At 34.7% G+C, this 72,089-nt stretch overlaps 1 protein-coding gene across 12 annotated transcripts; it reads left to right on the forward strand.

Annotated features, from left to right (window-relative positions):
• The first annotated feature begins 360 nt into the window (after positions 1-360).
• On the forward strand, positions 361-58,587 carry ODF2L (outer dense fiber of sperm tails 2 like). 12 transcript variants are annotated; one of them, XM_058303226.2, is made up of 18 exons: positions 372-573; positions 20,151-20,235; positions 22,536-22,705; positions 24,446-24,578; positions 25,240-25,365; positions 27,677-27,739; positions 27,869-27,940; positions 28,678-28,794; positions 33,405-33,590; positions 36,787-36,896; positions 38,551-38,686; positions 48,646-48,756; positions 49,918-50,022; positions 52,028-52,186; positions 53,650-53,735; positions 53,821-53,983; positions 55,897-56,022; positions 58,023-58,587. In XM_058303226.2, exons 3-18 carry the CDS (start codon positions 22,596-22,598, stop codon positions 58,149-58,151), a joined length of 1,932 nt encoding a protein of 643 aa, XP_058159209.1. In that variant the 5' UTR covers positions 372-573; positions 20,151-20,235; positions 22,536-22,595; the 3' UTR covers positions 58,152-58,587. The 12 variants fall into 12 exon arrangements, with proteins under 12 accessions (XP_058159208.1, XP_071073410.1, XP_071073411.1 ...); XM_058303225.2 differs by lacking the exon at positions 20,151-20,235 and having other exon boundaries at positions 361-573; XM_071217311.1 differs by lacking the exon at positions 52,028-52,186 and having other exon boundaries at positions 369-573.
• The last annotated feature ends 13,502 nt before the right edge of the window (positions 58,588-72,089 follow it).

Below are 72,089 nucleotides of genomic sequence, written 5' to 3' on the forward strand. Positions count from 1 at the left end.
ATTAACTCTCACTTTGTGTTGAACAATCACAGTGCGGAGTATTATCTTCGCTTTTTCAATTTTCCCCTTTACAGAGCAAAAGCGAACACTTCCATACAAAGGACCAGAATATTTAGACATTAATTGAACTCATTTCCCCGGATTTGGCTGAGCTCAGTTAACATGTTCTTTAACTAATAAGCGCTTCCTAAATCAAGAACCTAAAAAAAAAAAAAAAATTACCCCGAGAAACTAATGACAAAGAGCCTTCTCCCCTGAACTCCATCCCTTCTCCCCCGCTAATAGGAAGAGAGCCCCGGCGCCCGCTTTTACAAACAGGGCCAATGGGCTGCGCCGGATGCGGACCCAACGGAAGGGGCGGGGAGGTCGTTGCCAGAGAAGCCGTTTGCCGGTTACTAGCTAAGCTTTGTCTCCTCGGCAGCCCCACTTCCTAGGCGGGCACTCCTCCATTGCAAGTAGTTCTAGGAATTGTCGTGCTTCTCTCTTCGCGGTCCTTGCCTTTCTTTCTAGTCTTTCACCCACTGCCCCCTGCATTTCGGTCCATCCTAGCTGGTCCGGGGCTGAAAAACACAGGTATGCTTGCAGCTACTCCCACTAACAGTCGCAAAGCGCCAGCTTTTGGGCCCCCATTGGGCCTTTTTCCTAGCGGAGCGGCGGCGGGGTGACGCCATGGCTACGTGCTGACGCGGCGGCGGAGTGCAGGCGCGCCTTGGGGCGAGGACCCGTAGGCGGGTACCGCGCCTTGCTCTCTCCACGCTGCGGGGCGAGCGGTGGTAGGTTCCGGGAGTGAAATGCCCTCGCACCGGCTCCGAGCAACCCCGCAGCCCCCTTCTGCGCTTACCCTCAATTTCCCCAGACTGCCTGTACTGGGGAAAAGGCAATACTCCTAGGAAGGGTGCAGTCCTTGGGACATCAGGGCGGATCTTAGCGAGGTGGACTGGTCCAGAACGAGCTCCCCCTACCTTTCCCCGGCGGTCCCCAGGCCTGAGGCGTTTCTTTCAGAAATAGCCATTTATCAGAGGTTCGAGTGACTTTTAAGCGCCCACTATATGCTAGACTGTGCGCCTTCGTAAGTGAAGAATACACTAGGAAAGCACCGGAAATAATTCCTTCTCTGGGGGCCCTCGGTTTCAGCCGCTTCCTGGAGACCCCTTCAGTGTGTGGTTAGCGTAAGTCATAGAGGTAGAGGCAGACGTGCGGTCTGTGCCCGCTCTGCCACGGAACCAGCTTTGTGGCCTTGGCCAGGTCTTTTAACCTTTCTGGCTTCACTTTCCTTATCTGTGAAAAGGGGACAGTAATAATTACCTTGAGGTAGTTGTAATGAAAGAGATCAAGTAAATGCAGTGCGAGATTTTGAATATAGATGTTCAATGAATAGGCATTGTTCATTGAAAATAACCAGATTCTTTGGCTTGTGTTGGAAATAGACTATTTTGGAGACAAATCTCTGTTTCCTTATTACCTGACTCACAGTAAGCTTTCAAGTGTGTTTGAGTGAATGAGGTTCTTGCAATAGTTCTAAGAATCACTTGGTTAGTTATGGTTGAACAAACCGCAGTAAATCTGTCTGCATTTAAAATTAGTTTGATACTCTTCTGCTTACAGTAACAGTTTGTATTTCCTTAACAACTACTTAACCATTTTTTGCTTCTCTTTTGTTTCTGCTCATTTAACAATTGATGTGAATGGATAGTATAGGTTTTATATCCAAAGCATCCAAATATATGAGAAAAAGGCTTTGTTATTCAATGACTTCTGTTATTCATTTTTTGATTCATTTTATTCATATTTGATCTATACAAATACATAAGACTCGAGGAGTTGGGGACAGCAATAGGTTGAAATAACATCTACCCATTGGGCACAAATCTGTTGGAAGTAGATAATTATTTCCCCCGGGCTCTGATTTAGTAGCAGTCAGCCAATTTGTGATTACATTGAAGATGATTTTGTAATAATTCTGCAAGGAGTAGATCTTGAAAGAATTATTTGGAAGATAGAGTTGGCATGTATGCTGTGCTATGATATATAATATATAATTCAACCCTGCAAGCAATATCAGGAATGGTGAATGACCCAGGTTGATTATTAAAGAAAAGAAAAGAAAAATTATAAACAGAATACCTGGTGGGAAAGCAGGCCCAAGAGTGAGTTTTGCATGGTGTCAAAGGAGCCCTAAGTTAAAAAGAAAAAAAAAAAGCTTCTACTTCATTCCATTTGAACCTAACATCACCTTTTGTTGGCAAAGATTATTCTCATGGAAAGCCAAGGTCCAGTGTGACTAACGGTGTCCATTGTTGATGTCAGGTGGCCAGTAAGGGCTAAGAGCTGATGTTTTCTGAATCTGGTCCAGTGGTTTTTTCATTCTAATGTGCTGCCTCTGAGTCATCAAAGAAAAGTTAAATTATGTCCAATCTACTTGGACTCTGTTTAAGAAGGAAAGGAGAATGAAACAGTACTTTTAAAAGATTTTCTTCAAATTGGACTAACCTAATATTGTATTAAAGAGATAAATTATGATTGTCTGGAAATTTAATTTATCATGTGTGGAGAAATCTAAATGGTCATGGGTAAATGAGGTGTTGGTATTTGATACTTCTTTCTGTACTGATCTCTTGCTGGTCTGGTATTTTCATTCATTTAATTTTTCATTGTTTTTTCATATTTCCATTGTCAGTGGGAACAACTTTTATTTGATTTCTCCAAAAAGTTTTAGAGGAAAAGAATGTTAGAATTTCATCTCTCTAGGACCTTAACCGGTGTCACTGCTTCTACTCCTTCCCTCTATCTGCCTGGTTCTCTCTCTAAACCACCACCAGATTAATCTTTTAAAAACATATTCCAATCTTCCATTCCTCTGCTTAAAATTATTTAATGTCTTGCCTTAACCTTCAGAAAAAAATTCAAACCCTAGAAGTTGGCCATCTCAGCATGGTCCCCAGCTTCATCCCTTGCCACTTACCACCTTGCAAGTCATGTTCCCTCATGACCCCTTGCTCTTGCCCATGCTGTATCCTCTACCTGTAATACTTTTTCTGCTCCCTTTTGCCTGGCTGTGACTTGTTCTGGAGGACTCAACTGAGTTTCCACCTCTCTAGTAAGTCTTCCAGCATCCTGCAGTGGGCATTCGGTATCTCCTTGGTCTTCTCACAGTACTCCACGATTCCCCATCACAGCTTTTAGCACACTGGATTTAGTGATGTGGTCACTCATCTGCTCTCTCTTTTTTAGACTTGAAGTACATGCCTACAACTTGCTCAAACTTTTTTTATCACTGATTTCCTTGTATGGAACTTTTTAAAATATTTTGACTCAAAAATGAATTTGAAAGAGTGGTTTTACAACCTGACAGAATTAAGACAAATTTGTGAGTTATTTTCAGCTATGTAGATCCTTACATTGATTTGTATTTTTAGTATTTCATGGTTTTTGGTTCAAAACTGAGTCCCACCACTTCATTGTACTCGAGGGCAAGCTATTTAACCTTTCTAAGACTTGGTTTCCCCATCTTTGGCTTGAGGATATTAATAACAACTGTGAAAAGCTTTTCTGAGATGATAAGGTCTGTCATCACTCTGCTCAATAATTGGTAGCAATTGTCTTTATCATATTGAAGAGAAGGGAAGTGTTTTATTCTTTATCTGGTAAAGGATGCTGACTTAATGATTTAGGATTATATAATATTTTGAACATCTTTGGGGGAATTGAAGGAAACTAAAATTTTTGGCTCAGTTTTCTCCTGTGCAATTGGATTCTATATGGGGCACCTTCATCTCAAAAGTATTCCAATTTAAGCAATAAATGGTACAGCCACGCTAGCTTATATTTGAGAACCTAATCCATTCCATTCCATCTTTTAAAGTGGACAATGGTGGATATGATATTTGTCCTCACAGAGTTGATAGCCAGTCTAAAAGAAAACATGAGCATTTATGGAGCAATTAAATTCTAAACTATATGATTCTGAAAATACTATTAGGTGTTTAGAGTTCTATTTTATACTTATAGACTAGTAACTCTTGCTGTCAACTCTTCTCCTCCCCCATATTATCTATTCTACAACCCATCTTTTTAAGAGGAGTTTAATTTAATTTAAATTTAATTTAAACTCCTCTTTACTCTTTATTCATGGGAAAGAGGCATTAGCTGATTAGTTATCTAAGTTAATGTTCCAGTCTTTTTTTAAAAAGCAGTTTTATTGAGATATATCCAAATAGCGTACAGTCCATCTAAAGCAAGGATTCTTAACTCAGGGGTCCACGGATCCCCGAGGGGTTCTTGGAAAGATTTCAGGGGGTCTGTGAGCTTGAATTGAAAATTCAAAAAACCATTATTCTTGTGGGGACATGTTGGTATGGGTGTGATATGTTTATTAAATAATATACAGTATAGTGTGAACTTAGTATGATTTTAATTTTGCTATAGCATGTTCTGAGCAAAAAAGGTTGGTAGAGATGGTGGAAATGGTTTTATGATGCCATGGGAAAACTTAAATTTCTAACTGCTGAAAATGACCGTTTGAACAGATGTTGAACCATGTTAGGTTATCAGATATTGAAATTATGGGAAAGTTGTAAAACATAATTTACATAATTTTGAATAATCCTAAAATTTAAAGACATGCTGATGTTGAGTGTCTTAAAATTATCTGCCACTACATTCTGAAAAGGGACCCATGGTTTTCACCTGACTGGCAAAGGTATCCGTGAACAAAAAAGGTTAAGAACCCCTGATCTAAACTGTGCAATTAGTGGCTTTTAGTTTAATCACAGAGTTGTGCATGCATCACCACAATCAATTTAAGAACATTTTCATTACTCCAAAAAGAAAAGCCCCATTCCTCTTAGCAGTCACCTGTCAATCTCTGTGTCCTTCCTGGCCCTATATAATCACTAATCTATTTCTGTCTCTATAGATTTATTTATATTTACGTTTTATATAAATGGAATCATACAATATGTAGTACTTTGCATCTGGTTTCTTTTACTTAGTACAATATATATTTATTTTTTAATTAGAGAAGTTGTAGATTTACAGAAAAGTCACAGAAAAAATAGAATATTCCCATATCCCCTTATTGTTGACACTTTGCATTAGTGTGGTACCTTTGTTAAAATTGATGATAGAATATTGAAATAGAGCTAAGTATAGTCCATAGTTTACAGTAGGTGTATTTTTTCCCATATGTCTCCCTATTATTAACACCTTGTAAGAGTAACATACGTTTGCTAATAATTCATGAAAGAACATCTTATATGTGTACTACTAACCACAGTCCATCATCCACAGGGTTCTCTGTACTATATATTCCCAACTTTTACTTCTTTCATTCTATTAACATACATGACCCAAAATTTCCCCATTCATCCCTATTCCTATGCATAATTCTGCTCTGTTAATTATACTCACAACAATGTGCTATCACCACTGTTCATTTTCAAACCCTTATAATCAACCTTAATAGAAATTCTGTACAAATTAAGCCTCAGCTTCCAATTCTCTACCCCAATCTATCCCCTGGTAACCTATATTCTAGATCAGGAGTTCTTAACAAGGGGCCCAGAACTTGAAATTCAAAAAAACATTATTCTTATGGGGACATGTTCATGCAGCTGTGATATATTTATTAAATAATACACAGTATAGTGTAGACTTGGTAAGGGGTCCATGGTTTTCACCTGACGAAAAGGGGTCTGTGGAACAAAAAAGGTTAAGAACCCCTGTTAGAGATTCTGTCTCTGTGAGTTTGCTCATTATAATTAGTTCCAATTAGGGAGATCATACAATATTTGTCCTTTTGTTCATGCGTTATTTCTTTCAGCGTAATGTCCCCAAGGTTCATCCATGTTGTCACATGCATGAGGACTTCATTTCTTTTTCTTGGCTGAATAACCCATTGTCTATACATATACCACTTTTTATTTATCCATTCATTGGTTGATGGACATATGGGTTGCTTCCATCTTTTGGCAGTTGTGAATAATGCTTCTGTAAACATTGGTGTGCAAATATCTGTTTGAGTCCCTGCTTTTAATTCTTCTGGGTACATGCCTAGTAGTGGGAATGCCAGGTCATATGGTTATCCCATACTTAGCTTCTTGAGGAACTACCAAATTGCCTTCAACAGGGACTGCACCATTTTACAATCTCAACAGTGATGATGATTGTTTCACCATTGAATTTGATGATGATATTTCTCTACATCTTCTCCAACACATGTAATTTTCCTTTGTTTTTTAATAGTAGCCATTCAAGTGATTGTGAAATGGTATCTTATTATGGTTTTGATTTACATTTCTCTGATGGCTAGCGATGTTGAGCATCTTATCATGTGCTTTTTAGACCTTTGTAGAAATGTCTAGTCAAGTCTTTTGCCCATTTTAAAATTTGGTTGTTTGTCTTTTTATTGTTGAGTTGTAGAATTTCTTTATATATTCTGGATATTAAACCCTAATGGATATTAAACCCTAATGGTTTCCAGTTATTTTCTCCAGTTGAGTATGCTGCCTTTTCACTTTCTTAACAAAGTCCAGAAAAGTTTTTAATTCTGAAGAGATCCCATTTGTCTATTTTTTCTCTTGTACTTTTAATTTTGAGGAGATCCCATTTGTCTATTTTTTTCTTTCATTGCTTGTGCTTTGGGTAGAATCTAAGAAACCATTTCCTACCACAAGATCTCGAAGATGCTTCCCTATATTTTTTTCTAGGAGTTTTATGGTCCTGGCTCTTTGATCCATTTTGAGTTATTCTTGTATAAGGTATGAAATAGTGATCTTTTTTAATTCTTTCGGATATGGATATCCAGTTCTGTCAGCACTGTTTATTAAAGGGAGCATTCTGTCCCAGTTGAGTGGACTTGGCAGCCTTGTCAAAAATCAGTTGACCATAGATGTCTACTTCTGAACTTTCAATTTGATTGTATTGGTCAATATGTCTATCTTTATGCCAATACTGTGCAGGTTTTTTTGTTTTTTTTTTTTAGGAGGTACTGGGAATTGAACCCGGACTTCATACATAGGAAGCAGGCACTCAACCACTGAGCTATATCCACTCCCAGTTTTGACCACTGTAGCTTTGTAAAATGCTTTAACGTTAAGAATTGTGAATCCTCCAGCTTTTTTCGTCTTTTTCAAGTTTTTTTTGCTATTCAGTTTTCCTTTTTTGGCTATTCACGGTCCCTTACCCTTCCAAATAAATTTGATAATTGGCTTTTCCATTTCTGAAAAGTAGGCTGTTGGAATTTTTATTGGGATTATGTTGAATCAATAAACCATTTTGGGTAGATAGACATTTTAATGATATTTAGTCTTCGATCCGTGAACATGAAATGTCCTTCCATTTATTTAGATCTTCTTTGATTTCTTTTAGCAATGTTTTGTAGTCACCTATATACAAGTCCTCTACATCCTTGGTTAAATTTATTCCTAGATATTTGATTATTTAGTTGCTATTGTAAATGGAATTAAAGAAAATTTCCTCCTCAGCTTGCTCATTACTAGTGCATATTTGTAAGTTGATTTTGTATCCTATCACTTTGCTGAATTCTTTTATTCTAGTACCTTTGATGTTGATTTTGGGTGGACTTTCTATAGGATCATGTCATCTGCAAATAATGAAAGCTTTACTTCTTTCCTTACAATTTGGATGCCTTTATTTCCCCTTTTTTCCCCCCCAATAACTGCACTGGTTAGAACTTCCAGTACTATGCTGAATAACAGTGGTGACAGTGGGCATCCTAGTTTTGTTCCAGGTCTTAGAGGGAAAGCTGTCAGTCTTTCACCATTGAGTTTGATGTTTGCTGTGGGATTTTCATATATGCCCTTCATCATGTTGAGGAAATTTCCTTCTATTCCTATTTTTCTAAGTTTTTTTCAAGAAAGGTGCTTAAATTTGTCAAATGCTGCTTTTGAGGCAGTTGAGATAATCATGTGTTTTTTTTCCTTCATTTTGCTGATGTGATATATTAATTTTCTTATGTTGAGCCACCTTGCATACCAAAGATAAAACCCACTTTGTTATTATGATGATGTTGGCCTCATAGAATGAGTTAAGTAGTGTTCCTGCCTCTTCAATTTTTTGGAAAAATTAAGTAGGATTGGTATTAATTCTTGTCAGAATGATTGGTAGAATTCACCTGTGAAGCCACCTGGTCCTGGGCTTTTCTTTATTGCGAGGATCTTGATGACTGATTCAATCTTTTTGCTTATAATTGTTCTGTCGAGTCTTCTATTTCTTGTAGAGTCAATGTAGATTTTTCATGTGTTTCTATGAATTTGTCAGTTTCATCTAGGTTATCTAATTTTTTGGCATACATTGTTCACAGTATATTCTTATGATCCTTTTTATTTCTGTGGAGTCAGTGATAATGTCCCCTCTCTCAGAATCTCATTTCTGATTTTATTTTATTTTGCATTTCCTTTTTCCTTTGTGGGTCCAGCTAAGGGTTTATCAATTTTATTGACTTTCAAAGAACTAAGTTTTGGTTTTGTTAATTCTCTCTATTCTTTTTCATTCTTGATATCATTTGTGTGTGCTCTAATCTCTGTTATTTCTTTCCTTCTGTTTGCATTGAGGTTAATTTGCTGTTCTTTTTCTAGTTCTTCCAGGTGTTCAGTTACATCTTTGATTTGAGCAGCTTCTCTTCCTGCTCCTCCTCTTCTTCCTCCTCTTCCTCCTCCTTCTCCTTTCTTTTCTCTTCCTCCTTCTTCCTTCTTCTTCCTCCTCCTCTTCCTCCTCTTTCTTTTTCTTCTTCTTCTTTTTCATTTATTTATTTGAGGTACCCAGACCGAAAATTGAACTTGGGACCTTGTATGGGGGAAGCTGACGCTCAACCACTAGGAGGCGCTGGAAACCAAACCCGGGACTTTCCATGTGAGAAGCAGATGCTCAATTGCTTGAACCACATTCACTCCCCTCTTCCTTCTTTTTTATTGTAAGCATTTAGGGCTATTAATTTCCCACTCAGCACTGCCTTTACTGCATTCCCTAAGTTTTTTTTTTTTTTTTAATATATTTTTTATTTTTTTAAAAGATACTTAAATTACACAAAATATTACACACAAATAAGGGATCCCCATCTGCCCCATTCCCCACACCTCCCACCCTTTCCCACATTAACAACTTCTTTCATTAATGTGGTACATTCATTGCAATTGATGAACAAGCAATGCCAGTAAGCATGGATTATAGTTTACATTGTAGTTTACCCTCTCTCCCACTCAATTCTGTAGGTTATGGCAAGGTATATAATGGTCTGTATCAGTCATTGCAGTGTCATTCAGGACAATTCCAAGTCCCAAAAATGCCCCCATATTATACCCCTTTTTCCCTCTTCCTGACTTCAGCACCTCTAGTGGCCACTGTCTCTACATCAATGATATAATCTCTTCCATTGCTAGAATACCAGTAAGTCTACAATGTCTGTATTTTATTTCCCAATCCTGATGATTCTGGGATGGTGATGCCCACTCCACATCTAATTGAGAGGAGGCCTCAGTCCCATATGGCTGATGGATGGGACTCTCTTACTTGCAGTTGTAAACTTTGTCAGTTCCTTGGTACGGTGATTGTCCATCCTCACCTCCTTGTTGTTCTGGGTGAGTCCAATGAACTGGAGAATAGGTGTTGCAGCTCTGCTGAGATATATGCCTACCATTGTTCATTGTGGCATTATTCACTGTTGCCAAAAGTTGGAAACAACCCAAATGCCCATTAACAGATGAATGGATAAACAACATATGGTATATACGTACAATGGAATGTTACTCAGATGTGACTTCTCTCCATAAGTTTTGTTATGTTGTGTCCTCATTTTCAATTTGTCTCAAGATATTTACTAATTTCCCTAGCAATTTTCCTTTGATCTACTGATTAACACAGTGTTATTTAACTTCCATTTATTCATGTATTTTCCAGTTCTCTACCTGTTATGATTTCTAGCTTCATTCCATTATGATCAGAGATGATCTGTATGATTTCAGACTTTCTAAATTTATTGAGACTTGTTTTGTGATTCAACATGTGGTTTATCCTGGAGAATCATTCATGCACACTTAGAAGAATGTATAACCTGCTCTTTTGGGCTGCAATATTTTGTGTATGTCTGTAAGATCCAGTTCATTTTTACATATTATTCAAGTTCTCTGTTTCATTTTTGATCTTCTGTCTAGATGTTCTTTTTGATGAGAGTGGAGTATTGACGTTTCCAACCATTATTGTAGCAGTGTCTATTTCTCTCTTCAAGCTTTGCTAGTGTTTGCCTCACATTATTTTGGGGGCACCATGGTTAGGTGCATAAATATGTACAGTTTTTATTTTTTCTTGGTGGTTGTCCCTTTTATTAATATACAATGCCCCTTTTTTGTCTCTTATAACAGCTTTTGACCTAAAGTCTTTTTTGTCTGATATTAATATAGCTACCCCAGCTTCTTTTTGGTTACTATTTGCATGGAATGTCTTTTTCCATCCTTTATTTTAAACCTGTTTGTGTCTTTGTGTCTAAGGTGAGTCTTTTCAAAATAATAAGTAGTTGGAGCATACTTTTTTATCCATTCTGCCAACCTGTTTCTTTTGATTGGAGAGTTTAATCCATTAACATTCAACATTATTGCTCTAAAGGCAGTACTTCAACCATTTTGTCCTTTGGATTTTATGTGTCATAACTTTTTTTTTGGTCTCTTTATTCCTTTATTGCAACCTCCTTTTCTATGTAGTTGATCTTTTGTAATGTATCTGACTGATCCCTTTCTCATTTCTGTTCCTGTATATTTTTATAATACTTTCTTTGTGATTAGCCTGGGGATTATATTACACAACCTACATCTACAATTTACCAAATTGAAAAGATACCAAGTTTGCTTCAATAGCATACATTCAGTAGCATTCTCTGCTCCCATATCCCTCTGTTTCCCTTCTTTATTTTGTTTTTGTCCTTTACCACTTTATAATTTGCACTTGCATTTCAGAAAATATGCCTTTTTCTTCAGTTATATTCTGATTCTTATAGGGATTTAAGAGTAGGGTTGTATATTGTGGATATAGTACTATTGGGTGTTCCATTTACCCTTTTAGTTACCCTTCTCATAATCTTCATTTCTTCACACCACTCCAGAGCACTCTTTCCTGTCTTTTTTTTCTACCTGCAGAACTACCTTCAGTACTTCTTTTTTTTTTAACTTAATTTGTACATTTAATAATTGAAAATATAAACAATTAAAAACTAAAAAGAAAACACAGTGGAATAAAAACAGACATTTCTCAGTCAAATGTACTGGATATATACAAATATTTTTTTAATCATACAATATGTTAGACAATATATTGGTTCATAGCAATGCAGTCATACAGTATTTGTCCTTTTGTGTCTGGCTTGCTTCACTCAACATAATGTCCTTCAGGTTCATCCATATTGTCATATGCTTTATGACTTCACTTCTTCTTAAAGGTGCATAATATTCCATCGTGTGAATATATCACAGTTTGATCATTCATCTGTTGATGGACACCTGGGTTGTTTCCAACTTTTGGCAATTGTGAACAATGCTGCTATGAACATCGGTGTACAGATGTCCATTTGTGTCACTGCTCTCAGTTCTTCTGGGTATAATATATACCCAGTAGTGTTATTGCAGGTTCACATGACAAGTCTATATTCAGCTTCTTTAGGAATGCCCAAACAGTCTCCACAGTGGCTGTACCATTCTACATTCCCCTCAACAGTGAATAAGTATTCCTGTCTCTCCATATCCTCTCCAACACTTGTAGTTCCCTGTCTTTTTAATAGTGGCCATTCTGATAGGTGTGTAACGATATCTCATTGTAGTTTTGATTTGCATTTCCCTAATCATTCGCGATGTTGAGCATTTCTTCATGTGTGGTTTTTTTTCTTTTTGCTATTTGTATTTCTTCTTTGGACAAAGTCTATTCAAGTCTTTTGCTCATTTTAAAATTGGGTCATTTGTCTTTTTATTATTGAGTTGTAATATCTCTTTATATATCCTGGATATTAAACCCCTATTGGACATATGATTTCCAAATATTTTCTCCCATTATACTGGCCTCCTTTTTACCCTTTTAACAAAGTCCTGTGAGGTGCAAAAGCCTTTAATTTTGAGGAGGTCTCATTTATCTACTATTTCTTTTGTTGCACATGCTTTCGATGTAAGGTCCAAGAAACTACCACCTACTACAAGGTCTTGAAGATGTTTCCCTATATTTTCTTCTAGTAGTTTTGTGGTCCTGGCTTTTATATTTAGGTTTCTGAGCCATTTTGAGTTAATTCTTTTATAGGGAGTGAGATAGAAGTCCTCTTTCATTCCTTTGGTTATAGGTATCCTATTGTCCCAGCACCATTTGTTGAAGAGACTGTTTTGTCCTGCTAATGTTAACTTGGTAGATTTGTCAAAAAACAAATTGACTGTATAGGTGAGGGTTTATTTCTGGATTCTCACTTCTGTTCCACTGATCTATGTGTTTATCTTTATGCCAGTACCATGCTGTTTTGATCATTTTAGCTTTGTAATATGTTTCAAGGTCAGGTTGTGAAATGCCTCCCACATTGCTCTTCTTTTTTAGAATGCATTTGGCTATTCATTTCCCTTCTACATGAATTTGTTAATTGCCTTTTCTAATTCTGTAAAGTAAGCTGTTGAGATTTTGATTGGTATTGCATTGAATCTATAAATCGCTTTGGGTAAGACTGACATCTTCATGATATTTATTCTTCCATTCTATGGACACGGAATATCTTACCGTTTGTTTAGGTCTTTTAAAATTTCTTTAATATTGTTTTGTAGTTTTCTGCATATAGGACCTGTGCTTCCTTGGTTAAACTAATTCCTAGGTATTTGAGTCTCTTTGTTGCTATTGAAAATGGAATTTTCCCCCAGATTTGCTCCCCAAATTGTTTAGTACTAGTGTACAAAAACATTACTGATTTTTGCGTGTTGATCTTGTATCCTGCCACTTTGCTGAACTCATTTATTAGCTCAAGTAGCTTTGTCCTGAATACTTCAGAATTTTCTAAGTATAGAACCATGTCCTCTCAGTGAGAGTTCTAGTTCCTCTTTTCCTATTTGGATGCCTTTATTTATTTATTTTTTTCTTGTCTAATTGCCCTAGCTAGAACTTCTAGTACAATATTGAATAACAATGGTGACAGTGGGCATCCTTGTCTTGTTCCTTATCTTAGAGGGAAGGCTTTCAACCTTTTCCCATTGAATATGATGTTGGCTGTGGGTTTTTCATATATGCCTTTTGTCATATTGAGGAATTTTCCTTCTATTCCTATCTTTCAAAGGGTTTTTATCAAAAAAGGATGCTGGATTTTGTCAAATGCCTTTTCTGTGTCGATTGAGATGATCATGTGGTTTTTTTACCCTTTATTTTGTTAATATGGCACATTATATTGATTGATTTTCCTGTGTTGAACCAGCCTTGCATACCAGGAATAAATCCCACTTTGTCGTGATGTATAAGTCTTTTGATATGCTATTGGATTCTATTTGCAAGTATTTTGTTGAGATTTTTGCATCTATGTTCATTAGAGAGATGGTCTGTAATTTTATTTTTTTGTAGTGTATTTATATGGCATTGGTATTAGAGTGATGTTGACTTCATAAATTGTGTTTGGTTATTTTCCCTCCTCTTCAATTTTTTGGAAAAGTTTAAACAGGATTGGTGTTGATCCTTTTTGAAAGGCTTGGTAGAATTTACCTGTGAAGCCATCTGGTCCTATACTTTTCTTTGCTGGGAAATTTTTGGTGACAGATTCAGTCTCTTCAAGTGTGATTGGTTTGTTAAGTTCTTGTATTTCTTGTAGCATCACTGTAGGTTGGTTGTACATTTCTAGGAATTTGTCCATTTCATCTAGTTTGTCTAGTTGTTTGGCATGCAGTCTCTCACAATATCTTCTTATGATTCTTTTTCTTTCTGTGGGGTCTGTTGTAACTTCCCCCCTTTCATTTCTGATTGTATTTATTTGCATCTTCTCTCTTTTTTTCTTTGTTTTTCTAGCTAGGGATTTGTCAATTTTACTGATCTTCTCAAAGTACCAGGTTTTGGTTTTGTTGATTTTCTCTATTTTTTTTTTGTTCTCAGTTTCATTTATTTCTGCTTTAATTTTTATTATTTCTTTCCTTCTGCTTGCTTTGGGGTTGGTTTGCTGTCCTTTTTTCTAGTTTCTCTAGTTGTTCAGTTAAATCTTTGAGTTTTGCTCTTTCTTCTTTTTTATTATAGGCATTTAGGGCTATAAATTTCCCTCTCAAGACTGTATCCCTTAAGTTTTGCTAAGTTGTGCTCTCATTTTCATTTGTCTCAATATATCTACTGATTTCACCTGTAATTTCTTCTTTGACCCACTGATTATTTAGGAGTATATTGTTCAGCCTCCACACATTTGCAAATTTACTTTTTTCCTGTCAATTTTACATTTATTGAGAGCTGCATTGAGAAGAATATATAACCTGCTGAATTTGGATGCAGTTATCTGTATATGTCTGTTAGGTCTAACTTGTTTATCATATTGTTCATGTTCTCTGTTTCCTTTTTGATCTTCTATCTGGTTGTTCTATATAATGTGAGTGGGATGTTGAAGTCTCCAGTGATTATTGTAGAGATGTCTGTTTCTCCTTTCAGTTTTCCCAGAGTTTGTCTCATGTATTTTGGGGCACCCTAGTTAGATGCATAGATTTTTATGATTGTTTTATCTTCCTGATGGATTGTCCCTTTTATTCATATATAATGACCTTCTGTAACTCCTATAACGTTTTTGCATTTAAAGTTTGTTTTGTCTGATATTAGTATAGCTACCCCTGCTCTTTTTTGGTTACTGAACACATGGGGTATCTTTTTCCAACCTTTCACTTTCAGCCATTTTGTATCCCTGGGTCTAAGGTGAGTTTCTTGTAAGCAGCATATGAATGGCTCATGTTTTTTTTTTTTTTTAATCCATTCTGTCAGCCTGTATCTTTTGATTGTGGAGTTTAATCCATTCACATTTAATGATATTACTGTAAATGCACTATTCCACAATTTTATTCTTTGATTTTCCTATGTCATATCATATTTTTGTCTGTCTTTTTACTCTCTTGGTTATCTTTTCTGCTGTTTTTTCTTCTATACTCTCCTCCAAGCCTCTCTCTCCTGTCTTTTTCTTTCAGGTTCTAAGGCTTCCTTTAATATTTCTTACAAAGGTGGACTGGTTTTGGCAAGTTCTCTTAGTTTCTGTTTGTTTATGAATATTTTATGTTCACCTTCATATTTGAAGGACAGTTTTTCTGGATAAAGAATTCTCAGCTGGCAATTTTTCTCTTTCAGTATCCTAATTGTATCATACCACTGTCTTCTTGCTTCCATGGTTTCTGAAGAGAAATCTGTGCCAAGTCGTACTGGATGTCCCTTGTATGTGATGGTTTGCTTCTCCCTTGCCGCTCTCAGAATTTTCTCTTTATCTTTGACATTTGATATTCTGAGTAGTATGTGTCTTGGAGTAGGTCTGTTTGGGTTTATTCTGATAGGGGTACAGTGTACTTTTTTGACATGTAAGTTCATTTCTTTCATGAGAGTTGGGACATTTGAGGTATTATTTTCTCAAATATTCTTTCTTCCCCTTTTCCCTTCTCTTCTCCTGCTGGAACCCCCATGACACATCTCTTCAATGTTAGCTATTCTATCTTTGATATCACTTTTTCTTTCTTCTATCATTTTGAGTCTGCTGTTGTATCCCTATGTGTTTTTGATCTCACCTGTTGTGTTTTTCAGTCTCATGATCTCTGTTTCTTTTCTGTTCAGGATTTCAAATTATTCTTTTGCTTGCTCAGTCTTCTTGATGTCATTTATCTCTTTAACCATATTGTCTTTCAGCTCCTTAATTTGATTTTGGAAATTTGTGCGCATCTTGCTGATCAGTTTTCTAAAATTTTTCATCTCTTCTGGGGCTTTGCTATATTCCTTTTCTTAGCCATGCCTTCTGTTATCTTAGTATGGCTCGTAATTTTTTGCTGATGTCTAGCATCTGTTTAGGATGTAGTTTATGCTGATGCTTAATTTCTTTCTCTTAGGATTTAGTGGCAGGAGGCTGTGTGTTGCCACTGCTCTTTAATTCTTGGCTCAACCTGGATTGTTAGGATTGTCCCTGCTGGTTGCTCAAAACTGGGTACTGGACCCAGTAGTTGATTGTGGACCCATTTCCTAGGGCCTTGGGTAGAGGCCAATAAAAGCCTCTCCAACTTATTTTTAATTTTCTTGCATGCACTTCCTTGGTCTGCTGGCAGATGGCACTCTTTGGCAGCTCTCAGATCAGTGCTTGGTTGAAGTGTATTTGTTGCAACACAGACTGGATCAGTGATAGAGCTTCCTTTCTGGAGGCTCTGGGCCTTGTAATTCAAACTTTCTCTGAAACAGTCCTCCAGTCCTCTCTGGCAGCCTCCCCACTCGTTTTCCTGGCTAGGAAATATTTCCACTCCCTTCTGAGTCCTCAGCAATCAGTCTTGCTTAGTAGAGAAGGAGATTGAGAGGGTCCTGTATCTTTCCGCGCTTGCAGGCTCCCAAGGCAAACAATGGCACAGGCCCCACCCGGCCTAGCAGGGCTTCTGGGAGACAACAGGCCCAATTTGTGGGTCAGAAGCTGAGTCAGCCTTAGGCTGTGTCCCTCTCTCTCCCTTTTCCTGGGGTGATAGATCCCTGGAGTCCCCTTTGTCTGTAATGGGCAGGCCCAGAGGCCTGAGAATTCTGAAGTGTCTTTAGTGTGGGGGATGGTGCTGGCAGCAGCGTTCCTGGTTGAAACTCACCTGGTTTCAACTCACAATTCTGTTGTCGCGATTTCCCTCCTTTGTCCCTCTCTTCTGTGTGGTGTCCAGCCTTTGTCTGATGTCCTAAACCCTCAAAGATCTTTTTCTAGGCTGTTTCAGCCTGTCCTCTAGCTATTTTTCTGGAAGAGAAGAGAGTCCCATGTTTTTCTAGTCTGCCATCTTCTCAGAAGTTCCAGACATGGATTTAGAGTAGAATTTTGCATAAGTGTAACCAGAACCTGAAAATTGTGGGAGTCGATGAAACCAACTAGATTCTGAGGCAGGCTCCAGAAGAAAGCAGCACTTTTTTTTTCTCCCAAAGTCCTGTGCTGACCAGGTTCTTCTCAGGGCATACCCAGCTTCTAATTTGTCTTAGTAATTCTTGTAGGGCAAGTTTCTTGTTGACAGACTCTTTCAGGTTTTTAAAGCTGTGAATACTTTAAACTGTCCTTCAGTTCTAAAGAACAGTTTTGCCAGAAAAAGAATTTTTGGCTAGCAGTTTTTCTCTTTCAGTAACTTAAATATATAATGCCACTGCCATTTCACTTTCATGGTTTCTGATGAGATATTGGCATTTAGTCTTATTGAGGATACTTTGTATATGACAAATTGCTTTTCCCATGCAGCTTTCAGAATTCTCTATTTTTGGCATATGACATTCTAACTAGTATATGTGTCTTAGAGTAGGCCCATTAGGATTTATTCAGTTTGGAGTATGTTACACTATTTGGACATGTGTATTTATGTCTTTTGTAAGCGTTGGGAAATTTTCAGCCATTGTTTCCTCACATATTCTTTCTGCTGCTTTTTTTTTTTCTTCTCTTTCTGGGACACCCATGATGCCTATGTTTTGTGCTTCCTGCTTTCACTCAAATCCCTGAGATACTGCTCAATTTTTTCTGTTTTTTTTCTGTATCTGTTCTTCTGACTTATGATTTCAACTGTCCTGTCTTCTAGCTTGCTGATTCTTCTTCTCCCTGTTCAAATCTGTGCCTCCAGTGTATTTTTAATCTCTACCTTTGTGCTTTTCATCCCCGTAATTTCTGTTGTGCTTCTTTTTATATTTTCAAATTCTTCTTTATACTTATACAATGTCCCCTTAATATCCTTTAGCTGTTTGGATTTTATTGTTGATTGGCATTGTGCTAAGGCTCTTCTTTGATACTTGGTCCAACTTATTGTCAACCTTTAGAATAGTCTGTGTTTAACTTTACAGATTTTCTCAGTTCTACATTTAATTCTTGCCCTGGATATATGGTGTGATTGCACTTTTTGTGCAGTTGTTTGCACCTCCAGAGGAGAACTTCCTTTTCCCTGTTCTTTCTCTGGGAATATTTTTTTGTTTTCCCAAGGATTTATTTTATTTATTTATTCCCCCCCCCCAACTCATTGTTTTGTGTCCACTGTCTGCTCTTTGTGTCCATTTGCTGTGTGCTTTCGATATGTGCTTGTTTTCTCTTTAGGAGGCACCAGGAACCGAAACTAGGACCTCCCGTCTGGGAGAGAGGTGCTCAACTGCTTGAGTCACCTCCACTCTTGCTTTGTTGTCTCTCTCATTGTGTTTTCTCTTTGCTTCTCCTTGCTACATCATCTTATTGCATCAGCTCACTGCACCAGCCCATTACATCAACTCGCTGTCTTGCTTTTCTTCTCCAGGAGGCACTGGGAACCAAACCTGGGACCTCCCATATGGTAGGTGGGAGCTCAATTGCTTGAGCCACATCTGCTTCCCTTTCTGGGAATCTTGATCTGTTTTGTGTGTTTTTGTGCTCCTCAGCTCATATGATTTGTTTAAATTTTCTCCCTCACTCAGTGCCCCTTTTTCTTTATACTTTAACTTCTGGAGTCTGTCCTATCTTACAGCATTTTGACACACACACACCCTTTTTTCCCCTTTGTGAGGCTTTCCTGCCTCTGGTTTCTTCCCCATTAGAGTATCCTGCCGTTGGGAGCCAAATGTGGAATCCAGAAAGATGGGTCACTTCAAAAAAGTCCATTTTGTCTTTAGGTGGTCCAGCAGACTGAAACTGGATTGGTCACAATGGTTCTTACAAGCCTTTCTGTGTTGGTCTCTCCTTTCCCCATTCCCCAGCAAGGACCCTTTGTATGCACCTCTCTTCACTGGATGGCGTTCTGTCCTGGGTCTCTGAGGGCTTATGTCCCTGTGCCTGGATATACATGGAGTTCTAACTCACTGCTGTGATTCAGTGTACAGTCTCTGTCTGTGATGAGAAGGACCTGTGCCCGTAGTGCCTCTGTGTTATTCTGGAGCCACAGAATGGAGTGAGGGGGAGAAGAAATGGGAACTGGCAGTTCTGGACGGACTTCTACTTGTGATTTTTCTGTTTCTTAGATTCACCCTTTTTGAAGTCATTTTCTAGTCTGTACCATCCTCCAGTATTAAAAGCAAATGGAATTTGTTCTTTTATTTGCTAAAGGAGGTTTTTTCAAGGGATGTTTACATCATCATGCTGATGATGTCACTCTTTTCTCCCAGTCTTAATGAAAATGTTTTTCTGATTTTTGTAGTTTTTACTTGTAAGATCTATTTTCTACCTTGGTTATTTTTATTCTCTGCCTGTTTCTAAGTTTCCTATATACTTTTTCATTATGGAGTCTAAAATGCCATATGATTAGTTCTCTAGTAAAGAGTCATATACCCACAACTACTTTGTTTCCTTACTGGATGTTTCAAAGTGAATTTTTCAGTTGAAGCTGCATGCTTTTATTTGAATGCAGTGGGAACAGTTTCCCAAGAAATAGTGTTTGGCAAAGCAAATTAGAATATACAAGATTTATATGCTCTTCTCTTCAGTTTTAGATACATACTTGTCTAAAGCTGGTTAGTTTACTTAGACCAATCTGAGTGCCAAGGAAGGTCATGGACTGTGTTCACTTTTCTGACCATGGCCAGTATCACTCTTCCTCAACAGCCAGCCATCCTTCACATGCTTCTTATTGGCCAAAATGAGAGTGAGTGTAGCTCGATCAGCATAATTCCATGATCATTTCTTGAAAAAGCTTTAAGTATGTGCCTGCTAAAGTCATCTCTATATAGGAAATTTGATTTTTTAACATTTGAAAATGTTTTAAAATTTATCTTTTTTAAGGACTTGACCATTAAATATGTGTGCAGAACAGTCTTTACTTCACCACTAATAAGTTGTACAAAAATATAAAACACCTGTCAATTTGCAGTATATTCCACATAATTGAAAGTATTTTCTTGTGAAATGTCTGCTTTTCTATGTAAGAATACATTTTGTTCCCTAAAATAATAGCACTTTTAAAAATAAAAGTAAGACATTATGCCAAAGAAAATTATTACATTGTTGTTCTACACACATATGTTTTTGGTTATAGTGTTGTCACAACATGAAAACAGTGGAGTGTCTTGGAACTTCTGAACAACCTTTATCCTGGGGAAATATTTCTAAATTATAAGACTGTGAGTATTGATAACTTCTATGGAAAATATCTGCTTTGTGATTTGAGCAATCAGCAGTGGAGATAACATTTTAGAACACTGGACTAAAAGTCATTCTAAAAATTCCTATTTGTATATGTTAATGTTATTTATTAACCATTTAGGATAAGGTCTGCTTACCTATTATAGGTGATTAAGCAGAGAAATTTTATGATTTTTAAAAAATAAATCTTTTAGAAAAATTGTATATGTTGCCACCAATAACACAAAGCCCAATAAGAATTCGTTAAAATATGAATACCAAACTGAATCCAATTATATAACATGTTTTGAAGTTCCTCATTTCCTTACATTGTGTTACAGAACTTTTACTCCAAGTATAGGAGCCTGTTTTCTTCTTTAAAAAGTTGAATCAAGGAATGAATAAGTAAAAAGAAACAGTCTTTTATTCATATTCATTAACTCCTCTAATCCTTGAATCTTCTTCAACTATTACTTACCTTTTCCACAACTTGCAGGTGCTGAGGCTTCATGTGTAAATAAGGCATTCTTTCTTGAGATTTCAGTCTACAGAGATACAAATATATAAATAACCAAATGGGTGAAAGATGGATGAATACTAATTCCTGAGTGGGATAGCTATTGCAACTCAATAGATGATAGTTCTTTTGATTGCAGTGACATGTCCAGAGCATATGTTTCTTAAACCTTAGATTTGATTTTTCATATCTGTATATTTTTAAATCTTCTAAACTACAGATATTTCAAAATGTTGCATGGTCTAATAACAGATGTTGTATGTTTGCAACATTCAAATGAATCACCTTAGACTATCTGCAGGTTATTTAGCTATTTCTTTAGGACATCTATTGCTGGTATTTCAAAAATAGGAGCATGCGTTGTATTAATTTAGATCCTAAATATTTATCTTTGCATTGTTTAGTACCTTCAGACAAAAACAAATACATTTTTACACATTGGAAGGTTTCTGATTTGCTAACTAAATTTTGTGAATAAACTTTCAACCTATAATTTCACATATTATAGTATTGACAGTTCTTGAAATAATGTATTTTATAATGCAGAAGTATAAAAATAAATTCAAAAGATAAGTATCTCTGAACAGTGCAGAAACCTCTTAAACTTTAATTGTGTACCAATGTAATAAGTCTGGAAGACACATTATCATATAATAGAATTATGAAAACACAGCCTAAATAGTTGCTAAAGCTCTAACTCATTACCTAAAATAGAACAGTGATGAAAAGACTTATAAATATTCACTTTTAAAAAACAACATCCTGGGAAACAGACTTGGCCCAATGGATAGGGCATCCGTCTACCACATGGGAAGTCCATGGTTCAAAACCTGGACCTCTTTGACCCGTGTGGAACTGGCCCATGCGCAGGGCTGATGCGCGCAAGGAGTGCCATGCCACGCAGGAGTGTCCCCTGGTGTAGGGGAGCCCCATGCACAAGGAGTGTGTTTCGTAAGGAGAGCTGCCCAGGAATGGTGCCGCACACACGGAGAGCTGACACAGCAAGATGACGCAGCAAAAAGAAACACAGATTCCCATGCCACTGATAAGGATAGAAGCAGTCACAGAAGAACACACAGCAAATGGACACAGAAGAGTAAACAACGGGGGGAGGGAAGAGAAATAAATAAAAGATAAATCTTTAAAAAAATTTTTTTTAAAAGTATTAAAAAAAATAAAATAAAAAACAACATCCCCATGTTTCTATGAAAACAATTAGATAATTCAGTACAATTTGGAAGTAATGTCATCTGTGTTTTTAATACCACCAAAGAAAGATCCTAGATTGATCTGGGAAATGGGAATAAATGAATTTAATTTTAAAAGGTCAGCTTTCAAAAGAAAAATCCTATCTTTTTAAATAGCTGTTGTTAAATACTTTAAAAAGTGTCTTGAATTTTAACATTTCTAGGCATAAATAACATATTTTCTATTGGTTGGATCCAGTGATACTGAAGACTATAGGTAACCCAAGGTTCTTCTGTTTTCTAGTTATACTGGATTAAAATATTATTATAGTACTTCAAGAAATAAATTAATAAGAGATATTGACACTCAACAATGTGAAAGTAGCAGTCCCTTTGGAAAACTGGCATTTGTTGAATGGTTATGCTGTGCAATTTTGATACTATTTTGAATTAATACAATGAATAGTAGTTATAATTTTGATTTTGTCTTTGAAAAGTTATGCTTTTATGCATCTTTAGGATCTTTATGTTATAGGATAATGACGAAATAAGAATCTCTACTGAAATGCTGTTTCACAACTAAAATATTTCCCAGATTTCAGCTTATGTGAAGAAGTTGTTGTGGAAACCACCTATAAATCTACATTCTGAATTTATGGAGAAGCCTATAAATGATGGAAGTCATTCAGAAGAGTTTTCTCATCTTAAGAGTAAATCAGAGAAAGAACATCTCCCACAGTGTGCAAGTGAAAGTCATCTTAGCAGGTAGTGTCATCAGGAGCAAGAGAAATCTAATTTTCTGACTTCGGATTTCATGTTTTGTCCATAATAAAATTATTTGAATCAAATACTGCAGTTTTTCAGTTTTTGAAGAATATCTTCTTCAAATCTAGTATACATATATTTATTTAAGCTGATTGCAATTTTTTTTTGAGTTTTAGTGAAAGTAATTAAAAATTTAACCTTACCTATTAAGAATTTATATAGATTTTAAACCAAGATAAATGAAAATATAAATACTGTGGAGTATCAGAAATATAGTTAATGATTACTATTTACTGTCATTTGGTATAATGTTATATAATAAATGCCTGTCATAACAAGTGAGGACTGTACTTGTTATTTATATAGATCTTGGACCACCAAAATTATATAGATCATTGACCAACAAAATGACTATCCTAAAACAGTTATTGTCACTACGGTAATATTGACCAGTTTCTAATCTATAGTTTCTACTTACTTAGTTATAAATGAAAATGGTATTTTGTCGTGTTAATCATTCTAGACTTTCTGCCCATGGTTTTTAATAATGGACAAGTGTCATTGGTAGCCAGCATCTTTCTAGACCCATTATATTCAGCCAGTGGTGCTCAGTGAACAATGAGGTTCCATAAAGAGCCAATTAAATAATGACAACACTTTCTTATCCCTAGGAATTTTGTATATTGAAAAAGCTCCTTAAACTTAATTAAACATGGATTTTTAATCCAAATAGCTTTGCGCTTACATAAAATATAACTTGAAATAAGTTAATTAAGATATTCCCCAAATTTCTTTATATTCAAAGTCTAATTCTTCTGAGAAACTTTTTTACCTAGAGTTGTCCTTGTTAAGAGCATTTGGCAATACAGTGTTTCTTTTAAGCATCTTTAAATGAAGAAAAAGTTATTGATGCTGGGCTTTTAATTATGTCTAGCAAGCTTACTTTGGAGTTCTGCTTCTGGAACATTGATAAACATTTCTGCTTCACAGACACCCTCACTCCTTCCCCATGACCCTTTGATCCTAGGAGATTAAAAGTGCTGTATCCTTACCTCTGGGAGATTCTTCAAGGCATCAGACACCCATTCTTTCAGGTTTTGGTCATCCGCAGGCAATGGCAGGTCAAGTCTGCCTCCTGGCTGACAAGGATTATAAGAAGCAACCTGATTTCAGAATGAAAAACATATGTGTCTTAAAATAATACACCATGAGATCTAGCCAGGACATAGTCAAGAAGGCAAATATTATCATTTTGGTTTTGAAGTTTTAGGTTTTTGTTTTCATTTTGTTTGCCTTATTTAGTCTTCTGGAGGAAATTTTTGTAAAGAATATAAGAGTCAATAACAGGTTTGGAAATATGGTCTGGAAAGACAAATCTTTTGTGTTTGGAGTAGGGGAGAAGGAAGGGAAGAAGAAACAAACATCTACACATTCACACACATCCTTTTACAAGCCAAAAAGAAGATATTAAATAATTATTAAACATAGCACAATGAAATGTTGGTGGTGGTCTTTGTATTTTACATATCTTCACATTTTAAAAATGTATATGAAAACTATAGAAACATTATGGAAGTATAGAAAATAAACCTTCATAGATTTTAAGTAATGATTTATTATTATTTGTTGCAGAGCTATTTATAGAACTGTAATGTTTAATAAGGTTATGCTCTATTTGCATAGAAAGTATTACTAGTTTATGTGACAAATTTAACTTAAATTTTGTCTATATGTAATTAGCCTGAAGCAAGCTGTCCTCAATGGAAAGAGTGAATTAGAAGCAACATTTAAGGAAGCTGAGTTGGCAACCTATTCTATAGAATTACTTTTGCCATTATTTAAGGGTACAATTGAAGATATTAATTTTGAAAATGTGAGTATTCGACTTGTGAGCTTTTAATAATATGAAAATCTACTATAATAATCAGAATGCATTAACTGAGGTCTCATATCTTAAATAAGTTATTTCACATATTGGTATTTAATACCAAAAATGGGAGTCTATCTATGTTCTTTATTCCCATGGCATTCTTTTGCTAAAGGATAATCTCAGACATGCATCTGGTAATACGCTAAGCTTGAAATTGTACATCTTGATGCTTAATGTTGGACTAGTAGGTCAGTTTTTCTGAAGAGTGAATTTAAAACTAACATATTGTGGGAATATGAAATATGTTTATTTTCTGTAGTATTATGTAGAATAGAAAACTCTATTTTAAAATTTCAGCATACTAAAGTTTGAATTAGAACAAAAGGTAGCTTATATTCTGTTACTTTTATTAGAACTAATGCTGAAATACTTTAGGATTTAAGCTCTTGATATGAATTTATTTTAATTTCACTGTACTTTATATACCATATAACATATCTTATTTGCTATTAATAAACTTGGTAAGCATTACTGTCATTACATGCAAACAGAATGATTTTGTTACTAGAAAAAATGATTCTTTCCTGAGAGTATTATTATATTTTAGAGTGTTTTACTTAATGCTGTGTCTTAAAATGTACATGTGGTTCTTATATTTTGTCAGGCTAATATTTCTGCAGCCATTTTGAAGATTTCTAAACAGAATGAAATATTAACAAAAGAATTAGACACTTTTAAACGGGTAGAACAAGCTTTAGAACATCTACATAGAACAACAGAATATGAACAAGTAAGGTATTAACACAAAGCATTCATTTAACAGTGATGGTTCTCACTTAAACGATATATTATTTCTCAAACTAGAAATTAAAATATCAGTATATTTGAAATGGAAATACTTGAATTTTTGTTTGAAATAGCAATAATTTAACTTCTACTCTTAATATCATAAATAGTTTTACATAAAATAGCATGTTTTTTTAATAGGAAATATGAACATTTTTATTTTCTATCTCAAAAGTTTCCATAATTTGTTATGCTTTGCTTAGGTATCAAAACAAAATAAATACTCTTAGAATTTAAGCTCCTTTGTACATTATTTTTATACCTATATCTTCTATTTTTAATAGCTTTATTGAGATATAACTCATATACAATTCACCCATTTGAAGCATACAATTCAATGGTTTTAGTATATTCAGAGTTGTGCATCCAACACCACAGTCAATTTTATAGCATTTTCATCCCTCCAACACGCTCTTACTCTATAGCAGTCACCTCCAATTTCTCCCATCTCCCCTCACCACTAGGCAACCACTAATCTACTTTCTGTCTCAATGGATTTGTCTATTCTGGACATTTCATATAAATGGAATCACATAATCTGTGGTTTTTTTGATTGACTTTTTTCTCTTAACATAATGTTTTCAAGATCCATCCACATTGTAGCATGTTTCAGTATTTTGTTCCTTTTTAGTGCCAAAGAATATTCCGGTATATTGCTATGCATTTTATTTATCTGTTCATTACTTAATGGACATTGGGTTGTTTCAACTTTTTGGCTATTTTTAATAATGCTTCTATCTACAGAAATGATTTCTTACTATAACCAAATAGGATTTATTCCATTACTGAAAGAGAGGTTAAACATATAAAAATCAATGTACTATGCCACATAAATAGAATGAAGAAGAAAAAACATATTTATCTCAATAGCTGCAGAAAAGCATTTGACAAAACCAGCACCCTTTCATGATAAAAACACTCAAAAACCTAGGAACAGAAGAGAACTTTCTCAGTATGATAAAGACCATTTATAAAAAACCTCACACTAACATCATACTCAGTGGTGAATGATTTAAAAACCTTTCCCTAAGATCAGGAACAAGACAGGAATGCCTACTTTCACCACTACTATTCAATATTGTAATAATAGAAATTCTATCTAGAATAATTTTGCAAGAAAAAGAATAAAGGTAATCAAATTGTAAAGAAGTAAAAGTATCTCTTTGCAGATGGAATGATCTTATATATAAAAAATCATAAGGAATACACAGGAAAACTAGAGCTAATAAATGGTTTTAGAAAAACAGTACAAGATCAATGCACAAAAACCAATTGTGTTTCTGTATGCTAGCAATGAACAATCTAAAGAGAAAATTAAGAAAACAATTCCATTTGTAATAGCATCTAAAAGAATAAAATAGGAAAAATTAAATGAGAATATAAAACACTTGTACCCTGAAAACTACAAAACACTGCTGAAGGAAATGAAAGACATAAATAAATGGCAAAGCATCTCGTGTTCATGGATTGAAAAACTTAAGATGTCAGTATTACCCAAAGTGACCTATAGATTCTATGCAATCCCTATCAAAGTCACGGAAGACATTTTGTAGAAATAGAAAGGTGATTCTCAAATTTAAATTGATTATCAAGGGACCCCAGATACCCAAAATGATTTTGAAAAAGAGCAGAGTTGGAGGACTCACTCTTCTGATTTCAAATTGTACTACAAAACTGTGGTCAAAACAGTATGGAGGAGGTGGATATGGCTGAAGTAATTGAGCTCCCACCTACCACATGGGAAGTCCTCAGTTCAGTTCCCAGGGCTTCCTGGAGAAGGTGAGCTGGTGTGACAGACAGAAGCGGAGAGCTGACAACAATATGACACAACAAACAGACACAAAGAGGAAAGACAGAGTCACAACAAACCAGGGAGCTGAGGTGGCTCAAGCAATTGAGCACCTCTCTCCCACATGGGAGGTCCCAGGTTCAGTTCCCGGTGTCTCCTAAAGAGAAGAAGAGAAGACAAGGAGACAGTAAGTCCAAACAATGTGGGGGAGGGGTATTAAATAAAAATTAATCTTAAAAAAAAACAAAAGCAAAACCAATATGGTATTGACATAAAGAGAGACATATAGATGTGGGAAATTATTTTATTCTCTTTGTCAAAAAGCCTTCTGATGTTTTTTTTTAAATTTTTTAATCTTAACTGTGTACATTAGCTGTCCATACTAATTTCCTAAATGATATTTAAGTAGAGAAATTTAGATTGTAAACGTAGCTTTATAGCATCCTTTTTTTTTTTTTTTCCACAGCTAAGGGATAGTTTACCCAGCATGTTGTTAGAGAAGCTAAAAGACAATGAAAGTGAAAATACTGTAAGTTTTTCACATTTTGTATCTATTGTTTCTGATATATTGTTGTTGTTTGAATGCTGCTTGGTTCTATAACATTAGCCAACAGTATCCAGTTAGATATTTCTAATTCTTCAATTTTATTCACTAAAGAATCTTAAGAAGAAGGTACTTGAAAAGGAGACCTATATCCAAGAACTTTCTTGTTTGTTTCAGAATGAAAAGGTAAGCAAATTTTGAACTTTTGAACTCAATTCATCCTTTTTTTCTTTAACATTGACTTCCCTCCTTTCCACTTCTCTCTCGCCCCCATATTCTCAGAAATAAACACATAAAAGTTTTTGAAATCCTAGATTATTTGATATTTTACAAGTTTTATGTATCAAATATAACATCTTAATTTTTAAAAGATTTTTAGATTTTATGGTGTTTCAGTGACAGTACTTGATATAAATCACCATAAATTAGGAACCATGTTTAAGTTTGTATTGAATATCAGTTTTGGGATAAATTAAGTAATTTTGGTGTTTGTTGAAACATTTTAGACATCCCCATAATTGTACTTAGGAAGATAGGTAGTGTGATGATTAAGTTCATGTGTCAACTTGCCTAGGTTTCAGCATCCAGTTGTTTGGTTAAACAAGCACTGGCCTGATTGTTACTATGAGGATATATTGTAAATTACAATCTCAGTAAACTCATTGCATCTATGACTGATTAAATCAACAAAGGAGATTGCCTTCACCTGATTAGATGAGAAGAGTCTCAATCCCTACAGTTGTGTGAGCCAATTCCTATAACAAAACTTCCCTATAGTTTTGCATGAAATACATTTGTAATGGGAGGGGACCAGTTTATGTGAAGTGGTACTCTGCTTTTTCTCAGCTTTTTAAATCTAGTTAAGTAGGAGTAAAGTTAAAATAACACATTCTTTTCTGTTTGTTTTCTCTTCTCTGTTGTAGGCAAATGCTTTAAAAGCAAACCGTTTTTCACAATCAGTAAAAGTTGTACATGAACGACTACAGCTCCAAATTCATAAAAAGGAAGCAGAGAATGATCAGTTAAAAGAATACATAAAGGTTGTAGATATTTATCCATTTTTATAGTTTAAGGGATAAAAATTAATGAAAAATTATAAAGCCATTCACAAATTCTGGAATGTGGTGGGTTTTTAGAATTAATTTAAGTGTTGCCTTGGGAAATTACATATTTAAGGTAAATCCTAATATTTCTGACCCATCTAAAGGTTTGGGTTCAAACCCCAATATAAAAATGTTGCCTATTTTTAGTACCAGTATAGGAAGTATTTGTGCGACTGAAATACTTTAAAAATATTTTCCTATTATGTTACCTGTTTTTAGTACCAGTATAAGAAGTATTTGTAGAGATTGAATTACTTTAAAAATCCTTCCCTGTTATGCACTTAAATGCTTATTATAGAAAATTTGTGAAATGTGGAAAATAAAATGGAGAAAAAAATAAATCAGAAACATGAAACCATTGTTAATCAGTTTGGTATATATTATTACAGTCTTTTTTCTATATCTATACATACATACATACATACATAATCTCACAAATAGTTAAAAATATAAGAATAAAATTTTTGTTGCTGTGTTATAAATAGATATAATTTAAAAGTCAATCACCTTGCTTTGGCATTTAGATCATCAAATAATTCTCTTGCTATTTAAGTTTTTAACTGTATTGTTAAGGGGAACTTTTGGTTTAAACTGAGTTATTTAAATATACTTTTGGAAGTCCCACAGTTACTTTGAGATAAGAATCTGAGGCTGCTATGATATAGACATAAGCTAACTGGATCTGCTATCGTTTTTCCCAAAGGAAAAGAGGCAGTGTGCCTACCTCCAGAGGTGATGTCTGTAAAGACTCAAACCCCACTGAGTGTAAGGACTTCTGAACTAGATTTCTGTTTGCTTTTGTGTTCCTGGCTCATTACAGATGTCTGCAAACTTTGGTATATGTTTCAAGACTGAACTTTGGGGTGATTATTTTTTTCAATGACAAAAAGTTTGTGTCCATCAAGAGCATGCTAGGCAGGCTTACGGAGAATCTAAGTTTTGTCTTTTGTCCCCTTACATGTTCTTTTAAGCACTCTCCTCCTTAAGTGCCCTATTGTCCTTTGACTTTGGTGTCCCAGGGCACTGCAGAAGAACTGGAGTTGGTATTGCATTCCTCTGAGATGGTAAATACAATAAAGAGGAATACATGTGATTTCACAGATAATCTTTACCACAGTTTATCTTGGTTACTCTATATTTAATTATGTCTTAAAATAACAGTTGGGGATTTTTGAGAATATTTTCTTCTATTTAAAAATAAAATATTAAATAATTTTTAAAGGTAGATTTAACAGAGTTGCTTTTTATAACAACATAATAATTTGGAGAAAGAATGTAAGGCCAAAATCCGATTTTTTAAAAATGCTACTGCTTAGGAATGATTAAAGGAAGTTGCACTAGGATACTGATTTTTTTTTTTTAATGTTCTTTTACACACACTTTTGGGATAGTAAAGAGGTTATCAAGAAACGAGAGAAAAAAGAGACAGTATGTACCTGAGATCTCACACACACTTTACAAATTTAAGACATTAAATAATTGGGGATTAGCTTTTAGATTTTTGATTTAGGTTTAAAAGGTATTTTTTTCTTTAAGTACAAATACAATGAGCTCAATTTAGCAACATAAATCTCAGTTTTTTACTGTTGTTAAGTCATTTATCTGTATTGGGTCTTTTTTTTTTTTAAGATTTATTTTATTTATTTATTTCTCCCCACCCCCTTGTTGTTTGCATTTGCTCTGTTTGTTGTGTGCTATTGTTCTCTTTTTTTTTCCCCACCAGCAACCCAACCTGAAACTTCCCCTGTGGGAGGGAGGTGCGTAATCGCTGGAGCCACCTCCACTCCCTGCTTTGCTGTATCTCTCATTATGTTTTTCTTCCCTGTGTCTCTTGTTGAGTCATCTTACTGTGTTAGCTCACTGTGCCAGCCTGTTGCATCAGTTCGCTGTCTCGCTTGTCTTCTTTAGGAGGCACCAGGAATTGAACCTGGACCTCCCATGTGGTAGGCAGGAGCTCCATTGCTCGAGCCACATCTGCTTCCCTGTATTGGCACCTTAAAAATTTTTAATTGCATTGTAATTCTTTGAGAACTATCCCAAAGAGATATATTGGTACTTTGAACCAATTTTTCTTTCTCTTTATAGATCTTTGTAATATAGCAATTACAGTTTGAATATTTTTTGCATTTTTAGAAGAGACAGAGAATGATTCTTTTTTTTTTTTAAAGATTTATTTTATTTATTTCTCCCCACCCCCTGGTTGTTTGCATTTGCTGTGTCTGTTCATTGTGTGCATCTTCCTTTTTTAGGAGGCACCAGGAACCAAACCCAGGACCTCCCGTGTGGGAAAGAGGCACCTAATTGCTTGAGCCACCACCACTCCCCGCTTTGTTGTGTCTCTTGTTATGTTTTTCCTCCTTGTGTCTCTTGTTGCATCAGCTCACTGCGCCAGCCCATCTCGTCAGCCTGTTGCATCAGTTCATCTTCTTTAGTAGGCACCAGGAACTGAACCTGTGACCTCCCGTGTTGTAGATGGGTGCTCAGTCACTTGAGCCACACCCACTTCCTAATGATTATCTATGTAACATGCAACATGGGTAGTTCTTTGGAAATAGGAAAATGCAAATAGTCGATTTACATATGGGACCATTTGTTTGGTGAAAACTGTTAAGGGTATTTATTTTGAAAGTATAAAAATAACTTAATAGTTTCAATATACTTCCTAATAGTACTCAAGTATGAGATTTGGTAAGTCTGGTGAGGAAGTCTTAACTAACCTTGTTCAAAAAAATTTTTAACTTCACTTTCGTAGTTTCATAAAAAGGTTTTTTGTTTAAGTAACTGTGATTCATGGTGTGATGATGACACCCTGTGGTTCCTTAAAGGAATGACAGCTGTAGTACCTATGGGGGCCTTAGTTTCTCTTGTGTAGACTTTACTGCTCCTACTTGTTTTCCCTAGCTACTTATTAAAACATTTGGTGGGATTTTTTAGTTTAAAATATATTTTTAAAGGTACTTTAAGAATGTATTGCTTCCTTTCTACCTTCATCACTCTTCAAAGAGATCAAGCCTTTAAATCTTGTTCAAGAGGCACGTCTTCATCTCAATTTTAGTGAAAGTTATGAAACATAGTTTTTGTTGACCATATAGTTAAGTAGAAAAACTCCTTTTTACTGTGACTCCTTTGAACATTTTTTAATCAAAATTACTGTCTGAGAAATGAGAAAGTAAAACCTAAATTCTGTAATAATTTCAAATTCTCATCAGCGTTACACAATTTTCAAAAACCATAAATGTGTTGAAGAAGTATCTTAAGTTCTTTAAAATAAAAACATGGAGTTATCTTACTAAATCATATATAACATCCACCTAGCCTAATATTCTATTTCTCCTTTTGTCACCAAAAGATATGACAAGGAGATGATCAAGTTCAGTGGATAGGAACATGTCCTCAAACATCTTTTTGCCCTTCTTAACTTATGGATCTATGGTCATTAATTTATCTAAATGTGTATTTGGTCTTAGAGTAATGAGTTCCACAAATTTACTACTCATTGATTATAGCAGTACTTTTTTTGGCCTTAGTATAACTCTTATGAGTATCAAGGCATGCCCCCTAATTCTAGTAAATTCAAATAAGTGTGTTTATCTCATCTGTATCCTTCATGATCCATTTCCTTTAAGCTTTTATCTTTCTAAACTAGAGTTCTGATATATTTGGGGCACTACCAATTCCTGTGAACTTTATGTATCACTTGTTTCGATTATCTCCAGTTCATTTATGGTATTTTGATCTACAGTAACTAGTACTATGTGTAATACTCCAGAGGTCAACTTAAAAATAGTATGAATTAATTTTTAAAAAGTTTTTAAAAAAATTAGTGTTGGGAAGCAGATATGGCTCAAGCGATTGGGCTCCTGTCTACCATATAGGAGGTCCAGGGTTTGATTCCTGGGGCCTGCTGGTGAAGGCAAGGTGGATCGCATGGAGTGCTGGCCCACATGGAGCACTGACCCATGCGGTGTGCTGGCCATGAAGGGATGCTGGCCCGCATGGAGTGCTGGCCCACATGGAAGGCTGGCACAGCAAGATGACGCAACAAAAGAGACACAGAGGAGATGCAGAAAATAAGAGATGCAGCAGGCCAGGGAGCTGACATGGTGCAAGAGATTGAGCACCTCTCTCCCATACCGGAAGGTTCCAGGATCAGTTCCCAGTGCCACCTAAAGAGAAGACAAGCAGACAAAAGCAGACACAGAAGAACACACAATGAATAGACACAGAAAGGAAACAGTGAGCGCAAGAACAACGAGGGGGAGAAAGAAATCTTCAAAAAAAAATTAGTGTTTGTACCATAATCACCAATATTAGTATCTTTAATAATAGTAACATTAATTTTATGTAGATGTATATATTTTAAATTTGCATTCTATAGCTGGTTACAAATAAGCATTTGCAAAGTCACATTTCCTCACTGTTTTGCTTTTTATTAATTTTATGATTGTTTTGATAAAATCTGTGTGGAAGATTTTAAAAGTATTTTTGCAGTGTTTATATAAATATTGGAGTTCTAAAGTAATTTAATTGTTGCTAATTTTTTTTAGAGCTTAGAAAAGAAGATAGCAGAATGGAACTTGCAGTTGAAAAAGAATAAGCATGAGGCTGTAGTAATGAAAGAATCAAGTAAGCAAAAAGCCATAGCTCTAAAAAAGGCATCTAAAGCTTACAAACAAAGGCTTAAACATTTTACGGGAGATATTGAAAACATTACTTCCCAAATTGGAGACCAGGTAAGAATTATAATACATTCTTTTTTAAAGACTTATTCTTTATACTTAGATATGTACTTAGTTTATGTAGTTAATGTCATGTTGTTTGATATAATAAATTTATTCTTCTGTTAAAGCTACTGATACTAGAGAAATTTTCCTCATACTTTTTGTTTTGGTCTTATTTAGAAAGATTGCATAAAATGTCAAATTTGCACATTGAATTACACCAGCATTTCCACTGGAACATTACTTAGATGTTAAGTGGTCTTCCACAAAACCATTTTTTAAAAGTCTTCTACGGCCAATTAACCATTCATATTTCCCGTTGGAAATTTGTAATGTCTGTTAGCATATTAAGTCCCTGAGAAGGCCTTTAGTAATGCAGTGTAATTAACTGTATTGAACTCAGAGTTTCCCACACTTACTTAACCACAAAACTCTTCTTTTAACCACAAAGCAACTCTTGGAACTGGTTCTAAGGAGCACCAGTTTGGGAAATGCTAATTTATTAGACCATATGATTGTATTCAGTAATTTACTTCATTTAATCTCTGTAATGCACTTAAAGCCATATGCTGACATAAAGACACCAAATGAAAGATATCTTTTGGTGTAGTACAAAGTGGAAAAATGAACTCAGTGCTTTGTTGTTTTTGACAAATTATTATTCAATTACCAAGTAATAAAATATCTACTCTTTTTAATATCTCACTGGTAACCTACCTCTTAAGGACTTACTTTAAAGCTTATAAAATTATTAGAGGCTTTTAGAAAAGAAAACAGACTTGTATAAAAGCTTGGACAAACAAAACTATTTAATATTTTATATACTTAAGGGTTAGCATTTTTAGGGCTGTAATATTTAACCTACGTCCAGGAATATTTAACTCGACAAAAGAATTGAGGACTAGGTTCAAAGCCTGGAACGTTATAGACCTGTTTGAATACCTGAGAACATTCTTGAGTGATGAAAACAAATTGAGTCATTAATATTCTTGAATTTTTCCTATTTAAATAGCATCATTCATGCCCCAGAGCATAGTATAGGAAGGCTGGACCACCACTTTTTAAACTTGTGACTTTGAGTAAGTTACTTAACCTCTCTAAGCTTCAATTTCCATATCTATAAATTGGGGGTAATAATGCTGCTTGTCTCATATAATTTTAGGGAGGAATAAATAATGAAAAAAAATAGGTAAATCTATATTAAGCATACTGCATTTTTGCCATGTTGACTTCTTTTTCTCAAATGCATGGAGTTTGTTTGTTTTGTTGTTTGTTTACCTTTGTCTCTGGTTGGAATTTTTCTTCCTGGGTTCACAATAGGGGGTTCTTTTTTGATCATTCAGTATCTTTTCAAATGACATCTTTTCAAACAGGCCTTCCATGACTACTTGTTTTGAAGTAGGCCCAACAAGTAATCATATCATCATATCAGTGTCTCAGGTTTTCTTCACACTATTTATTACAATATGAAATTATCTCATTTATTTATTAGTTTCTTTTAAAAAAATAAAACAAAATGAAAAACCCTATTGCCCTCTACTAGAGTGTAAACCTCAGGAGTCAGAAGCTTGCTTATCCCATTCACCTCTGAATGCCATTGTTTAAAACAGTGACTTAAGTCCAATCACATGAACCATTCAATATGAGAGACAAATAATAGTTCATAAAAACACTATCTCATACCTACTCAATACCTAACATTTACTGCAGAGAAGTCAAGGAGAATGAGGATTTGGCAGGGTCCATAGTTGTTGGTAATTAGAATGTTGCTAGTTACCAGTTCAGGTGCAGTTTAAATGCAGTGGAAGGAAAAATGAAGGATTTTTTTTTTGCTTTATGTCTGTACATAAGGACAGATGAAAGAACAAATTGAAGTTTTGAAAATTCTGGGGATAGCCTTGCACGTAGTGCCCAATGGCTAGAGATGTTAAATGTCTTAAAACAGGAATAATCCTGTGCCCTGAAGAATTATCCCATTTCTTTCTTTGAAAATTGGACAGATTATAATTTTGCTTCTGGTGGCCATTTCCTTAAAGCAAAGAGAAAAGTTTGGCAAACTCAAAAAGTCCCTATGCCAGGAAGGTGATTGATTCTGTCACAGGCTAGTTCCTATGGTCTAAAAATGTCATATTATATACTATAATCCCCTGGGAAAGTAGTATATAAATTCCTTTTTTAAATAAAATTTTAAAATATCTTATAGTAAAATTTAATTACCTAACTCACAATTCATAATGTATATTAAAATTCATTTTACATAAAATATGAAAACAGAATTCTAGGCTTCAATATATCAAAAATATAACTGTGAAAAAATATAAACAGTGCCTGGCACACAGTAGACAATGAATATTTGTTCAGTGAATGAATGAACGGTTGAAGGGAAAAAGGAAGCACCCAAGAAATAAGAACTGTTGTCATTACTACTTCTGAGTCTTCTGATTAGTAATTACTAGCACTGTTGCCATTCCAGGCCTGTTCCTTTTTCTGTAGAGTGTAGATATGGGGTGAAGTGGCTGCAACTCATTAGGTGGATCTGCAAAGGGTAGATGCATTTGACATTAATTTGTTGCCTGCTGTGTATCAGGCATTGTTTGAGGCCCTAGGAATACAACAGTGAACAAAATGGACAAAATTCTCTAATTCATGGGGTTCATATGCAAAATGGATAAGCCAAAACTACCACTTTTATCAGTTTACTGGCAATAACAGTGTTAGAGGACTGAGAGGGGTGACCTCTACAAAACAGAGCAAAGATGAATTAGGCTGCATTATTAAATGCTATGGCATTGTGGAATTGGGATTAGTTTCTATTCATACTGTAGAGGCCCTCTTTGATGGTTATGTGGTTGTTAGCATCGTCTGTATGTAGAATGCAAACTGGAAAGTTTAGTATATAGCAGGAGAATTATCTTCATTAATTATGAAGCACTGTTTGAAAATAGTTGTCCCAGCATCCTTTAAAATGTTAAATTGCAACTGTCACTACATACACATAAAATAATAGTAATATAGCGGATTTGTTAAAGTTTACTTTAGAACTTTCCTGTTTTCAGAGTGGTACAATGAACATTTTCTCATCTCATAATAAAAGTTCTATACCTTATAGGATGAGTGTTTCTTTGTTTATAATGCATCTGAGTTTAGGACCCTGAGCAAAACAAAAATGTTCTTACATTACAACAGGAGTATTTTATGTATTTTTTAGGAAGCCAAGTTGTCTGAAACAATTTCAGCTTCCAATGCCTGGAAAAGTCATTATGAAAAAATTGTAATAGAAAAAACAGAATTGGAAGTTCAGATCGAAACACTGAAGAAGTAAGAAAAAAAAATTTAGTGTCTTTCTACCACTTTGTAAAAGACATACTTTCAGTTGTCCCCCCTCCTCTCTTTCAATGATTTGTATTTTCATTCTTTTGATACCTGTGGTAAAATTGCTGTCTATATCATTTGATATTTTCATTATTTACTATTCTATGAATTTTTAAAATTCTACTTCAACTATAAAAATACAACAAAAATAGATTACCCATTAAAAGTGTATTCGTTCACATTTTGAGATTTTGAACTTGTAGGTATTTGGTATTTGAATGTATGTTGTCTATTACATGTAGTAAATCTTAATGCTGTCTTAAAATGGAATTTATATTTTCTAGTAAGCAAGAATACATACAACTGAGACTATATAACAAAGTTTGTAATATAACTTAACAGAATTCTAAAACTTTTTCCTTAAAGTGCCTTAAAATGCATAATGATCAATGTGTAAAAATATGTGCATTTTAATGCTTTGAAGTTTATTATTGATAAATGAGCCCTGACTATTGATAATGAACCCTGAATATTTACTTTTTAAATGTTTTATATTTTCTTTATTTTCTTCAGTTTTATCATTGAAGACTAGCATATATAATTTTTTTTTTTAAGAGGTACTGGGGATTGAACCCAGGACCTCATATATGCAAAGCAAATACTCAACCATTGAACTACTCCCACTCCACTATAATTTGCTTTTATTTTTTTTAGATAAGTCATTTATTTATTTTTTCTCTTCCCTTCCCTTTCCTCCCCCCCGCCCCTCGTTGTCTGCTCTCCATGTCCATTCACTGCGTGTTCTTCTGTGTCCACTTATATTCTTGTCAGTGCCACCAGGAATCTGTGTCTCATTTTGTTGCAGCAGCTCTCCGTGTGTGGGGCACCACTCCCATACAGGCTGCACTTTTTTCACACTGGGCAGCTCTCCTTATGGAGCGCGCTCCTTATATGTCGGGCGGTCCTATTGGGGGGACACTCCTGTGTGGCACGGCACTCCTTGCACGCATCAGCACTGCGCGTGGGTCAGCTCATCACATAGGTCAGGAGGCCCTGGGTTTGAACCCTGGACTTCCTGTGTGGTGGGCAGATGCTTTATCTGTTGAGCCAAATCTGCTTCCCATAATTTGCTTTTAAAGATTATTATTGCATCACTTGATCTTCTAACTTAACCTTTGCCCTAAAACTGTGTATGTAGGCTTGCACTTGTGTGCATGAGAGAGACAGACAGAAGTGTTTGTCTGTGGATGATAAAGACTTTATTGAACAGCAAAGAGAATGTTGTATAATTTTTCATTGTCATTATCAAAGGGTAAATGTTTCTAATACCAGATAATAACAATTTGCTTAAGCTATTTGGGATGTATTATGCATTACTAAAATATGGGTAAAGGAAATGGAGGAGAGAACTGAAGCGAAAGTAGAAAAGAGAAAGATGTTCAGATTGTAATAGTAGAGACTACTAGCAGCTAGTTTAGCTAGTTAATCATAGGTTATTTCTTCCTATTATCTTTGTTCTATCAGTTATACTAACTTTTTGTATGTTTCCTATTTGAAAAGTGTACTCTAATTAAAATGATTTCAGAAACATTTTTAAAATGTGTTATTTGAGTGAAAAATTTCTGTGACTTTTATAAAATACATCATTTGCTTTATAAAGGCAAGTCAATAATCTTTTGGAAGATCTGAAGAAAATGGAAGACTATGGAAAAAATTCATGTGAAGAGATTCTTAGAAACCTTCATTCCATTGAAAATGAAAATGAAACTATCAATCTTGAAAATACAAAATTAAAGGTACTTTAATGTATATGTGTGCATTGTGTAATGCCAACTTAGTCTATTTTGTAGAAGTAGCTTGAAGTAACAGCATAGAAATGCTCATTTCATTTTGTACTTTATGTTTTTCAGGATATTGGAGTAGCATTATAAGTAATTACAAAAACTATATATGTGTATATATACATTTGTACATATGTGTGTGTGTATATTATATATATATATATATATATATATATATATATATTTTTTTTTTTTTTTTTTTTTAGGTACTGGGTGCTGGGGATTGAACCCAGGACCTCATATGTGGGAAGCTGGCACTTAGCCACTGAGCCACATCAGCTTCCCTGAGTTGCATTTTTTTTGTTTTGCTTGTTGTTTGTTTTTGTTTTTTCAGGAGACACCAGGAACCAAACCTGGGACTTCCTGTGTGGAAGGCGCACACTCAACCACTTGAGCCACAACCACTCCCTATATTTTTTAATGTTTATAGTTGTATACATAGATAAATGTTAAAATTTTTCAGCACCAGAGAAGATTTATGAAGTTGAAACTGTTTCAAAACTTGTTTCCTGTCCAATTTTAGCAGTTAAGTGAATCATCACAAATTTTATTAACTTTAACATATAAGATTATTTCTAGGTGTTATGGTTACAATTAGGATATACCCTCAGGCCTGGTCTGCTTGAAACCAGAAAGTATGTTCTTGGCTGCTTCCTAACCAGAAAGAATTTTCCAACTTAGTCGGACCCAAGGGATGATTAGTTTGTATGTTCAACGGAGAAGGATGTGGAAGAAATTTTATAATTTCTGAGAAAAAAGATACTTGAGTTCTCAATAAATCAGAGAGATATATGTAACCAGATGCGACTTGACTTAAAGATGATGGCACCATTTCAGTTCCATAATACTACTTTTGGAGAACATAAAATGGAACACAGAAAAGAATCTTTTAAAACATGAAATAGAATTTGTGTTCACAGAATAAATAACAGCATATTAGTGGCAATGAGGGTATTTTAGAGAAAATTATAAGCTTCTCACATTGTTTTGCTGTGTTTATAACAGTTTGATTTAATACTGCATTTAGACTTCACCAAAAAATGCACATTTATTCTGTGTATTGAGAAGTCTTTATTGTAGATAAAAGTTACCATTAATGTTAAAAAAGAAATACTTTTTTAAAAAGTTAAGTTTCTTTTTGCATTAGAAATTCATTCCTTTTTCTTGGAAAAATTATTTCAGCTGCTTGCTGTTTAAAATTATGTCGACATTATATAAAAATTACCATGAACTGGCTTTTTATGAATTTGTTTATGAGAAAAATATAAAAATTTAAAAAAAATTTTTATCACCAAAGAAAATCATTTTAACAAAATTATGGCCTTCTAGTCTTCAGGTTTCTTAATTGCTATTTAAAAGATTATTTTCCAGAAAGAAATTAGAGACTTATCCAAATCTCTCACCTTTTTTAAACCTTTCTTTCTCTAACTCTGGAAAATGCCTTGCACTAGAAAGAGAATTTATTAATTGTAGGTTTGGGCAAATTTTCCCACAGTCCAACCTGTTTCCTAGGTACTGATCTGTCTTTGTAGGAGATGTAGAGAGTAATGTAATGAAAGGATTCTTAATAAATATGACAGAAAGGCAACAGATCGCTCAAGCCAAAGATCCTTTCCCTCTGTTAGTGTATTAAGTTGGTAACTTTTTTGGCCTTAGTTTTCACTTCAAACAATCTCCTTTACATCAATGAACAAGGCCATGCTCATCAGTCGTAAATCCATTGTGTTTTAAATGGAGAGAATCAGTTTGAAGTAAAGGACATGAAATTGACAATCCTATTATCGTGGTTATTTAAGAATGAGTGGAAGAAATACCAGGAATCTAAGTAAAATCCATGACAGAAAACATAAAGATCTTGCTTTTCTTACCTTCAGCTTATTTAGCAATACAATTATTTTGGCTACTTTTTGTCAGGAAAGATTTTTTAAAAGTTACCTTTTTTAACAGTGACATTCAGAATTAGATACCTTTTTCTTCAGGAAAATTTCCCAAGTCCTTTATATTTCTTTCAAGCAATATGAAATTCTTGTGTTTTCTTTATATAAGAAATATAATTATTTAATGGACATGGTTCTTCCTACTTCTGACTGTCCATTATTCAGAATTATTTTTCAAGGGAAGAATATATACTCATTCTGGTAGACTTGGAAACTATAAAAAGGTAAAAAGAACAAAATAGATTTTATAACACTTCTGGGATTTTTCATAGTTGTTATTAAACTGGATATATCATGCTTTTTTCACTATATGAGAAAATATGTTAGGGTGTATAATGTATAATTCTTCATAACATCCTTTTAATTACTCTGTAATATATACTCCCTGTTGAAGTGTTAATTGACTTATGTTCCCTTTTTGTTGGACATTCAGATCATTTCAAGTTTTTTTTTGTTTTTTTAACAATTATAAGTAATGATCTGATGAACTTTTTGTTCATAAAGTTTTTGTTATATTTTTTTTAGCTTGGATTCCAAGATACAGAATTACTGGGTCAAAGAATATGAGTGTTTTTAAAGCTCTTGACACACATATAACCTATTTCTTCTCAAAAGTATTTTACCAATAAATACACAAATTTTTTAAAAAGTATTTTACCAATCTACGCTGCTATCTGTTCTCAATACTTCATCAGCACTGGAAATTAAATGTGTTTGTTTATTTTAATCTTTGTGAGTTTGTCAGGTTAAAATGGTATCTGTGCTTTCATTTTGTAACTCTTTGAGGAACTAGTTTTAATTCTTTAAACTGTTATTATTTTTGGTTCTTCTGATAGTGACTTGCATACCTCTAAATCATATACTTACACCATTATTTCTTGATTTTATCAATTAATCATTTCCATGGACTTTATAATTAGTACAACACTAAATTAAATGACAATCTTAATAAAAAATACCAACACAACTGAATTTCTAATAAGAAACACTACAGCAAAAATACAGCTTTTTTTTTTTAAATGATGGAAGAAATTAAAAGAAAGAGTTAAGATTGTTCAGTTATGGATGTAAGGGCAACGTGCAATAAGCACTTCCAGGACAGGGCACATGACCAAAGTGACGGAAGAGGAAGAACATGGGGTAAATAAATGGACTTTATAAACAGTACCATGTACCTCTGTGGCTTGCCATGTTCAAATGTTCTTGTGCACTTTATTAAGCTGGTGTTTTTTAATGGTGTGAACCACCAAGATGCTGGGAAAATTGCATCTGAACAAAAGTGACTTCTTTGTTATACTGACATCATTCCGCTATTTATTGATACTAAGGTGCACATTACTTTGCAGAAATTTGAAATGTAGACCAAATTGTATATATTGGCTCCCTATTTTGCAAAATAAGAATATTTCTGCTTCTTCCTTCATCTCTTCTCCTTTACCTCCCAAATTCCCTTTACATTGTCAGTGTTGACAACATTGACAATTTTTTCTGTATCCTTGATTAAGTATTCTGTTTACTGATTATCTATAATAACAATGACTATGTAATTGTTCTTTTACTCCACAGTCAAGTATAATGCTTACAACATTTTTCCTTGTCCAACTTTTTATTTTTCCTGGAGTTCCCAAATTCCCTGCTTGTTTCTTGTACTCTTTCCCATTATTTATATTCTTATTTTTTCCCTGAAACTCTTCATCATATTTTTGTTCCCTGAAGAACATGTTTTCTCTACATTCCTTCAGCTTGAGGCCTCTATCTCCCTGTTCCAATCTGAACAGGCTGGGTCTCTAGGCCTACTGCCCAGATGTCATGCTGAAACATCCCTTGGCTACTGTGCTAGTCCTACTGTTTCCAGAATCCTACATTGTCTTTCTTGAGTTGTTCCTCATTTTCTTGAAGTACATCTTCACATAACCTTATATAAAAAGAGAAGATTACTTCATTCTGCCTTCATTTATGGTTTTGACTGGATATAGCATCCTAGATTGAAAGTGATGTTCAGTCAGCACTTTGAAGGTTTAGCTCCATTGTCTTGTAGCAGTCAGAGTCGCTGCTGAGATTATCGGTTGCCAGTCTAATTCTTACTCCTTTGAAGTGACATTTTTTATCATGAAGTTTTCAAGATATTCCCTTTATTCTTTGTGTTCTGAAATTTTACATACAATTGCCTGTCATGTTTGGTACTTTGTCAACCCTTAAAAGCCAAAGCCTCATGGGTTTCAGTTCTGGAAAACTCCCTTGTATTATTTCTTTTGTAATTCTTCCTCCCTGGTCCCTTTCCATTTCCTCCAATCTTTCACTCTAAGCTGACTGTTTATCACTTGTTGGGCCTTCTGGATTGATAATATGTCTTCCATCTCTGACTTTTGTTTGCCTTTTGGGGAGAGAGTCTCCGTTTTTATCTTGTAATCTGTCTTGGTTTATATCTGGTAGTCTTTTAAAATTTTAATTTTAAGGATTTTTTTATTCTCTGAGTGCTCTTATCATTTCAAATATCAGATAATTGGATTCTTATAACAGTTGTCATTTATTTTTTATTAATTTTTAAGTTCTCAATTTATTTCTATTTCCTCCTGGTTCATTCTTTCATTCCTTTTCTTAATATAAACACTTTCGGGCCTTTCCCTTTGATGTTGCATCTTTCTCCAAATGTCTGGTGACATTTAAGAATTTACAAATGAGATGATAGAAAAACTAACTGTAGGTGATTCTTATCACTTGGTAGGTTTTACCTCAACTGTTGGAGAGCTAGAGTTTTACTGGTGGCTCCTAAAAATGCCACAATACAGGCAGTTTGCTCTGGGTCACCAGTGCCATTCTTCCATTTTACTTCTTTCCAGACTATTAATTCACTATCTCTAGAGAAGAACTGTCCTTGTTTTTGTTGCTGGGTGGTAAACTCCTGGGTTCCTGTGTTCTTCCTTGAGTGTGTCAGAGAAGTGTTGAGGAGTGGTGGTAGCCAGCTGTTCTATTAAAAGATTCAAATTAATCCTTTTCAACCCCAGGTCTCATTCTCGCCCTCAATTTTAACTGGAGTTTCCAGTCTTCTGCTTCTCTCGATTCTGCAGGTCAGATACACTTCCTCCTTAGCTACATTCACTCCTGCTTCATTAATCAGCTGTCAGTTTTCCAGAAACATTAAAAATATTTTGTTCCTTTATAGCCCATGGTCTATTCTCTTTATTGTGTGGATTTAAAAACATTTTTAATTCCCTTATTAGTTTTGTTTTGGGAAGGAAGGGAAGATAAACAGATGTAGTTAGTCCTCAAGCAGAAGCCTCTTTAATTTTATTTAAACCTAAAAATATCTCTGTCATTACTAACCTTTTTCCCATATATACTTTGTTTTATCCTCTCTGTATATTAATTCTTCATTTAGAATTTTATTATAGTTAATTTTTTTTTTTAATAACTTTACTCCCTCGTTGCCTATCCTTTTCTCTATCCTCCACACCCAGGGCCAGAGATTTTATCTTCCTTTTTAGTTTAGTGCTTAGTACTTAGTACTGGGAACATATCAATCACTTAATGAATGATGTGGAGAATAACAATAATAATGGTCACTGTTTATTGCTTACCTTTAGTATAGGAAGCACTATGATAAATGTTTACATTCTTCTATTATAAAGGTATTTTTCTCAATTATGGACGAATGCATTGAAGCTCAGAGAGGTTAAAAAACTTGCACAAAATCGCAGTTAGTTTAGTGGAGAAGCCAGGATTAGAATTTGGATGAAGAAAGGAAGGAAATACTGGACACAATCTTGTTCACATTTTATAATTATATATTTAGTTCCTTCCATTCTTTTTTTGGCATTTCCCCTTCATTTTTAAAATTATATAAACTTTCCTAGAAATTTTTTGGAAACTTCCAGAAAACAAAACACAATAACAACTCTGGGAAAGTTATATCTAGGATATAGCTTTTGTGTTTTAGTAAGTCTTAAGTTAAGATTGGCTTGGCTATAATAACAGAAAACCAAAATATGTGACTTAAGTAAGATAGAGGTGTCTATTATGTAAAAGAAATTGAGAGTTAGCACCTCAAAGCTAATATGGCACCAACCTCTTTTTAGCTCTCTGCTCCATCACTCCCAGCTTGTGACTCTCATCCTCATGATCCAAGGTAGCTTCTGGAGCTCCAGCTATTATATCCAAGTTTCAAGCAACAGGATGGAGGGGGAGAAATTCATAACTCCATCCCCTTTATTTGGTCATCTCCATTTTAAGGAGATTTCCTACAAGTCCCATATGACTCTTCTATTTATTTAGGCAAATTACCTCACTTACCTATAAGGGGAACTAGAGAATGCAATCTTTTAGTTACCCTGAACCCTCATCAAATATGAATACTCATTATTTCCCATAATTGTTTCATGTTTTCCTGCATCTGTTCCTATAGGCTTCCTATTCGTACAGTTTGGAATATTATATTCCACAGTATCTAAATATTACCTTTCCCTGAAAGCTCAGCTCAAGTGCTACTTCTTCCTGAAGTCTTCTGACTTGAAATGAATCTCCTTATAAATGCCTATCTTTGTATGCACAGAGTACTCTGAAAAGGTGTAGCATATATTTAGCTCTCAAAGAATGTTTACTAAATACTTAAAATGCTTTATTTGAAAAGAGGCATTTATATTTAGTTTGTATATTTTTCTTAATTTCATTGATATCCTGCAAAGAGAACGTATTAAAAGGATAGTTTATTGATTATACATCTACTTTTTAGTCACATGATAATGAAATTAATTTCAGATTACATAGGCTATAAAATCATTGAGTTAAAGTTTGCATCTTAGCATACTCTGAATTCAGAAACATGTTTTGTTGTTTGTTTGTTTGTTTTTAGAAGGTACCAGGGGTTGAACCCAGGACCTCTACTTGGGAAGCAGGCAGTCAACCACTGAGCTACAACTACTCCCCCTAAAAACATATATTCTTAATGCATTATTCTCTGGGTTTTTGTTTAAAGAGAAAAATGTTATGTTTGACGTATATTATTTTCAAATTTACGTTGCTTAAATGTTTGTATTTTGTACTTCTAATTATTTCAGAATAATTTTAGGTTTTAAGGTTTCAAATGAAAAAGAAGTTAGCCGATAAAACGATTCCCTTGGCCTTGCTTCCAAAGCCCAGAGACCTCATCTATTTAAAACAACAGAAGTTTATTTGGAGTGTTACAAAGTCCTATTTGTTCATTATAGAAAGTTGGAGAAACAGAAAAACACAAAGGAAAAAAATTTTTTAAAAGACCTTTAATCTGACAACTGAAAGATAACATACATAATCTTGGGGGCTTTTGGTATATTTCTGTTTTTTGCTGTTATAGATAAAAGTCTAGATCGTTTGAGTCTTTTTGCACATCTCTTTTCTTAGGATAAATTTCTAGAAGTACAATTTTATAGTCAAAGGGGAAACTCATTTTTATTGCTTTTTTTGTTGTTATTATTGTTATATATTTCCCAGTTGCCCACCATAAATGTATCCACCATACATTAAAGGGTTCCTATATTTTTTTCCAGTACTAGGCATTAATTTTAAAACAAATCTCTGCAAGTTTTATAGATGATCTCAACTAGTCTTACAACTTAAAATACCATCTCAGTGCAGATGGCTCTAAAATTTATATCTCTAGTCTAGATCTTGCTCTTGAATTCCAAACATATTCTACTGCGTACTTGGCAGTTATTTAAGAGGTGTTCCAAAGTTATCATCAAAATGGAACTCCCCCCAATCAGTTCATCTTTGTCTCAGTTAATGGCAGCCCATTCTTGCTATTGCTTGGCATCATTCTTGTTGTTGCAAAGACTTCCTAGAGAACAGCTAGGAAGTTTCTACTCTTGCCCCTGCAGTGTTCAGTGGAGTAGTGGAGTAGTTGCTGTTAAAATGCAAGCAAATCATGTCACTGATCTACTCAAGACCCTCCAGTGATAACTTGGTTGACTTAAATACCTAGAAGGCATTATATTAATACCTAGTGTATAGCATGGTATACCTAGTATATAGCACTATGTTTTACTTAAATACCTAGAAGGCCCTATATTAATAATTTGGTTTCCATTACTGCTCTGACCTCATCTCATTCCATTTTCTTTGTTTTTTCCATTTTTTCTACACAACAGCAAGTCTGCTTGCTGTTTCCCCCTAACTGGGCAGAGCTTCTCCCAGTATTCAGAAATAAAAAAGCATAACCTTGCAGGAAAATATCTTACGAGCTACTCTTGCCCCCCCGCTTCTGTACTCAAACAAACCACTCCCATTCCCCGCTTCTGTAATCTAACAAACCACTCCTGCTCCCTGCTTCTGTAAATCAGCCTACGAGAGCATGACATTGCATGTGCCTTCTACTTCTACAGCCCTGCTTGCAAAATTTCACCAAGCAACGCATTAGCCAATGAGTGAAAGCCATGCTAGTCCTGCATAAAATCCTATATAAACTTATGAAAACTGAGAAACGGGGCTCAGAATTTGGAGGTTGACTCTCCTCTGGGCCCACATGTAATAGATCTGTTCCTCCACCTCTCCAAGTGCCAGTTGGGTTTTTTTGCCACTCAGAACTCTGGGCGTTGCTGCAACACCACTACTGCCTTTCTCGATAGGAACACTCTTCTCACAAAATGCCCAACTTCCTTAGACCTTTATTCAAAAGTCCCCTTCTCAGGACATTTTCACTAGAAGAAATGATCCAATATGTCATTCATATCTTGATTTAATATATATGTTACTTCTTCTTGATTTTTGTCTTTCTACCCCTCTAGTATGTAAGCTCCCAGAAGGAAGGAGTTTTGTTCACTACTGGCATCCCCACTGCCAAGAGAATTTTTTTAAATGACTAATGAGCATATATTTTCATGTATTCATTGATCATTTACATTTCTGCCTTTTAAAATTGCCTATTCATTATCCTTTATATTTGCCTTTTTTCCTAATTACTGTGTAAGAATTCTCTCTGTATTAAAGATAGATTTAACCTTTGCCTTACTTGCTAAAAAATTTTCAAGGTTTGTTTGCCTCAAACACTTGGGGGGAACATATGAAGTCTTGGAGATATATATATATATTTCTTTTATTCTTCTTTTGGGAATCTCTCACATTTGTGCACATCTTGTAAGCAGAAGCACTGACAGCCTTTGATCCAAACTTTTGGTCTTTATAAGTTGTTTGTATAGCATACAACCTTGGAAGATAGCACTAATATCTCCCTCCAGAGACAGGGTAGGCATGCTATTTGTAACAGTCGAGGTCCCAAAACTTGGTATTTGGTAGTAATCCATGTTTTCTCATTGATTTAAAAATCTTACCCATGTCATACACTAAAAATAATATTTTGCATCTCTCTTTTTTCTACTCCACTGATGCCTACCTATATTCTTATGTGACATCATAATTGTAATCATTCTAGTACTTTATACATTTTTTTAGGAGATTCTAGGGATTGAACCCAGGACCTCATACATGCAAAGCACACATGCAACCTTTGGGCTATACCCACTCCACACTGTATACTTTTTAATGTCTTTAAGTATAGAGATTCCCCAATTAGTATTCCTTCCACAATTTTATTAACTAGTCTTTTCTATTAATCCTTCCATAATGAATTAATTTTTCAAATTTCCCTTAGTCCCACCAAATGTTACACTTTTGGTTGAAATTGTATTAAAGTTTTAAATTAATTTGGAAAAAACAGTATTGAGTCATCCCTTCCAAGAACATGGTCTATTTTCAGAAGTCTCTTTTTGTTAGTAAATTTTAAAAGTTTTAAGAAATATATGTTCTGCCTAAGATTTACTAAGGTTATTCATAAGCACTTCTCACAAACCTTTTGGAATTACTGAATTTTAGATGGTCACTATATGAAATAAAAAATAATTATTTTATTAACTTTGTTGCTAAATGAGTGGTTTTTATAATTTTATAGCACTAGAGCATAAATGTATTCTGATGACTTACAAAATCTATTAATATATTCCTTGATAGACTACACTTGCTGCACTGAAGGATGAAGCAGTTTCTGTGGAAAATGAACTGTTAGAATTGCAAGAAGTAGAAAAGCAACAGAGAACCCTTATTGAAGTGTATAAAACTCAGGTGACCATGGAATTTATTGTAATGTTTGTAAATTGGGACACAATTTAAAACACTGCATTTGTTTGAAATCTAAATAAGCAGAACAGAAGAGATATGGGGCTGTTATTATGTGATTAGAATATGATATGCCGCAAACATTTCCTGAGGTCCCAGATCTTTTCATAAATAATTTTTCCAATTCCTGATTCAAACACTGCCTGTGCATGTATTCTTAAAAGTCGATATAAAATTAATTACATAGCAGTAATATAAACCTTAATGTGTAATCTTGTTCATCTTGGTTACATTTGTTTGTTATCTTGTGTACTTAATGGTAATGATTTGGAATAATGACTCTTTTCTAGGGTTTTTAAAAGCCCAATAAATAAACTGACTTATAATTCAGATTTATTCACATGAAAGACCTAGAAGAGAACACGTAACAGTATATAGGGAATAGAGTATGTGTTTAGTGGTAATTTATAGAACTATAGTATTCAAGAAAAACGTCATAAAATGGTAAGACTTACATGAGCCCTTGGATGATGGATAAAAACTGAATTGGTCAATAAAGAGCTTGACTGTATTGGAAGAGAGTTTAAATTAAAGAATAATGAGCTAAGGGTCAAAGTTTAAGGGAGGCAAGGTGTCAGTAAGTAGGAAGGGCCTGCATCTGAATGGATTATGTGGGGAAGATAGAGTCAAGCCAGACACTACGGCAATCACCCAGGCTGGAGTGGGAATGGAGGCTGTGGCGGGCATGGGACTCGCCGTCCAGGGCGTCATCTGGGTCTTCCAGCTGGTGGTTCGGCTGTAGTCCCTCATCAGGAATACCATGGTTGAGTTACCATATTTATATTCACATATTTTTAGCACATTTTGATTTGGAGGAAAAAGTACTTGGAATGGGTGCTAGTTTGGTCCAGAGACTGATTCTTCTGCATTGACCTGCAAAATATGGGAGAAGGCAGGTTAATCATAAAAGGATTGTGGACTAGAGTAGAGCATTGAATGATACACATGTTTAAAGAAGGGATAACACTAGTTAAACATACTGAGGGAGTCGGTAGGGAAATGATGATTTATATGTAATTGAAAATATAAAACTTTTAGCTTTCTATTTTCTCTTGATTCTCATAATAAAATAATACATGTTGCTCTAATTTTATATTTTATTTTCAGGTACAAAAGTTGCAAGAAGCAGCTGAAATGGTAAAAAGTAGATGTGAAAAATTACTACATGAAAATAATCTAATAACCAAAAACAAAAATAAAAAATTAGAGAAGGTAAGCTTGAAATTTTAAATAATAAAAATATTTGTTTTATATGTTTTATATTTTATGCATATTATACAAATCTTTAATTTTAGTCTTTTTCTTTAACACATACCTAGGAATTATCTCTTCTCTGTGTGTAGGAGTTTGTTTTCTGATAAGATCATGTTTTTTCCAAGGTTGAGATGTTTGTTTGTGTGAATGTTTTTTTCACTTTTTCCTTAATATTTGGAAAATAGACGTAAAACATGTTTACTTTTTCTGTTACAAGAGCAGATTTTAACCACTTGAAAAAAAAAGATTATTCCTGAGCATCATCAACTATATGTATGTAAACTCAAAGTTTAAATATTTACTTTTAAACTTCACATAAGAACCATGGTACTTTTAATACCTCTCATTTTTATCTTACCTTTTTTTCTGGTAGTAAATCTTTCGTGTTTAAAGCAGCAAAGGAAATATTCTCTGCTAAATTGTTCTTTTGGAAGAATAATAATTTCTTTAAAAAATACCTAACATCATTTCCTTTTATTCACCCTGTTGCAACAAAATGAGAAGGCCAGTTTTGGCAAGTTAGGATGTTTTTGTGAATATTTTAAAGTTTTCAAATGAAACCTCATCCTTTTCTGGGTCTTTTCATGTTTTTCTGGTAAGTAAGCAGTGACAGCCATAGAACACTGACTCCTGGCTGGAGAGGTCATGGGATGCTGCTGGCGGTTCCAACCGAGTGCAGGAAGGTGACTGCCTCCGGGTTGCCCCTATCTCTTGGGATTGATAAGTTGAGTGTGAAGAAGAGGTCAGCCAGAGCAAACAGTCTGCCTGTGTGCTAAATGCACAACTTACTACCTTCTTGGACAGAATAATTTTGCACCTATTTTTAGCAGACCAGAGAAGAAACCATTTCAACCTTCTGGTCTCCTCACCTTTCCTCATGAGGCATGCCCATGCAGATGACTCCTTTTCTGCCAAGCAGCACTGCACATAAAATCCTATTTAAAACACAAAATGAAACAAAACTACCTAAAAGGCAGAAAGGGCTGGCGCCTGTGTTTTTTAGATACTGTAAAGTCATAATATTTCCTTACTGGCATTTATCCACTAAGAGTGTATGTGGGTGTGAGTATAATAAAATTCTTCTTATTCCTCTTCCACTATTTTAAATATCCTGATTTTTTCATAGGTTCTTAGATGTTTTGGGGACACAAAGATATGTTTTATTCTAGCTTTGTCCTTCATTACCAAGAATGTTAGATGTTGCACAGAAGCTCTAAGTGTTTCCTTTCTAGGTGTTGTTTTTTTCTCCATATGAACATCTCAAATGTCATACGTCTGGTTATTTTTTTCTCTAATTAGCTATATAAGCATTTCTTAAAGTTGCTTCTTACACATTTCCACAAAAGTGCTACAATGAGGAACTGTAGCAGCCAAAGAGATCAATATAAAGAAAGCTGTAGAAGCTTGTTAGGAGTAACACTAATGATCAAATTACATTCTAGTAAGGACTGATGATTAGCTCTCTTCTAATAATACATAGTAAACCCCACTGATTTGGACTAAGGCTAATGAATGAAGCAAGGCTTCTCCAATTTAGTTAAATATCTAAATTATAAGATTAAATTACTAAAAGTGAAAAGTACTTTGAAATAATGCCTAGGTGGTAGAAAACTGCATACTAGCTATCTTGGTAATAATATCTATGCTTGAATACAAATGACAGTATTCAAATAGTTTGTTTTCCTAAGGTTAGACATTCTCCCTACAACCTAATATTTACTATAGTCATTTGCTGAACAAACTGTTTTTGAAAAATAATTGAAGCCCATTCCACATTTGAGTTTTAATGTTCTTATTTAGTAGAGTCTAAATTAATGTTTTCATATTTATTTGGTTGAATTTTTTTGTTTAAAACTTCTATAACTAAAATACTTATTAGTTGTGTATTTAGTATTTAAGATAATAAAAATACTAATGCTGAATGTGTGATCTTGCACTTATTTTCCCTAATGCTACAACTCAGATGAGAGGCCAGATGGAGTCTCATCTGAAGGAGTTAGAGCTCATCCGCGATTCCTTGTCAGCAGCCAAGCAGAAGCTTCTCGAGTGTCAGGAGAGTCTGCAGCACTACAAGGGGAAATGTGCAGACCAGGCGCAGACCATTAGGGAGCTTCAGGGTCAGGTGTCCAGCGGCCGTTCTGAATTTTGCTAGATGTGTTAAAGAAATGCTTTGGAATAATTTCACCAGCTGAGGGCACTCCTGTTAGGGGTTGTTTTTTTTAACTCTCATCTAAATCAATTGATAGAATGTCAGTTTCATGTAGATACTGTAATATTATTTTGCAGGCTATTCTTTTAGTATTTTATGATGAAAACTTGGGGTTTAAAGTTACTAATTTAGTTTTACATTCAAATGTATGTTTAGACATTTGAGGAAATAGCTATATAACATGAAAGAAAGCAAAGCTGTGCTTACATACATACATATGTATTTTTTTCTATACATATATACACACATATATATATATATTTTAAGGAGGCACCAGGGATTGAACATAGGACCCCGTACATGGGATGTGCTCAACCACTTGAGCTACATCGGCTTCCAATATATATATTTTTTGCTGTCAGGATAAGTAAATTGTGCAATTTACTTTACAAGAATGAGAATTTGTTTAGAATTGTGCACCAAGTTTATTGGGATTATTTTCCATAATTTTTTTCAACATATACTTTTTTACTCCATCAGAGCACAGGGATCTGTGTGTCCTATTAATCACCACACAGTATCTCCTAGGTAATGCTTACCACATAGTAAGTACTCAATGAATATTTGTTGAATGAATTAATATATTTTCAAAGGCACATGTTCAAGGATGGTAGCAAGCGTTTTAGGGTTTTTTTTGCAAGACATGTTTAGGAAAGATTCCTTGTCTATCCTCCAAATATAATCTGAATTTTAACTTTGAAATGCATCCTGTTTTAAAAATATATATAAAGAACACTTTGCTAAATTTAAATTCCTGAGAGGTGATTTTTTTCTAAGAAATTATCAAATAGATAAACCTAAATTAATAATTGAAATTGTGAGAATTTTTTTATTATAAAAGCTTCTTAGACTTTAAATTCAGCTTTTTAAAGCAATGGGAAGAATATTCTGTCTTAGCATAGGTCTTCGTATGGACAAGTGTGTCTTGGATTGATTGATTTATTTTGTTTCTCAAAACATATGGTTTTACTCATAGTTACAACTTCACAGATATTAATTAGTATCTATAGGTGAAACAGAAAACTCTAAGAGAAACCCTCAGGTCTAACAGTAGGAGATTAATACTGTTTAAAATGTTTACATTTCAACTTAATAAATGTGCTTTTTCAAGAAAAAAAATGTTCAGAATATTTTAATTGTCATCATCTAGAAAAATTTCCAGTTGATGATTACCATGAGGCAATATTTAAGCCTAATCAGGAATTTAAGAACTTGTTTTTTAAACAATGTAATATTTCTTGGCATTTCTCTGTGAAGGATGAATAATAATATTTATACTTCTTGTTTCTTATGATTGTTATAACAACACAGTATGTAGATTTCTTTGGAAGATGATTATGAACAAAATAAAGAAAACATTTCTGTTTCTCTTCTAGGTTGATGGAAATCATAATCTTCTGACAAAGCTTTCTCTAGAAGAGGAAAATTATCTTATTCAATTGAAGTGTGAAAACCTTAAGCAGTAAGTATTAAATTGACTTAAAATTGGTGTTACATTTTCCTCTACACACTAACATTTTAATATACACATTTTTTTTGGTAAAAAGAAAATTAGAACAGATGGATGCAGAAAATAAAGAGCTTGAAAAGAAGCTGGCAAACCAAGAAGAATGTCTTAAGCACAGCAATCTTAAGTTTAGTGAGAAATCTGCAGAATATACAGCATTGGCCAGACAGCTTGAAGCTGCTTTAGAAGAAGGAAGACAAAAGGTACAAATGGCCTTTATTTAGAAACTTTTTAATTAGTTTACCAAAGACATGTCTTTTTAAATAGACAATATCTCATCTTGCCAAAGTTATTGTTTTTATCCTGATGACAGAGTGAAGGAAGCAATTGCATTTTTGTTCTTTTATCTGCTTTTCCCTTGAGCAAAAATGATACATTACTGGGCCAGAGTTATTTTACTAGAAAAATGATGGTGTGACAGATTAAAGGGCAAAGATGGAAAACATTTTAAAGATGCTCCCTCTTTATTTTACTAAAACCCAGGTGAATGTGCAAATTATTGAAAATTTTGGTTTTGATCAGGATCTAATGAACTGTAAACCCCTTCTTTTGACTAATTATTGTTGCATAAATGAATACATGCAAAAATTAAATTCCAGTGAAATCCATTTGGTTAACATTTAATGAATACCTTTCTATGTGCCAGGCACTCTCCTAATACTTGAGATACAAAGATGACTAAAACTTGGTCAGAACTCTCAAGATTCTCACAGTCTAATAAGGAGGTAATATGTGAACAAACAAATGTCCTCAGTCTGGAGGTGCTATAATAGAGGGCGTGTACAAGGTACACCAGGGGAGTGGTTATTTCAACCAGGAGATGAGGGGAAATGGTTTCAGGGAGATCTCAAAAGAGACATATAAATTTATCAAATGATATGAAAATTTAATCTGATATCCTTGAAACACTGTGGCTCTAATGTCATAAATGTCACATATATACTTTGATTTTTTTAACTCAGGACACAAATTAAAATTGATTTTGAGAGACACATCATTGAATACAAGCTAAGTAGTAAACATGTGCTGCCAGTGTAGAACTGTAACCAGCTTTCTCAGCCTCACCAACCCTTGAAAGGAGAATAAGAAATTATATTCCTGGTTCAGCCTAAGTGGGCTTTGGAAATGCCAGGTACCCTCAGATTCCTTCCCCAAAGTGTTTAGAATTCTCAGATGTGTGTCTGCCCTCCCCTTTCTCTCCTGCTGCAGTAGAATGTGGGGCTATCTCTTGTTACGGCTCACGTGAGGAGTGCTGTCACTGCCCTGTCACCACTGTCCACATTGAGGCGGCAGTGCCTGGGGCATGGATATTTGTCCTGAGGGCTCTTTCTCTCACAGCTTCAATGCTGCTAAATTCCTTGACTTACAGTTGGCTTTAGAATTTGTGGAGAAATCTTTGTAAGTCACTTTATAATAACTTAGGACTATGTCCATAGCCATTAGATTTGTGGACAGGCCTTCTCACTAGCTCTTGGCTTCTGGACTAGTCCCTGCCTCCACTTTCATTCACGTGGCTCCAACTCACCATTCTTGCAAATAGGCTCCCACATATCTGAATCTTTAAATGAGCATAGCTGAGCTGGACTTTTTGCTAAAATGGGCTACCAGAGAAATATGAAAACTCAAATTTAGACCACTTAGGAGTGAATGAACGAAAAACAAATCACTCTGAAAGAAGTTAGCCTCCCCCTTTTTTCTTCTTTTGTGAAGTGTACACATTCCCCCACCCCAATTCTGTCCATCCAAGCCCATAACCACCATTTAATGAGAACTTTCTATGCTCCCTCATTATCATGGTGCATATAAATTCTATAAAACATGGCAGTTGGTCACATATGGTTGTAAAAATATACAGCTACCTAAGTCACAGACCAGTGAACATGTAAACACCTCTTCCATCCCAAGCTAATTTTGCATATATTTATACTGCAAAGATAAATACAGATACTTATACTATAAGTGCTTCCTCAAGCTAGAACAACAATATTTTCTAATTATTTAGCATCCAGTTAATGTCTGTTTGGGAAAAGAAGTACAGTGTAACCATGCCAAGGCTTTAAATCATATTTTAAAGAGAGCACATTTAGTTATTTTACTCTTTTAATAAAAATTACAGGTTTCTGAAGAAATAGAGAAAATGTCATCTAGAGAAAGGGCTTTACAAGTTAAAATATTAGATCTGGAAACTGAGCTTAGAAAGAAAACTGAAGAACAAAATCAACTTGTTTGCAAATTGAACAGTGTAAGTATTAGTAAGACTTAATGTATCATCATATAAAATAAATTTAGTGTTTAACATTCTTGCCATGTAGTTTAGTTAAGCAGTTAAAAGAAGTGAGGGGAAACAGAGTCACTATTTTACTGATAATATTAAGAAATAACAAATAATATAAATCATAAAACATAAAAATGTCAGGATCATGCCCAAAATGAATTATCCTTCCTCCCTGGTAGCATCTTGTTATATTTCCCCCAAGTCTCATCAGGTCCTTTCTCTGCTTATTACCTTTACATGACAGCTGCTTAAAGAAAGTTACAGACATAATCTATTTTCTCCCTGGTATGAACTTTTCTTTTTCAGATAAATGCAATTTAAACTATTTTAGAGTTATATTTTGTATCAGTCTTGAACATTGAATATTAATTTTAGAAAGTTTTTTTAAATAAATATTCAGAGTTGCTATATCTGCATATAAGTTAGATGACTTTGTATACTCAACCATGAAATGAGAATACCAAATTAGTTGTGTGTAATTCATTTTCAATGTGTTTGTTCCTCCTAAATATTCATGAAATAGCAATTGGCATAAGATACTCTAAAATCTAGCACTATCTGTGATTAAATTACGTAAAAACCATCTACTTAACAATGCCTTAGAGAATAATGATCCTGTATTTCTTCCAGGAGCCAGATACTCGTGAAAACTGTTTTTCATTTCCAAGTGTCTAAAAGTTGAAAAGCTGAAGGGTGCAAAGGTTAAATGATTTTTGACATGCATCATTAGTTAAATGTTATTGCCAAGAAAAGTTTTATGGCAGTTTAATCATAGCAAAGCACTTATCACTTTTAAATTAGCACAAGTATTTCATTTATTTCTAATTTGTTTTTAACTCACCATCAGACTTTTGTAAATGTGAGTGATGTTCTTTATGTAATTGAAGTCTCTGACACAATAAAATATGTTTATTAAGAAGATGGGGTAGGTTTTTCTTTAATGTCCCCAGTATTTCTCTGAAGCTACTAAAAATCATAGGTTTAAAATACAATGTTTTGTTAAACCTGATAATGTTTGCAGCAGTAAAAATCTCGAATTCTAAGTATAGGTTTAGATATTGCTGAAAAATACGCTATTTGTTCTGTTTCTCCAGTTCAGTGGGCATTTTGTATCCATGCCTTAGCACCAATTGAATTTCAAGTCCCTTGAGAGCCTGTCTCATGTTTGGTTATATCCCTGGTGCCTTCCACAGTGCCCTCCCCACAGTAGCAGGTTTTCAGATTTTCTCCCCAATTTCTCATTGGACAGCAGAGTGGATGCACAGACCCAAGGGTGACCTCAGCAGTTTAACCCAAGCAACCCTCCTGGAGCCTGAAATATCTTTGAAGTCTTATATACTATCTGAAAATCCGCACACATTTTGCATTTTGCCCTACAATATTTATGTGCTTGTGTTAATATTTTTCTCCCCAAATTGTGTGAAATTGATATTCTGTAAAGATTTGCTGTGTTCATTCTGTGACTTTGTGTAGGCCAGTCTAGCATATTGTGTCACATCATTCCCCTACCCTTGACAGGCATAGCTTAATTTGAGAAGATATCAGGTATCATTGAACACCTGATATGAAAGAAAGAAAAGATCTCTTTTATCAAGGTGACTATGTTTTCACTGGAAACTAGATGGTATTTGTAGCCTGTCTTTAAAGCATTTTCAGTGAAAACAACTTTAAATAATAATCATTTATTAATTGTGTTAAATATGTAATAATTTGGGGCTTATGTGCATATGGATTACAGCAAGCTGTATCACAGTAGAGATGAAGGATGCATGTATTTTCAAGTATTCTGAATTTTAAAGAAAAGTTGGCTCTAAGATAAATTATTAATGAACATATTAGATGTGAGGAATCTTTCTTTTTACAAATGTATTCAGTTAATATATATGTGAAGTTTCTTTAGTGACTATTATCCTTTGATCTGAATGCTATTATTGAACATCTGTATTTATTTATCTATTTTTATTTAGAAAGCACAACATCAGGAAGTGCGTTTGAAAGAAATACAACATAATCTTGAGAAGTCGGAGAATCAAAACGAGAGTATTAAGAATTACTTACAGTTTCTTAAAACTTCTTACGTAACTATGTTTGGATAAAATGTTAAATTTATTTTCTATGAGCAGTAGGTTTAAGTTGGAGTTTAAAAAGAGATTAGGTAAAAAATAAATTACTGCCTGTTGTTATACATTATGATTTATGGGTGGTCGTTTTTATGTAACAATTTTCGAAACATAATTTATTATCCACTTGTAACTTTAAAACAAGACAGATGTTAATATTTCTCTCTTCTGGGTAATTTTCATTTAAGTCTAGTTTAATTCCTATTTAAACCATATTGGCTTTTCAGAATATATTTTATACACATACACAGAAGAAACCAGAGTCATACTGTGGAACTATTTGTAGCCAACATTTAGGTGAATTTGTAATAAGTCCAGGCCAATTATGAACTAAATACATGATCGTAAATAATTCTTTTAAATTGTGGTGCTGTACATATTAATATAATAAAGGAAAATATTCTGGATTTTACTTCTAGTAATTGTATAATTATATACTTTCTAAAGATATGTCTGTATACCTAATATTTCAAATATAGCTAAGCCACCATTAAAACTTAAGTTAGTTTTTAAAGAAAGAATTTTAAGTCATAGCTATTAAATACCAATTGATAATGACAGATGAAAACATATTGGCATGCACTGTTTATTTATAAAGAGTAAGCACTCAGGCTTTCCCATTATAATCTCTTTTGTTCTTCATTTTATGCTCCTAATTATCTGATGTTATTATTGTAGACTGTTGAAAGCCCCTGAGTTAACTAAAAGACTAAAGAAGAACAATTTGGGCTACCCTTCCCCTTGCCAATTCACACAAGATGATTAAACAAAAAAAAAAGCACTCTTAATACCAAAAAACTTCATTATTGGAATGAAGTAGAAAAGATACCAAGAACTTATTCCCTGTAATATCCTACCCTCTGCATGGTAGGATTCTCCAGAAGGCAATGGATAGTTTAGCAAGGGATCAAGTAAGAATGACTCCTCTCAGACCATGGCTTGAGAACTGTTTGTTCTCAGGAACAGTTGAGTCTCAACAGATCATTCAAGGGGCAGGTCTTGCACTATGCAATCCCAGTTTATGAACAGAGCTCATCTCCCCAGGACATTTTATCCTCTTCTCTCATCAGAAAAGGACTGGCTCCTCACTGTTCCACTCACTCCAATACTGCCATATCATCCACAGGGGCTTATATCCCAGCGGCAGAGCTGCTTCATAATGCCAGAAACATTTTGTGGCCAGCGGTTGCTAACCAGATTAGTGTCGCCCTTTTTTATTTAAAGGTTTATTTTTTTATATCAACATTACAAGTTACCCAGCTAACACAATTTTTTTTATAGTACTTCTGGTAACTTTCTTCGTCTCCTAAGGCAAAGAAAGTTTTAATAAATGTCCACACAAAGGAAACTGAAGTTCTTGAGTACTGTGAGCTCCTTAAGGGCAGGACACCTTTTATTCATATTTGTTCCTCAGCCCGACACAGCACCTGATAGGTACTTGGTTGATGATTGTGGATGGAGAGATAAATGGGTGTTGAAGAGGTAGGTATTCATATTCCTTTTTAAATATGAAAAAATATATAAGCATAGAGAGACTAGCATAGCTACAGTAAAATAAAGCTTTGAAATTTTAAAGTTGGCATTTGAACGCAAGTCTTCTGATTCCAAAATTAAGGTTCTATGAAGGGTGGTCTTTCCTTTGCAGCTGAAACAGCAGCAACAGCATTTCTATTATTTATTAAGCACTTACTATGTGCCAGGCACAATTCTAAGATTTAACTCATTTAATCTTTACACCTGATGAGGTGGCTTTTAATCCCATTTATTTTCCAGAAACTAAGACACAGAAAAGTTAAGTAACTTGTTCAAGGTCACACAGCTAGTAGTGGCAGGCATCCAGAGTTTCTGCTCTTAACCATGTCCATTCTACCTTGGTAGACATTTTATAAATGTCCATAAAATAAATTTATAAATTTATTTTATAAATAAAGATAATGGTTTTTTTAACAGTGCATGTGGCATTTAAAAATTGGTACCTGCAATGCTTTTGATAGGTTGTGGAAGGAAAAGACTAACACAAAGTCCTTAAGGTTGGTACTCAGCTGCTAGTGACACCAAGCAACAAAGATAATTTGCTAGATCCAAGAAGAACTTAGTCTCTGTGCTTAAAAGTTCACATTGGGCTCTCCTGGTGTGTGAACCAAGCTCAGTGTCAGGGAGTGCCTTGGTGTCCCTGAGCTGAGTTTCTGCTTCCAGCTTTCTAGCTTCCCAGAAAGCTTGTATCCCCACAGGAGTAAAAGGCTTGATAGATTTTCCCCTTTATCCTTAATATTCAGGGCCTCCAGAGTTTCTTTAGCTCAGGAAATTTTCTTCCATTCTCTATGTGATTCTTAAGTCTATGTTCCTTTGCCACTTCCTTGTTTGGTCCCCTGTATCTGACCTCCACATAACTTTTTCACTCAAGGTATCTGTTTCTGCTCAATTTATGAGGTATTTCTTCCAAGTAATTTTTATGAAGACTAGTGTGATTCTCAAGGGCAGTCATTCTCTTTTTCTGTTGGATGTAGGATTTTTAATTAAGAAATCATGTTTTTTAGTTCCTGAAAGTCTTTTTTTAGTGCTCTAATTCCATTATATTTTCATTAAAATTCTCTTCCATTGGTTCTGTTTTAGTAGGAATGCCTACCTCACCCTCTCTCAAACCACTTTCTCCTTACTCACTATGCCCAGTGGTACTTGGTTTCCTTTAATGTTGAACTCACTCTTTCTGGCCTTTCCTGATCTCAGAATGATCGTTCCCCCACTAAATCCTACTCATTTTCTCTTACAGCTTTCTATTCTTTTCCTTAGTAATTGTCAGTTACTTATTTGTGTGATTATGTGTTTCGTGTCTGTCCCACCAGATCTTGTACTATATGAGGCTCTACCTTCTGTATCCCATATCTAACACAGTGCTTGGCATGCAGCAGGCACTAAATGCATATTTGTTGGATGGATGCATGGATGCATGGATGCATGGATGCATGGATGAATGAATGAGTGGTGATACTGTTATTAGTTCTGAGCTTCAAAGTGTGGGGAGAGGGTTGCTTAAAAAAAGGTAGGGAAATTAAACAGAGGCTGTAAGAGAATGAGTAGCTTTCACCCAGAGGCCTGCAAGGGAAGCATTTCCTTGCTAAGGGGTTGAGTTTCCTCAAGGGCAGGGTAGAGGTAGTGAAGAGATTCAGGGTGCTGGAGAGTTTGTTTATAATCAGACATGTATCTGTTCCAGAGGCCACAGTGGAATATGTTGGAAGTTGGCAGTGGGAGGGCAAGTCAGGAAGATGAAATGAGTTCCTTTACAGCTGCTTACCTCAGATAATTTAAGAGAAATCTCTCCTTTTATTTTCTTGTCTAGGAATTCATAAAAATCCCATGTTATCTTATTTTCTTTTGATACTACTGAATTGGGAAAGCCCTTAAATTCGAAGTATAACTTAGTGTTTTTGTCTTATTTAACACGACAATTGATTGTGGTTCTTTCAGATAACACTTTCACAAAAGAAAAAAAATAACAAAAGTAATTAAATATTTTTTTCTTAAAATTCATTATTTTCTCATGTATTTTAAGGTAGCATTTTGTGTGATCTATGTGTCTTTTAAAAATAAATAAATGTACTTTAAAAATTTAATATTTGCTTGAAATTGTGAAGTTTAGGCTAATTTTTAAAAATAGTCCAAGTTATCTTTCTTGTTTTCTTCTTGCTTTGGCATAGTCTGGGGCAGCGAGTTGGGGGTAGAAATAGCATTAGAAGTCCTCTATATCTAGATGACTATTATTAGGTGAAGTTAATATTAACAACAATTAGGTTACTATCAAACTATAAAAATTAAGCCTATGATTAACTATCATACATTATTTGGGTTGAAATATTTTAATTATACAGTATTGACAGCTTTTTGCAGGCCTAAAGTTTATTTTTTGCAACTTTCTTAGGAAGTATCTTTTCCTAGAATTAAAAACAAACAAAACAACCAGGAGCTCTTTTTTTTTTTTAAAGAACTAAATAGAAAAGGCGTCTTAAGTCCAAAGTGGTAAGGCATATATAAAACAATATTTTTAAAATAACGATTTCATTATAATAATTATTAATAAGGAAAACTGAATGCCACCTGATTGTATAACTATCTAAAACATATTTTTGTCTATTTTTAAAACATTTGCATTTACTCTACAGACATAATAACCTTAAAGATTCCTAAATTTGCATTTCCAGGTCTGAAATCTAACAAGTTTGAATTCATCTTGTTTGAAGAGTTACATTTTAGCATTTCTGATAGTATTCATGTGGCAGTTGAGGCAATATCAGGAAATGAGAATTTTAATTTCAAATGAGCTGATTTATGTTAAAACACCAACTCAGTACTTGATAGTATAGTAGACACTCAAAAGATTTCTATGTTTTCTTTTTCTGCTCTACATTTAAAGAGCTCTTGCAAATTAAAAAATATATTCAACAGGAAAATGGCCAAAGGATAAGAACAGACACTTCACAAGAGAAGAATTACCATTGGCCAATAAATATATTTATAAAATGTTTGAATTTACTAGTAAAGAAATGTAAATGAAAGCTAATCTTTTTCTCCCCTACAGTAATTTTAAAGAGGTAATTCCTGATGTTGAAAATGGGGTAAATTGAGAATTCTCATGCACTACCAGTGGAGCTTAGTGTTCTATTATCTGGGTATATCATAAATCTTAACCATAGTATATTACCTTTATTGTTGGATAGTTGGGTTGCTTCTGTGTTTTCTCTGTTAAAAACAATTCTGCAATGCATACCCTTGTGCACAAATTCTGTCTACATCTAATTATTACTTTAGAATAAATGCCTAGATACAAATTATTGTATTACATGGTATGAAAAAATTTAAGGCTCCTGAAACAGAATTGTTCGTGCCATTTCCTACAATAATTTGCAACTTAGGCATTTATCCTAAAGTAATACATAGATGCTGGCAGGGACCACTTCTGTTATGCCACTCCATTACTTAGCCAATGCCTAGCATCTATTTTAGTAAGAACAATGAAATTTTATTCAATATTCAAATGCGTTTCAGTTTGGTCAAGTCCATAATCTCTCAATTTCAGTTTTAACTGTAAAGTGAGAATTTGAACATACCTTGAAAACTATAGAGTTGTGAAATTCCAAGTATTAATATTTACAATTTTAGGTGTCTTGTATTTTTATTTCTCATTAAAACTTAGTTAATGGCAGTTCAAGAAATATCTGAAGGTGGCTTTTTTCCTTCAAAATGTCTATTTATTTGGTTATCTATTTGTTTTACAATTCTACTGTTTTGTTAAAAATCAATAATAAGGTGAATTCTGGAGATGGGTTTTTGTTGGATATATATATTGCAAATATTTTTCTGTCCCTCTGTGGGTTGCCTTTTCACTTTCTTAACTGTGACTTTTGATTATCAGAAGTTCTTAATTTTAGTATAGTCCAAATTATTTATTGTTCTTGCACCTCGGTGAAATCTTTTGAATAGTAAAGGTATAATATATAAAAGTCTCCCATTATGATTATCTATTTTTCTATTTCTTACTTTAATTCTTTGGTTTTTCTTGTATATATTTTTATCTGTTATTGCATGCATACAGGTTTAAAATTGTGATGTTTTTCTGTGAATTGACACCCCTTATTATTAGTAAGTGTCTTTATCCCAAATAATGCTGTTTGCCTAAAAGTCTATTAAGGTAGTCATATCACCTTTCATTTATTTAATGCTTGCATATTGTATCTCTTTCCATCCTTTTACTTTCAGCCTTTCTATGACTTTGTATTTAGGTGTATCCTTCATAAGCCATGTAAGAGTTTTTTTGTTTGTTTTGTTTGTTTCTTTGTTAGTTTTTTCAGTATGACAATCTCATCTTTTAGTTTGAATATTTAGCCTATTTATATTTAATGTAATTTCCAATATAGTTGGGTTTATATCTATCTTCTTACTAGTTTTTTACCCTCCATTTTACTCACTTGTTTTATATTCCATTTTCTCATTTTTGATTCCTCTTCTGATTAGTCAGATATTTAAATTCCTTCTACAAAAAGGCTGAAGACTCTCCAGATAATCTTTTATTAGAGAAGGTTTACCTTTCACCAGAGCAGATCTACCCTTTTTCTGTTAAACATGTAGAGTGAGGAGGGGCTGATCACCTTAATCCAATCGGCTGATTTGAGGCTGGGTTATTGCTTTAATAAGATTCAGTCTATCCTCTGGTTAGCCCTTTTCCAATGCTATGTCCCTTTTGGGCTTTGAACTGAGAACATGATGGGTCTTTTTACTCAGCATTGACAGAATATAGGTAAGTCTGCTCTGTTCTTCACAGATTTTCAGGTTAAGATTTGTTGTTTGTTTGTTTTCAGGAGAAGGTTTTAACGTCAGTTGCTTCACATAGGTTTCAGAGTTAAGGAAACAACTTGATGACATGTTCTATGTTTGAGATCCATTTATTCCCTCTATTTCCTATTCAGTCACCAAAAGTTCTGCTCCTTTCCCTGACTCCCTGCAGTAGCCTTTTGCCAGGGGCCCAGCCTGGATTCTTAGTTTCTCACTATGTATAGAATTGGCAACTAGGAAGACACAGCTGCAGATCATCAGTGTGAATTCCCCACTCATTCCAGAGCTTTTGAACTCTTGCCTCCTGTTTTTTCAAGGGCTCCTCCCCTTTGTAGTTCTTTGTTTTTCAGTACTGATTGAGTTTGCATGAAATTCTGTTTTGCTTTCCAGAGTTTTTCTGCTTTGCTCTTTAGTGTTCTATCCTGCACAGCTTCAGAATTTGACAAATACTTAGAGGATAAACCAGCCATGTGTTTGAGTCTTCTCCATCTCCAATTTTGTCTCTCCAACCGTATAAGATTCCAGAGGGTCTGCCAGTATATTTGAGCCCTAGCTGTGGCCCTCTGCTTGGGCTAAGCCCAGATTTTTAGTCTCTGGCCTCTCTAGGAGAATGTAGCTGAAAATACTCAGCTTACCTCTGAAATTCAGTTTCTCTAGTTTTTTTTGCTCCCATAATTCTCTAAAGCCTTAAAAAAGTTTGTTTTGTTTTGTTTTTCATTTTTATCTAGCCTTTCTTGTTATAGTGGAGTGACCATTCTGATTTACTTGGAACTGAGGGATTTCTGAGGATGTGGGACTTTCAGTGCTAAAACTGTACAGTTCTTAGGTAAATCAGGACACTAAATGTACTAAAATTTGCAAGAGTGTTGAACTTGCCAAAAAGTTCTTCATCCTACCCAGAAGTAGTTTGATTAGTATAAAATAAATACCCTCAACAGCAGAGAGTATCTCCTACTACAGCATACTCTTAAGCAATGGGAAGGAATGACAATTCTTAATCCCTTTTAATTAATGTATAGTTAAAGGAAATTGTTGGTTCTAATGACAATGATTAATGAAACAAGATATTTTGTAGCTCTATCCATATCTCATATTGAAATTGTCATGGAGGATTGTGTCAAAACTAGAGCAAATGAAGGCAAAATCACAGAATTTCTGATTTTAAATTTTATTTTAAAAATAAAATAGAAATTGTAACTTTTTCCTTCCTATACCATCATTTTGAATATCAATTAGAAATTAAGGAGGCTTTTGTAATTCATCCATGTGGATCTTTTTGTACTAAACACATAAAGATAACTAAGAGCTATTTCTTTCCCTTCAACAGTCTTCCTAACCTTTTTAAAGCAATGAAGCATATATAGAATAATATGTTTTCTATCAAATTATAGTGCAAAAAGGGAGGTACTTATAGCCAGAAGTTTCTGGCCCAGGGCTCTAGCCAAAATAGGTCTTGGCCAGGCCACTCCTCTTTAAGAGTTTAGAAGATCATTACCTCTCCCTGTTGGTAATCCATCTGTGGCACTGGTTTGGAACCTTTGCCTTAAAAAATCCATTACTAAAAAAACAAAAAAAGATTTTTAAAAAATCCATTACTAGCACTTCCTCTTATGTTCTAGTCTTTCTCTTGCAAAAGACCCTCTACCTCAGAAGAGATCGCTACCAACTCCAGATGCCTTTGGATCTGAGATGATGTAAGTGGGCCAGATTCACTATACCGTTCCTCATGGCTCATCTAAATTAAAAAAAGGAAATGGCTGAAGCAAAATGATATATAATAATCATTTCATGAAGTATGTAAAGTCGAGTTTATGCTTATGTATAACTTTATAAAATTTTTAAGTTCCAAGTCTGGATAACTTTCTTAGTTCTTTACAACTGATGAATGCAGAATTTCTACTGTTGTCAGAAAATCTCTTGGGTTATATAGAAAATAAACTTATGTCTAGTTCAAAAACAACTGTTTTATTTAAACTAATTTATTAATGTTAAACAACAGTAAATTGAGGGTTTACTGTGACACTTAGCTGAGGGATGATGTGGAAGATTATATAGCGTATAGTCAATTGAGTCTGCATTGTTCTTTTATGGTATGATAAACATGTGGAGAGAACAATGGCCTATGATTACAGCATTAATTCCTGCCAGGTTATATTTGGACACCGTAATCACTGTAAATGCTCAAATTAGGATAATTGGAAAGGCCAAGCTGTAAACTAGGCTAAGTTTACAGTCGTCAGGTTGCTACTGGTGCTGGGAACCTGATACCTGTTCTACCTATGGTAGCAGTGAGCATTACCCAAGCAGAACAACGCTTGATGTGGCTAGGTCACAGGAAATGAAAAATGCTGGGACTCCCACAATAAAATCTCATGAGGCATGGATTAAGGCAGCAACAATTGTCTAATCCTAAAAAGTTCATAAATGAATTAAGAAACCCAAATTGCTAAAGGCAAAAGATCTAGGTTATAATTCTTTCTCCAACTGCTAGTTGATTCATCCAACTGAGGTGCTTCTGTAACTTCTGTAACTACACCTTTGGGTGTATGGTTTTGGGATTCCCAAGTAAAGAGAGACATTTTTACTGAAACAAACAAATAGTCAAGTTACTGGTAATATGTTACAGATTAATAGATTTGTAAGAGAGTAAGGAACCAGGCAAATTGTAAAATGGGGAAACACATTTAACGTCTAATGACTATTAAGAGAGACGTGGACTTGGCCCAATGGATAGAGCATCTGCCTACCACATGGGAGGTCCACGGTTCAAACCCAGGGCCTCCTTGACCTGTGTGGAGCTTGCCCATGCACAGTGCAGATGTGTGCAAGGAGTGCCATGCCACTCAGGGGTGTCCCCTGCATAGGGGAGCCCCACGCGCAGGGAGTGTGTCCCGTAAGGAGAGCCACCCAGCGGGAAAGAAAGTGCAGCCTGCCCTAGAATGGCGCCGCACACACGGAGAGCTGATACAACAACAAGATGATGCAACAAAAAGAAACGCAGATTCCCAGTGCCGCTGATAAGAATAGAAGCAGTCACACAAGAACGTGCAGCGAATGGACACAGAGAGCAGACAACTGGGGGGGGGGGGAATAAAAAATAAATCTTAAAAAAAAAAGACTGTTAAGAGAATTGAGAGAGAATATAAAATAGTTTCTGAACATTTGTTCTCTTAGGTATTTGTATGTATCAATTTAAGTTCTATAGGTTTCTTTAAATTACTTACACGTGTTTTGGTAAAATCATTTCTAATTAGCTTTGGATTTTTTTGTTACCCTCAAGAATTGTTAGCTTCTAAGTAGTGATTAATAGTAAAGATGAATAATAATATTTATCTTGTATTTTAGTCACACTTCTAATTCTTGTAGATTGCTCATTGATTCTCCTACCTTTTTGACAGTACAAGATTTTAATTAGTAATAATAATAGCTAACATTATATTTTTTTAGGTATCAGCTATCCTTCACATGTCTTTTTATAAATGATTTGTTCATATCAGGGTCCAGACAAAATCCACACATTGCATTTGGTGATATGTCCCTTGAAATGTATAACAGTCCTCCTTCCCCATTTTTTTCATGACATTTATTTATGACATAAACTGGCTCGTTTGTCCTATATAATATCCCACAGTCTGTCCATGACTGGTTATATCCTTAGGGCACTATAAAACATGCTTCTCCATCTCCTGTATTCCTGTAAGCCAGTAGTTAGGTCCAAAATCTTGATCGAATTCAGGTTTAAATTTTTTTGGCAAGAAATATTTCATAGTTGATGTTGTATGCATTTTATTGCATCATAATAGGAGCAATGCAATGTCTGGTCATCTCTCTTTTATTAATGTTAAAATGGATCATTTGATTCAGGGGATATCAGGCTGATTCATTTATTAAAAGGACTTTCATCAACTTTTTACCTAATACTTTTAAACAGCCATGATGATCATTGCCAAGATCATTATTTCATTAGGGACCTTAAAATGGTGGTTTTCTAATTCTCCTGCATGCATTCATTGCTATTTTTCTATAAAGAAGAACTTTCTGTAAACTCCTTCATCAGCTGTTTAGTTGTCCTGACATATAAGCTGTAAAGAAAAGGCAGGTGTTTTAGTTTGCCAAGAGCTGCTGATGCAAAGTACCAGAAATCTGTTGGCTTTTATAATAGGAGTTTATTTGGGATAAAAGCTTATGGTTCCAATGTCCAAATCGAAGCATCAGCAGAGATGCTTTCTCACCAAAGTCAGCTGCTGTTGATCCTGGCGTCGTTGCCACGTGGTGACACAAGATGGCCTCCAATTTCTGTGGAGGTCTCTCCCTTTCCCACCAGAATCGACTGTGAGCAGTCAGGCATAGGGCTTGTCCCTGAGCCACAGCTCTTTGAGCCTCTTGGGGGCTTCTGTTTTCCTACAGTCCTCTCTTTCACATGGCAGCTCCCGTTTCCTGTATCTGACTCTCTCTGCCTCCCTTTATATGAGACCCAGCAAGAGGGCGGAGACTCAACATGGCTCAAACCCCTCTGATGTAATCCAGTCAAATGGGTCCCATACCCATAGGAATGAATTAGTTTAAAACATAATTTTTTGCTTTTTGGGATTCACAAAATTCAAACTATCATAGCAGGCTTAACACTTGAGCCAATATTGAGTGAGAAGAATAGTGAGTGAGTGCCTAGCAGCCTCCAAATGTGAAAAATAGGTTTTTAATTTTATTTTTATTTGCTCTTATAGATTCATGGAATGTACATATCCCCATTGTGGTCACTTATTTTTCCTTTTAAATAATGAAAGCCTCTAATATTTTCAATTCATTTCTGAAAACAACTTTGGCTGCTTCTCTTAAGAGCAAGTGAGTGTAAGTGCAGGAGTGTTTGTGTGTGTGTGTTGTGTATGCTCGTGCATAGTTTGCTGTTTTTGAAGGTTTTTGGTTTGTACTTTTCTTATTTTGTATTTTTCTTACTTCATAGATAGGTTTTTTGTTTCATTTGTTTTTAAAGATTTATTTTATTTATATACCCCCTCCCCCCACTGCTTGCTTGCTGTCTGCTCCCTGTGTCCATTCACTGTGCATTCTTCTGTGTCTGTGTGTCTCCCTTTGTTGCGTCATCTTGCTGCGCCAGCTCTCTGCAGCTCTCCATGGGCATGGGCCGTCAGCTCTCTGCAGGCGCAGGCCAGCCTGCCTTCACAGCCTGGGTTCGCTTCCCAGGGCCTCCCGTATGGTAGATGGGAGCCCAATTGGTTGAATCCCATCTACTTCCCCATAGATAGGTTTTTAAGGTATCTCTTGCTTTCATTGTTATACTAAAAATGTGATCTTCATAATTACTGCTATTAGGAATTTATTAAGTATCTTTGTCTACTCCATTTTTAATTTTGTAAATCATCTTTGTCTTTTTACCTGTCATACATTCATACTGATTTACATCAAAGTGTCCCACTGTGTGTTTCTGCTTATTCTTCCTTCTACATCTAATATTTTTATTCTACATAATTTGATACTATTATTTGGTTGTTATCTAGCCCTGCAGAAAATTCTGAGGCCATTTAATTTTTAATCCCTTGTGGTAACCACAAAGTTGATGACTTATGTCTTTATGACAAATTATAAAATTTAAAATAGCCTTCATTTACTATCTTATATTTTGGGCCTTGAATTATACTTTGATGATATAAATATTGATGATAAAAATTTGCATACTTTTTTCTTCATGTTTGCCTGATAAATTGTGCTTATCTTATTCTTTTTATCCTTCCTTGTCATTTTGTTTCAACATCTTTTCATGGAGAAAAGGACCTTGCTACTTTTTCCAGTCCTTGATAATTTAGTCTGGGATTATAAATTCCATCATTTATTGTTTTTATAGTGGTGCAATATAAATATTAGTTAAAAGTAAAAATTAGTGTTAAAAAATCAGTTAAATGTATATTTTCATCTGTAGTTGATTTCATGTTTGAGGCTGGATCATCCTAGGATCTACACCCACCCCTAGTTCTTACCTTTGGTTAGCCTTTACTTTTTCTAAGATAATTTTTAAACATTTTATTCAGGAATTGTCCCTTTTTGTTTCATATTTAGAGTATTCATATCCACTTGTCTTCATTCACAACTGGAAACTTATGTGGAAACTTGAGTGGGAATAAAATTTGGGGTCAACTATTTTCCTCCAAAAACTCGATAGAGGTTGCTTCCTGTCTTCTGACACTAGCTTGCAGAAGAGATATGGGAGGTCATCCTATTCTTGTTCCCTTGTGGATAATCTTACTGTTTGTGCTGGATTTCTGAGGGCCCCTTTCTACCCCAAAACTCACTTTAATCCATTGTCATCCCTGGATCAGTGTCATCAAGTCATCTGGCTAGCTGATGACCAGTCCTGCTTTCTAATAGAAACCCAGATGTTTCTCTAAATATTCCTTTGCTTCTTAACATAGAAATATTAGAAGAAATATTAGCTATAGCATCTGACACCGTATTTTCTGGAATTTCTTCCAATCGGGCACAATATGGTCAAATTTTAATTGACAAATGTCATTCTGGTGACCATGTTGGGGAGGACATAAGTGAGTGAGGGGGAGAAGAAACAATGGAGGCTGGGAGACCCAGTAGGAGACTGTCATAGTCTAAGTAAATAAAAATGAGGGCAGTAGGGGTAGGAATGGGGAACAGAGGAAAAAGCCACGAAATACTATGCTATAAATTCCACGTGACTTTTTGCTGACTGGTTGCTGTGGAGAGGGATGTGCAGACTGTTGATCTGATTGGTGCCATCAGTTGAAACAGAAAGAAAAAGTGGGGTTGACAGAAAGATATCCATTTCAGTTTGAACTCTTACATTTTTTCTGTAGGAAAAACAATCATTTAAATATATTCTTGTCTGATCTTAATGTGTGAATTTGTCAAATAAATTATTTTCCATGTATTTATTTGTGTTTGTGGGGGTGTGGTAGTTAGTTTTTTAAAAATCAGGTGTTTTTTTTTTCCAATTTCTTCTTTGTTTTTGCTTTCTTGCTTATACTTTAAAATTATTTTATGTTCATTGCCTGTGTTACTTACATATCCAGCCCTCCTCTAGTCATCACATATTTTTGTATGAGTTACGTTATTTGGGACAGATTCACACCACCATTAACTTTTCTGGTTCCAAATAAGCTCCTGGTTAATATCTAAAAATCATAGTAAAACCTTGAAATTGGGTGAGGGTCTAAATTAATCATAAAAAAGAAATTATTCCAAAGAAACCCTAAATCACTTAAGGAGTTATAGTATTAGTCAAATCTGAAATTGATGTCATAAATTGCTTTCATTGGCAAATTAACCATTACGTGTATCCTGCAAAGAGGGGTCCACACCTCCCCTTCTTGGATCCCTGAGTCTGATAATAAAAGAATGTTAGTGAGACCTCAACATCACCATGAGCGAGTAGGGAGCCTGTCTTTCCTTCTGTTGTGGAGTCACTGGGGAGGAATTTGAGGTTTCTTGATTTTTAGGGTAGTTTCAAAACAAAACAACAATCAAAAACCCTATCTCACAAAATGATATGTAATCTTTGAAAAGTTTTCCTGCTTGGTCTTAAGATAGTAATCCTAGATCTAGGTTGGA

Source organism: Dasypus novemcinctus, chromosome 9, assembly GCF_030445035.2.
Source record: "Dasypus novemcinctus isolate mDasNov1 chromosome 9, mDasNov1.1.hap2, whole genome shotgun sequence".
Taxonomy (NCBI): domain Eukaryota; kingdom Metazoa; phylum Chordata; class Mammalia; order Cingulata; family Dasypodidae; genus Dasypus; species Dasypus novemcinctus.

What these genes read in the sequence shown, in the direction of transcription:
- ODF2L (XM_058303225.2), top strand. Translation starts at nt 22,596, where the DNA reads ATGGAGAAGCCTATAAATGATGGAAGTCATTCAGAAGAGTTTTCTCAT. An exon ending in CAGATCGAAACACTGAAGAA is followed by an intron (nt 36,897 to 38,550) that starts GTAAGAAAAAAA and finishes TGCTTTATAAAG; the next exon opens with GCAAGTCAATAATCTTTTGG. An exon ending in AAGTGTGAAAACCTTAAGCA is followed by an intron (nt 53,736 to 53,820) that starts GTAAGTATTAAA and finishes TTTGGTAAAAAG; the next exon opens with AAAATTAGAACAGATGGATG.